The sequence below is a fragment of the Simochromis diagramma genome, unplaced genomic scaffold (genome assembly GCF_900408965.1).
Source record: "Simochromis diagramma unplaced genomic scaffold, fSimDia1.1 OVJJ01000334.1, whole genome shotgun sequence".
Lineage (NCBI taxonomy): Eukaryota > Metazoa > Chordata > Actinopteri > Cichliformes > Cichlidae > Simochromis > Simochromis diagramma.
The window spans coordinates 4466445-4538533 of record NW_024386764.1 but is presented as its reverse complement, the minus strand read 5'-3'; the positions used below and the strand labels follow the sequence as shown (position 1 = coordinate 4538533).

The window sequence follows — 72089 nt, the reverse complement described above, 5'->3', positions numbered from 1 at the left end:
GAGAAAGTGATCAGAAAAGTGTTTCGGGCCAGAGGTACAACATCTGCTGATGAAAGAAAGATGAAAGCACGTGCAAGATATGCCAGTATTAACTAGAATTAAAACCCATCATCTGAAAGCAATACGATTTTTCAGTCATATGGAAGTTAGTTTCTAATGTCCTCTACCAAGTGAGCTATTGCTTTGGAGATGTTAACACCTGGCTACAAAACATTTTCCCTTTTTTGGTGTACACTAGACAATATTTTACGTACTTGATTATGTCCTTAGACTTTATTTCGGATGCACTGTTCCATGTTTTTTGTTTTAAGTCAAAGCCTGGAGTAATGGTCCTTGCAGGAAGTTCTATGGTGAAAAATTGGTTCGACCACCAAAGTCATTGACACTTCTCTCTGAACAGATTACCTGACTGTAAAGCACTCTTTAACTAAGTGGTGGTGATTCACCGCATTGCCACAGATTAATTAAAGTTACAAGGACTTTTGTGACTTTTCTTTTTATGTGGTTTAGGGATTTTTCTGAAACGTGACTGGATTCTACCACGTCATTCCCTACTTCCGCAAATTTCCTGTCCTCTCACGGCTGCATGTGCATTAGACACAAAGTAATTTGCGTGAATTGCTCTGTAATTAGGCCTATCTCTAATAAAGCTTCAGTAGGCGACAGCTGCGCTTCTTTCCAAAGCTACAAGCCGGCATATCCCTTGGAGACAATCGTTTTTCACGTCAGGTAATTAGAGCAATTGTAGAGCACATTGTACCTCATTACCTGCATGTCATTTAACGTAATGTTATTAGTTACAAACAGTCTGTAAAGGGAGCTATAGCATCTCACTGAGCCTACAACTTCAGTGTTCAGGCCAACAAATGAGAGCATGCCAGCTGCTCAGCAGACTTTGGTGCTCATGGTTTACCTCTGTCAGACGTTTTGACTTATATATATTGTATAATTTCATGCAGGCAGGCATTACAGAATAAAGATATGAACAAATGAATTGTCCACATCATTTGAATTGATGAAAGACAAGCCTGACGTAAGTCTTACAAGACTTGCCTGTAAGACTTACTCCAGGAAAGAGGTTATCTCCAGGTAAAATAGATGTGGATAGATGGAAAGGTGGGACTTCCACCCAAATCCAGCGTAGGTTGTAAACTCTGCTTAATTTACCAGTCACACATATGTACAACACTTAACTAAGACTACAAGATTAATGCCAGCCCATCAGGAGCTAAGCTAGTATGTCACTTTGTGTGAGTGCTATACAAGCAGTACTGTGCGTGGCAACCAGAAAGGTGGAAGGTTTCCTCCTACCAGTGCTTTGCACTCCTTTTGTGGTATTTAGTATTTTGGTTTGCATTCTTCCCTCACCTCTGACAGCCTTAACCAGATGGATTTTTAATTATTTATCACGTATTAATTTTAATGATTATGAATACGTGTGTGCACATACCCCTCCCCAACTATGACAGACGGAGGGCCAACCTCATCTCATACATGTGTCATAACCGATCTGTGATATTTACGAATCAATCTAGAGTTTAGATTGATTAGCACTTGTGAAAAATAGGTTGCATGTGCCGTGTTTCCTTGCGATTCTGATGTGCATCGAGACTTTTAACCTGAACTAGTGCCTAAAACTGCCACGCAGAATTTCCAGGCATCCTAATTGTGCAGGTTTAAAACTAGATCCCTCACGGTGGTCCCTAGTGAGCAGCTCTATGAGGTCTAAATGTTGTTCAGTGAAGACTCGCAGCAGTCCTACCCTCCATTGAGCACAAATTGCCTGAAAAGTGCAGAGTCAGTAGCAAAACAAAAATAAAATCAGTCTTTTGAGCAAGCCAGCAGACGTCTCTCACACTTGCATAGATATCAGAGTGCACCACAAGTGAATTCGGATTGCTGCCAGCTCAGGACGGCTCTGTAAACTTATCATTTTGAGAGTGCTCGCAATCATCCTTAAATCTAAAGGGGTTTGCCATTACAGAGCCAGGAGGTCTTGTGACCATAATCTAGTGAGAAAAGACCCATGCCAGACTTCCCCCCTTTTTTTTATCAGTAGGGTAATTTACTGTGAACTCTTGGTACTTGAGAGATATGACTGGTCAACACACTCTAAAAAATGAGTAGAAAATCAAGAAAGATGGAAAGAGGGTTCTTAGAAATGCAAATAAAATGAAGCTCCTGTGTTATGTGTGGAGAGCCTCTTCACTAGTAAATGAACCATCTTCAGAGAATATCATACAGTAGATTGTTTTTTTCCTGAAAATGTAGAGGCACTTCTGGGTTGCTCTTAAAGGCAACTCACTGAATAATTCATTTTTACAGTGTATCCTCACTACTTACAAGACTGAAAAAACAAAACAAAACAAAAAACAAAGAGGGTATGGAAGTAGTTATTGAGTGCTTTCCTTTTCATTTCCAAGTACCCTCTCACACTATCACAATAGTTTTGAAATGCTGTATCGTTAAGAGGTCAGGGGTTCGAGACTGCTCTGATAGCCTGGCAACCTGTCTAGGGTGTAGCCCTCACCCTATGACAAATGGGATAGGCTTCAGTCCCTCTGTGACCCTGAGTTGAATAAGGGCTTAAAGACAATGTATGGATGGGCACAAGAGTGTTTCCACTTCCCACTTCTTACTGTCATTTTATTTCTTATTAGGCTCATTCATCAGCAAAGATCAGAATATTTGCTTTTTCTTTGGTATCTTACATAAAAAAAGACCCATTTTTTTCACCACACATAGTTCAGCTTTTATACAGTGGCTTGAAAAAGTATTCGGCCCCCTTGAACTTTTCCACATTTTCTCACATTACAGCCACAAACATGAATCAATTTTATTGAAATTCCAGGTGAAAGACCAACACAAAGTGGTGCACACGTGAGAAGTGGAACGAAAATCATACATGATTCCAAACATTTTTTACAAATAAATAACTGAAAAGTGGGGTGTGCATAATTATTCAGCCCCCTGAGTCAATACTTTGTAGAACCACCTTTTGCTGCAATTACAGCTGCCAGTCTTTTAGGGTATGTCTCTACCAGCTTTGCACATCTAGAGACTGAAATCCTTGCCCATTCTTCTTTGCAAAACAGCTCCGGCTCTGTCAGATTAGATGGACAACGTTTGTGAACAGCAGTTTTCAGATCTTGCCACAGATTCTCGATTTGGATTTAGATCTGGACTTTGACTGGGCCATTCTAAGACATGGATATGTTTTGTTGTAAACCATTCCATTGTTGCCCTGGCTCTTTTGCAGACTCCAAGAGGTTTTCTTCCAAGATTGCCCTGTATTTGGCTCCATCCATCTTCCCATCAACTCTGACCAGCTTCCCTGTCCCTGCTGAAGAGAAGCACCCCCAGAGCATGATGCTGCCACCACCATATTTGACAGTGGGGATGGTGTGTTCAGAGTGATGTGCAGTGTTAGTTTTCCGCCATAGCGTTTTGCATTTTGGCCAAAAAGTTCCATTTTGGTCTCATCTGACCAGAGCACCTTCTTCCACATGTTTGCTGTGTCCCCCACATGTTTGCTGTGTCCCCCACATGTTTGCTGTGTCCCCCACATGGCTTGTGGCAAACTGCAAACGGGACTTCTTATGGTTTTCTGCTAACAATGGCTTTCTTCTTGCCACTCTTCCATAAAGGCCAACTTTGTGCAGTGCACGACTAATAGTTGTCCTATGGACAGATTCCCCCACCTGAGCTGTAGATCTCTGCAGCTCGTCCAGAGTCACCATGGGCCTCTTGGTTGCATTTCTGATCAGCGCTCTCCTTGTTCGGCCTGTGAGTTTAGGTGGACGGCCCTGTCTTGGTAGGTTTACAGTTGTGCCATACTCCTTCCATTTCTGAATGATCGCTTGAACAGTGCTCCGTGGGATGTTCAAGACTTGGGAAATCTTTTTGTAGCCTAAGCCTGCTTTAAATTTCTCAATAACTTTATCCCTGACCTGTCTGGTGTGTTCTTTGGACTTCATGGTGTTGTTGCACCCAATATTCTCTTAGACAACCTCTGAAGCCGTCACAGAGCAGCTGTATTTGTACTGACATTAGATTACACACAGGTGCACTCTATTTAGTCATTAGCACTCATCAGGCAACGTCTATGGGCAACTGACTGCACTCAGACCAAAGGGGGCTGAATAATTATGCACACCCCACTTTTCAGTTATTTATTTGTAAAAAATGTTTGGAATCATGTATGATTTTCGTTCCACTTTGTATTGGTCTTTCACGTGGAATTTCAATAAAATTGATTCATGTTTGTGGCTGTAATGTGAGAAAATGTGGAAAAGTTCAAGGGGGCCGAATACTTTTGCAAGCCACTGTATTGCATAGGATGGCTGTACTCTCATGACCTTTTTTTAGCTACAGCTTTGCTGGGAACTTGGATTCCTTGCAAAATGTCTTTTGACAAACAAAGATTTTGAAAATGCTGATCTGTCTCTGTCGTCTTTGCTTTTTCGTCCATAACTCTTCTTTTGCCTGAATGACCCGTGACAGTCGTGCTGACGGTCTATTATAACTGTCTAATCATGACCAGCTGTCCCATAAGTCAATCAGTAACTTGGGATTTATTAATTCCTTGTAATCCACTACTTGGTTTACCAACAGAAAGCCATTCTTAACACAATTCCTTTTTACAATAACTGTAGGGCTTTAAATCAAACAAAGCTGATCAGCGAGTTTACTAATTAATTGCACAGGAATTTCAGTTCCTTTTCAGCTGTATTTAACAGCAACTATAGTCAACAGCCAATGACCCATACCATGATTATTGGCGAGTACACCAACCACACTTTAGTAAACAATCTGCAACCCTATTCATCCATCCATCCATCCATCCAGTTTGGGGTCACAGCAGGCTGAAGCCTATTCCAGCTTTCAAAGGTCTCCCTGGACAGTGTTACGAACTCGCATGTCCATGTGTTTGTTTTGTGCAGGTGTTGTGTCTTTTTATGTTAATTTAGCTGTGCCAGGGCCCTGCTCCGATTGGTGCGTGGATACACCGCCCCGATGTGACTGGTTCCAGCTGGAGGACCCGCCCATTAAAAGGAGGCTGGAGTGCTACAGCGGGAGAGGTCCTCGCGTTTCTCCTCATGACCCAGCAGTATTCTTGTGGCAGCCGCTGGCTGCAGTGCGCTTGATAGTTGTGGAAGTGGAGTGGGTAGGGGTGAGCTGCCGTTTCTTTTGATCACCCATTTTCTCCTGTTTTGAGTTAGTTAAGGAGGTCAGACTCTGTCTTTATTTTCGACTTTGTTTTGGTAAGGTCAGGGGTGCGGGATTTTTGTAGATTTGTTTTGTTTATTGTTTTGGCCTTGGCTCACCCTGAAGTGTTGACACTCCCGTTTTGGTTCCTTTGTTTTCACATTGTAAATAAATCACCTTGTATCTAACGGATTTGTTTCTTGTGGCTGCTTGGGTCTTGGGGGGGGGAAGCGAGTGCCTCACTCATGTTATGGCCTGGCCCTAGACAGGTTGCCAGTCTATCACATGGATAACACAGAGAGACAGACAACCATTGATGCTCACATTCACACTTTAAGCCAATTGAGAAGCTAACTGAGTTTGACAAGCATGTCTTTGGATTGTGGGAGGAAGGCAGAGATCCTGGAGTGAACAGGCAGCTCCATACAGAAAGGAGCCAGATAACCAGGTGGTTTATACCCAGGATCTTCTTCTATGTTAAGCACTGCACCACTGTTGCGCCTACAGTAATTCACCATGTATTAAAAAAAAAAAAGATAAAAAGAGGGAAGAGGGTAAAGCATACCTCAACATCCTTTCATGATCATGGAAGGCAGGAAGAGCAGCAGCTCTCATGGAGGGGTCAAGTTCCGCCTTCTCATTAAACCGGTATAAGTGGTTTCACTGACAAGAATCTAAAGAAATGTCAACATGCAAATAACTTTCTATGAATCCACTTTAAAATCTAGCAGGACAGGGTGACCCGAGAAACGCAGTTTTCAGCACAATTTTAATAGATCCAGATAATGGGATTTCCATTCATTGCCATGAACGTAGACATAAAAATAGTGAGTTGTTGAGTTAGCTCACTTGGGCAGATTGTTTTTGGAAACCCCGCTGAGATTTAACTTCCTTGTATCAGAACATATAACATGAATTGTTAATCTGGCATGTAAATTGCAGACACATCTTTCCTGTGTTTTCTCAGTTGTTTCGTGTTTTAAGTCACAGCAGACACGTTGGATGTGATCACAACGCAGGACTAGCTGGCTAAGACACATGGTGATGTTTGCAGCTGGTCCTCTAACTTGTAAAGTACGGTTGAAATGTAGCTATTACAGTAGTCAAACACTTAGAGCAAAAATGACCTCATGCTCTAATTTAAAGCCTATATAAATAAATGACTTGTTAATAATATAGCAGTTGTTTATACTGTGATGGAGCCAACAACATGGCTGGTTACACGGTGAGTCTGTGGACATCATTTCAGCTCATGTTTGATGACATTTGAGGTCATTCTGCCCTCACATCCTAAAGGTCCTCACAGTTGAGAGACTGGAATACCGGCCATTGTGCATACCACTGACAAGGCTGTGACAAAGTGTTTTTCAACCACACACTCTCACTCATGCTTCCTTTTCTAATGACTGTGGGTCACTGAAAGTTGTGGTCCTTTTAGTGCAAAGCTCCACTCAGGCTTAAAGTAAAAATAGCACTCCAACCTTTCTTCCAGTTTTGTGGGGAAGGAAGCAGACAGGGTTCTCCTAATAGGAAGCACAGAGACTGTCGTCATGGGAGTACGAACAGGGAATTTGTGTCACAGTTCCCTTCCTGTTGGGCAGGCCAATAGCAGAACCTAAACCTCAAGATAAGAACTCCAAGCACCCTTAGCTCAACTTTACTGCTTCAGCCTAATGCAAAAACCATAGCACCTCACTAGCTGGAAATTAGCTTCCTTGTGGTGCCTGGGGCAACGAGCCATTTCTCGCCTACCCCTTGCATCAATAAAAGACAGTAACGGAAGCTTCATGAGGAATTCCTGGAAGGGTCACCTCAGTCTGTTTTACATTACGGAAGTCTGTCATATTATAGCAGCTGACAACAGCTAAGGAAAGATGAGACAAATAAGAACGTGGGATTTCAAAACAAAGTGGGTCTACCCAAAGCCACATCTCCAGTGGTTCCATGGTGAGAGGGTTTGATTATCTCATAAGTTTATGTTTGCTGTAGGAGTACGCCACATCTTGAGCCGCACTAATGAGTCATTAGTTACTCAGTAGATGACAGGAATGGTAACCATAAACAGAGGCGCGCTGTTTGGGTTTGGCTGGTGCGTCGTGTTCCCTCATCAATGCTTCTATAAGTGTACACAATCCTTATTTGAGTTATCAGTTTATACAACTTTGACAGTCTTTCATGTGTTGAACAATGAGGCTGACAATAGCTGAAGAATAGTCTGAAAAATGTCGTATCGTTAAAGCAAACTGCCGCACATGCACTGCAGAACATGTGAGCCAACGTCATAAATCATTAATCTCCCAGTGACAGCATTGTTTTCTTTGTAATATTGTAACTATTTTAGCATGCAGATGTTTACTAAACAGAGGGGATGTGTCTTATAAAAACTACAGGTATAGTATCTCTCAATGTATTTTTTATGCACTCAGTGCTTGGTGCTCTGTGTGAAACTCCCTCTACACACCGGCTCATTCCCAGTGGAGCACATTACATCAGTCAGGGCTAATCTTGATTTTGTATAACCGGGGTTAATTCCACTTAGAGTTTGTGAAGTAAAGCTGAAATCTGGAATTGAGATTCCAATGAGAGTGTCAACCGTGAACAGAAGTCCCCAAGACTCAAGAATACAAACATAAAGAGCCAAAGCACATCCTCTCCCCAGCGGAAAGTCTGACCAGACACTCACTTTCGATTGGTTGCATAAAAGGCATTGAATCATGGTGCTTAATAAGTTGTACACTTATATACAAAGACTTATAGATACTGTAAGCACTTTGGGTACTGACAGCAGTCAGTACCTTTAGCTATCCCTCATTTATGTTATTTTTTTCCTTCAAGAAGTCGGCCTTTCTTGTCATGTTTTTTTATTGTTCTGCAGCAGTAATACTGCTGGAAAACGAAAATCCAGCAAAGACCTGATCCATCTGTTGTTCACTGAAATCACATCAGTAATAATCTCAATGAAAGGGTGGCCATTCCTAATGAAGGGAAACAGGGAGAAAAGGGTGATATATGCAAATTCACATAAGAACTGGACCGATAATCAGTGGCAATGCCATGGTCCAGGGTGTGTGGCTGGAATTTTCCATCAGGCTCCTGAGTCTTCCTGTCCTACAGCTTAAGCTCCATCTTGGAAATCATTCTGTGCCTCACCTGCCTGCCCTCCTGCCACCATCATCATCAGAAACCTCCAGACCTCAGGTCAGCCACCATTCTACACAATGTCCAGCTCACTCCAGATTCACGTTACCCCTCTCTCATCGCTCACTCTCTCCACCTGCAAGTAAGAACAGGCCATTTATATAATACACTCCCCATCTTCAGAGCTCCACCTCCCTAACTCCAGTGTCCCCTCTCCACAGTGTGACTGCTTACCTGCCACGTTCCAGTCTGCATATCTGGCCCAATTCCCCCCTTTCTAGATCCACGTCCACCTAGCCACGTTAACTAGGCCTTGCCACATCAAGTTCTATGTATTGTTGCCTTTGTCCTTGTCACGGTTTCAAGTTTAAGTTTAACAAATAAACAGTGTAAAATGTTCTGCTGTCTCTGTTCCAGGTTCCTGCGCTTGAGTCCCGTTTTTGGTACCGACCTTTCGGTCTTGTGACAGACAACAGGTATTTTGGGTGTCTACAGCCATCTGTAAAACACAATGTGGAGAGTCTGTGGGGATCCATTTCAGCCAGTGGTCTCGTGGACCTTGTCAAAATTGGTGGAATTATAAATGCTTAAAATTACCACCAGATGGAAAGCATCTGATTGGCAAGGTTCATTTTCAGGATGACAATGATCCCAAACACACTACCAGTGCAATAAAAGCATTTCTGGATCCAAAAAAAGAACTCAATCGAACAATATCAGTCACGGACTGGACTGGTCTCATCTTGAGAGAAAAGGTAAGACAAAGCAGGCAACATCCAAAGAAGAGCTTTGAATGTCCTCCAGGAAGCCTGGAGAATTATTCCTGAAGACTACTTGTTTGAATAAATCGCTGTACCTAGTTCTCATTTATCAAGTAACATTTAAAGAAAGGTGGGGTGGCACAAGAACTGTTTTGCACATTATTGTATGGAACTGGTCAAACTAGGTTGTGCATTTACTGCTGCAAATATAATGATTCGTGACTGATATTATATCAGATCAATTTTGGTAATCTAAAATAACAGTGACTAGATCTCATGCTAAAGATATAAATCAGCCAAATTGATGCAATATATCAAAACCACAGTTAAGTGATTGTTTTAAAACAACAGATTCATTTTATAGCCCTAAACAGTTCATCACATCGCACCAAAACCAACTATCTAAAGTTAGATTATGGCTCTGAACACAATGAAACACCAAAAAGCAGGGAGTCTGAATAAAGTTTTAAGTGGCTGGTTGCTCAGTCCGGCCTGCCATGTGTGTTTTAATACAAAGCTCTGAGGTCAAGAACAGCACACCTGGGACACAGCACACACACTGCTAGAGGAAGTGGTCGTATGCCAAAGAAAGCAATAGAAATTTCCAGCCTATTCACCAACCTGCTGCGATCCTACCCTTTTCAAATCCTTTGGTTTTCAACAAAATGAAAATAATTTCCCTAATTTCACACTGAATTAAAAATTTGTACAGCATGTATGAGGTTTTATCACCCCTGCATATTACTTAATAGTGCAGTGCATGGTCATGTTCACTCTTTGCCTTTATATATGACAAAGACAATAGAAAACATCAGTTAATACAACATGGTACGCACAGAAAAAATCCATTAATACTTAACCTGTGTTTGTTGAAGTCAACAGATGGATGCAGGTGCAGTTTCGCCTTTTAGCCATAAACTCATTTAACTTTCCTGCTCTATATTATGCTCCCTACTCCCTTCATCTGATGGATTTAGATTTTTTTTTTTTTTTTTAAGAGGAGTAAATCAACTTTGGATTTCTGTGGTGTTTTTGAATAATTGTGGGAACATTCATGTGCATCTAATAACATGCAGCATCTGATGTCTTAAAACAGAGGTCTCTCAGCACACCGGATACCGTGAAGCATGCGGTTGCTTGTTATATAACTTTTCAAAAATATTGTTTAAGTAAAGTCATCTCAAAAGGCAGAAATACTACGTAGCATCTGCTGTTTAGATCAAATAATATGTATCGTAATGATGTGATTTGCAAACCCTCCATTTCATTGCTTTTCCGATGCTCTGTGTCAAGCCACAGAAGGAGAAAGGGCTCCAAGTGAACATTGGCTATTATGGTGCATTTGCAGGGAGGGGAGGAAAGCATTTTGTCTCCTTGGCTTATCTCATAAAGTCAAAAATCACTACAGGCAGGTTTGTTAAAGCTACCCCCGATTCCATTAAAATATCTCATCTCTCATACAGATCCTATTGTCAGTAGTCCAGTTTGTTATTCCAGTGCCCGTGCCACTTTCCACACACATATATCTATTACAATGCAAACCCAGGTTAAACTCCAACCCCAAGTGTCCAATAAAATTACTATTCATATTTTTATAGCCTATCCAGCACATCGCTTTTAATGACAAATGTTTTATTTTATGGTCTGTTTGAAGTCCAGAGCCAGCAAAATTGTTATGTTCATGCAACAGATTTGTACATGCAACCCCCCCACATCACATCACAACCCCCTCACTCCCCTACATGCAGGGTTTTGCCAGTTCAACAGCACCAGGCTTTATTTCTTCATAGAAAATTCTGTAATGGAGAAAGTGTTGATATGGATTTACTTCTTCTCAAATGTGGTTCGTGTACATGACAGTCTGTATAACTATTTATGTGGTTTGACTTGTAAACATGCGGCCAAGCCCCAAAATGAAACAATATGTATACTGCACAAGGGTGGCGGTTTGGTTTGAGACAGTTAAACAGTCATCTGGAGTGAAGGACCAGTCGTACCTACAGTCCTGCAGGTGCTGCAGAACTCAGAGCACAGTCCAAGGTTTATTTTGATAGGGTTAAAACTCTTGAATGGAGACCCCAGACCAACAAAACCACCAGGGAAAATGTGACGCAGAGGTTGTCACTGTTGCATACTGCGAGCTTATGAACTTGGGTTTACTTCAGCGCTCTTATATGTTTTTAACGTTTCTCTGTAAGATGCAAAGACTTGTTGGATCTCTTGATAAGACACCCTGATTTCTGTGTGTTTAAGTCAAATGCTAAAACAGTTAACTACAAAGACATTTTGCATCTATTGGTGAGCCAAAGAAGGGTTATTGCTCTCTGAATTAATATGACTCATATCGCCAGTGCTTTACTCAGAGAAGCTTATCTAAAGATGCAAAAACTTTAGTGAAGCAAACTGGGAAGGAGTGAGAAAAGGGGTTATTCCTTTGGGTGGGGGTTATCAGGGAGGCCCCTGGTCTCCACCTACTCAACATTGTTAATGTTCCTGATGTGTAAGGATTTGGTGGAGTTTTTCCTGTCCTCTATCTTTCAAGAAAGGAAGCTGATTTGTTCTTACTCAGGCATTACTCAGGCCGTGATAAAGAGCCTCCATGCACCCAAAATATCAAACGGCCTTGGTTCATTGGTAGCTGAATTCTAGATGAGGGTGAGCACTGTGCAACTGTGCTGCTCCTAGGTCAAAAAATAGAGTTGATGTCTGAAGCTAAATGGAAATCAAATGACTTAAAATATATGACCTTACCAGATAAGAGTCATCAAACACAGGTATCATTCTGAAACAAAACAATCATATCCTTGAAAGGAATGATTATGATACAATATCTAGCAAGAGAGTTTACCGTACAGGAAAATGCTCATGCTGACATTTCCCTCCATTATAATGCTGCATTTAGGATCTAACAGGAACACAGCCCGTGCCCTTTGTTTTCGGGAATTAAATCCTTAATACCACCAACAGTAAGAACACACCCTCTTATCTTAGATTCAGATGTTTACCTTGTCACTTTTCCGGAGGATTTGCAATTTCCTCTCGGTCATTTGTGAGGTGGCAGACAAACAACTGTCATCATTATTTTCTACACAACGTGCAGCAGCTCTTCAATTTGTCATGGTCCTGGGTCGAGCGACCCAGTGTTCGAGTTTTATGTATCTTTTGTATTCATTTGTGCCCTAGTTTAGTTCATCTAGTTTATTTTCAGGTTGCTGTTTAGTCCTTTGTTTCTTAGTGTTTGTCATCTCCTGTACGCAGTCTCCCTGGTTCGTGTGTCTACCTGTCATATCGGTGTGGTTATGTTCAGTTCAGGTCACGTCTAATCTCCATGTTTCCTGTTTTACTTTGGAAGTCTGTGTCTAATGTCAGTGTTTGTAGTTTCACTTTCCCTGTCCTGTCATTAGGTTCATGCGTATCAGCTGTTCCCCCCTGATGTGTTTCCACTTCCCTTGATCATCCCTCATGTGTATTTAGTCTCTGTGTTTCATTCAGTCTGTGTCGCGTCGTCTGTGTTCCCACCCTCCATGTCCTCACGGCCAGTCTTTACAGTCATCGTCATGGTTTTCTGAGTCTTCATAGCTTATCAGTATCTGCTTCCCAGTTAATTTTAAGTTCAGTTTAGTCACGGTATTTCTGCTTTGTGTGAGACCTGTCATCAGCCATAATAAAGGCTCGCTTTCAGTTTAAGTTTACTCCGGTCTACTCTCTTGTGTTCACACCTGGGTCCACCACACACACCACCACACGGTTTGTCTCCTCAGATCGTGACACAATTGAGTTCTATTATTTGGTTACACAATTTAGGATGACTAATTGTGTGCATGTCATGTCTCACAGCTTAGAGACAAGTAGCAATGTTCTTTATTAACAAGTTTTACCAATATATCTGTAATTTCGTTCCATTAGTGCATTAATTAAATCATGAAAACTGATTTTTGACATTTGAGTTGACTGGATAATTATTATTTCACATTGAGGTGTGATGCCGTTGTGAAAACTGCCATCAAATGGTAAAATAAAAATAGTAAAGGCACCGTGTGGATAGTGAGCTTTTATAATCAATCATCTGTTTCAAAAATCCGGCTGTTTATTGTATACATATTTAATCCTGTATACTTTTTACCCAATAAAAGCAGCAGATTTATAAGATTGTAGTGACCTGCTATAATGTAAGATTTGAAGGTGGTTGCACTAAAAAGAGACAGAAGGCTGAACTGGAGGTGACAGAGCTGAAGATGTTAAGATTTTCATTGGGAGAGACCAAAATAAGCAGCAGGACAGCTCAGGTTAAGCCGTTTACAGACAAAGGATGAGGTGGTTTAGACTTGAAATTGAGCTCATTCTTGATCTGATCCAATACCGATACCTTGACTATGGGTTGCTGCTGATACTTCAAACCAATCTAGTACCAGTGTTAAACTAATAATCTGTATCCCTCACTCAAAGGAAGAGCCTGAGAAGCATTCTCACATCAAGCTGGACTGAAGTAGCTTTCCCATTAGGAAAGTGAAAGTACACAAGTGTCGCCAAGTGTTTTGACTCATGTCAGCTCATTTTGACCACAGTTTACACTTCAGTAAAACACTTTTGCACAATTGCACAACACTGTGACAAAAATAACAACAACGTGCACATAGAAGTTGTTGGTGTAGCTGCATGAAATACCCCCATACCGCTGCATTATTACAACTAGCTGCTGTGGCATGATGACCATGAATTAACAAATTATCACTGATATCCAATCCAGTGTTTTGGGTCAGTCGGACCGATATGTGAGCCAAAACATCCCTAGTTTGGAGAGTTTGGGTTGGTGAGACAGAGGAGGATGGATAGGGTGAGATAGAGCCAGATGATCCTTAGTGCAAACCCTAGAGAGCAGCCAAAACAAAAAAGACAACTCACAACACACTACATTTAAAATTAAAGAGACAATTAACTAAAACAATGTTTCCCAGAGGTTGCTGTATTTGACTCATTTAACTTAATCCAAACAATCATAAGAATATTATATGGAATTAAATAATTTAAGGAGATAGCACAAAATAGCATTTTGTGCTGATCTAAAGTTGTTGTGAACTTCTATCCAGACAAACCTTGCTCAGTGCACTCACACATATATGCCACTCATGCAAGAATCACTACAGCCACGGTATATTTTGTGTGCGTGTGAGTGGAGGGTGAACACGAGTGTAATTGCAGGTTAGCACAGAGCCCTGAGTACGCCGCTGCCGCAGCTGCATAAAATCAGATACATGGAAACCCAAGCTGATACAAAACAGAAACGTCTTAACAGAACAACAAACAGCGGTGGTGGGTGTAAGTTGAGGGCGCCTATTCATGAGTGGAGAGCAACTCCAAATGGATCCACACGACCAAGTTTGAAGAAAAGTTGATCTTCAGCCAGTATGCTACAGAATTTGTGTTTTGTCCTGTACAGGGGGATTGTTACAGCATGCTAGTAGCAAAACAAAAGATCCATCTTGATTTGAGGCTTTGACGAGATGAGGATGAGAAATGGTGACAGGCTGACAAAACGTTGTTTTCTTTGCCTGAAGGTGTGCAGCATGTCGCCATTTAGACCAGCTTGATTTGATTTTCATTCGGAATTAGCCGTTAAGAGGAAGAAAGTTGTGCTTTCATTGGAATCATAGCTCATTGTAGACGCATTTGTCATTCAGGCTTCATCTATAAGACATGTGGCAATTACAAGCAATCAGGGCTCTGGTTAATCAGATGAAAGGCTCCACTGTTTATCATTAAACGCAGGGTATTCAATAATACTTTGTCACCATGGTTATTGTTTGATTAGAAAAGATCAGGGCTAGGATAAAATGAGTCATTAAGATAGACACAGTTAGAGTTCGGGACATTGTGGTTCTGTAAAAAAAAAAATTTTTCTCTACTCCTAACCATCATTCCACATTTTTCAGGTGTACAGTTCTAAACGTGTTTTATTTTAACCCAAATTTAGACAAGTTACAAATAAAGTGGGTCTGTGAAAGACTTTGAAATACCTATACTTAACAAACAAACCTATACTCTACCCATATATTAGTTAAGCAAACCATTACAAATGCAAAAAGTGGAAAACCACATGTGTAATACTTGCACCGGGGGAACCCCATTATTCCAGTGCTGTCACAGCAGATGCTTTGGGCTACGTCTACACTAAACCAGATAAATTTGAAAACGGCGTAGACGTCTGAAAACGCTCCACGTCCACACGATTGTTTTCATTCGTTTTCACAGAGTTGTTCATCCACATTGAAATGGCCGAAAATGCTTACGTTCCAGTATTGCACAAGACGATTCGACCTGCCTCATTTCTGTCTGCCATTTATTTACTTTCCGGCTCTTTGAAACGTCGTGGCAAAATGTCAAGGACAAAAAAACGAGTTTTTTAAATGGACTGACAATGAGGTGGAGTTGTTGCTGCGAGTAACACAAAAGTACAAAGCTGCAAAAGCGAGTGAGCGTTAAAGAATTTGAAGAAAAGCTATCTGGAGCATGTACAGGCTGATATTAATCTTTAATAGGACTGTCAAAATCGAGCGCAAACAAAACAACTGCTGTATAATGCCTTCCACTATCTTAGTTTAATTGGTCGCATGACTGCACCACATGACTAAAATGTGTCATCGTTTTCAAAAAGGCTCCAGGTTCGCTGTCCACACTGCGACACGAAAACGGCGTTTTCAAATGTATTCACTTTGGAGAGCGTTTTCAAAAAGCTAAGTTTTCCTTGACCAAAAACGCTGTCGGACAGAAAAAGATGCGTTTTCAAAAGATAACGTATTAGTGTGGGCATGACCTTGGTCCGCTTTGTCTGACCTCTGTTTTCAACCTGCTCCACTCTCAGCATCCTTTTTCGTCACACCGCGAAGGACTGAGACAGGTAACTGAAAAGACAGGAAAAAGTAATGAAGAACAACATTTACGAAATCTGCACGCCACAGTGTAGATCATGACATATATGAGTGTGAAACCATTAGATTAGAGCTTAAAGCGCATGAATATTGCTATACAATTGCTATTTCATTACGTGGTTGTGGATACAGCCATCTTACAGACCTTCATCAGCATTTCTTTTAAATCAGCCAAACTTTGTAGCTCTGGAATCAACCTTTGACATGCCAGATGGTGCACAGGAAGTGACGTTCATGTTTCTGAACATCAGCAGTGTTTTTTGTTTGAAAATGACAGAAGAAAATGGGAAGTTCTGCAGGACCAAAGCTCTGGAGTGCTATAGCCACCTATAGAATGGCATCAACAGAGAGTCCAAGGAAAATACATTACAGCACAGGCCACATTGTTTGACTGGCAGGTGAACTCTGGTAAGTGCTGAGCCGGACTGCTACAGCAATGAATAGTTCACACCAAAGGTACTGCCAGAACGTCAGAAATAATGATCTTGGGGTTTATCGCTTGAACTTTAAACCAGCTGAGCATAAAGAGATTGCCAAAAGGAAGTGCATTTCTAACAGGATTTTGAATCATCACTGCTACCATAACCATGCGCTCATGAAAACAGAGTTTAACTCCACAGTTTAGGTTTACACACATATGGTAGCATTTAAGCTCATACCAGTCGGGGTAGCCTCTTGTGGCTAGAACTTGTGGTAGTCACACCAGTTTCACTGAAGTCATAATGCCAAGTATGGTTAGTGTCACTGCGAATGATTTGAACCTAACGGAGCCATCTCTTTGGAGAACGAGCGCTGAAGCCATCTGGTAAGCTGTATGGTTATGTGCTGGATGATGGTGAAGTCGGATTAGTCTAATATAATTGTCTGAGTAACAGTTTCCAAAGATGTTGAGCGCAGTTTGATGAGCTTTTTCCTGCTGTCGATATTCCTGTCTAAAGGCTGTGGTTCACCGAGGAGGGTGGGCCCAGAGAGTTCGATTTCTTTGCGACAGGCACTGAGTCAAGTGAAGTGATGCAGACTGGTGTATTCATCCAAGAGTGTGGTGGCTAACTACGTGATGATTTGCAGAGGCACACTAACATTTCCTTTCCTAATAGTCCCTTCTCAAATAAGACATTTATAGACTTTCTTTTCCAATAAGTTTTAAACCATTTTCAAAATAAAAATACCCATCCGCAGTGTTTCTAAAGACCCATAAAGTGGTAGAAAAGACCATCCACTCCCACCTTTCATATGGAGTAGAAAAGTGATGGCCATACACTGTGATGTGAAAGATTTCACCAGTGTAAGAATCTGTGTAAATACAAGTTGAAAAGGCATCTAAAACAGAGAAACATGGTGGTTCTCACAGAAATAAAACTTTTTTTATTTGCTCCAATCAACGTCAAAAGATAAAAGTTTGTTGAACCTCTACATACACAAATCAAGTTAACCTGCACAGAGCCATTTCTAGTAAACACTGCTTTGCTTTTGTGGGTCACATGCACATATAAAGTTTGGGAATCACAACCATAAACTGCAGAAAAACAATGATATCACACATATGTGATATCACACAAACATGAGGGGCTTTTGTGAAGACCTGACGGTGTTTTACAAACTTTTCACCATGATGGTGAAATGTTTCACCCCAAAAAATCCAAAGTTGTGCAAGAAGTGTGGATGAGCCTTGATGACCGCAATTAAAACCGTCTGGGATGGCAAATTTTTTACAAGCTGGTTCCACACTTTTCAGTGGTGTTGCTGAAATGCGGCCTGATATCAGTGAGTACGTCTGAAAGTCTTTTATTTAAATGTCACCGGTCTGTTAATGAAACCATGCTGCCTCTAGTACATGCAGTGGCAACTGCTTATTGTTTCAGGAGGTGGTTTGACTAATTGGATGACTACCATTTCTATGTACTATAACCAATGGTGACACCTTAGAAACTCAAAATTGCCTAAAATTAACAAACTACCAGAATGTAGAATGTATCTTATAAACAGATGGTGTCACTCTCATTAAAGACAACCAGATTTACAGTAATCCTTTTTAAAACAGCAGGGGCCCAGAGTCAGGGTGCTTAACTAAAGGCCACATTAACACCAACGGTAAAGACTTCCTGGCAGTGTTGTTAGTTTCAATAAGACACACCTCGCAAATTCTTAAAGAAAAAAGGAATGGAAAGAGCAAAACAGAATTAAAGGTATTTAAACTCAACGGACAACAACACAAATGGCCGCAAGGGAAGTGGCTTGGTTTGAACTTGGAGTTTTGTTTGTACTTGGTTATTATTTTGTTATAGACATATATTTTTTTTCTCTCTTTGTGAACCTCCTTTCCTCTCTCTCTCTCTGACAGAGGCACACAGTCTAGCTATAGCTTGTTTTTCGCTTTGACTGTTTTTAATCTTTCTACCAAGCTCTTGCTTATAAGGACTCACTAGATTTCTCCCAGTAATTATTGTCACGAGGCACCATAGGATGAGTGTTGTTGTAAATAAATGTGAATGAAATCGAGAGTTGTCATGTTTCTTGAATCCGAGGCCCTTGCCTCAGACCTCCAAATGCTCTCAGCTGCTAAACACAAAGTTTGTTTTGATGCTGTGTAGTGTTAATAGTTGACTCATGTGCCGACGTCTCAGCTGCAAAAAATGCTGCAGGGCCCTCGAACTCCCCGCACTGTAGCCCATTTGTTTAATTTTGTTTTTGTGGAAAGTCTTGGTGTCTCAAATTTCCACTTTCACATTTAAAGAACAAATGAGAAAATTTGTTCCAATATTAGATGGGCCCCATCTGAACTCTTTTGTCGTCTTCTGCTTTTCATTCACACTTACGCTTGACTAAAAATGAAAAAGTCAGATAATGTGCATGAGCATTGTTTAAGGATACAGTGCTACTTTCAGGGTCTCTTTTTGTTTTTTATTGTAAAGATATACAAGAATATGGATATAGTTACAAAAGTTACAAATGTTTCTCCACCCAAGAGAAGCACCTTATTTAGAAGATGGAGGAGTCGGTAAAATTCCACTAACTGTTTTGGTTAAGATGGGTGAGATTAATAGAATGACTCTTTTTTGGCAAAAACATATTGGAAACAAAAGAGTGCCATCAGTCCACATGGACTTGCTGGGTACTGGGCCGTTTTTGACGCCTGAAGAAGCCCTGTCACCCTGATTTTGGTTCCCACCGAGGTGGCCGTCACCTCTGGTCCTCCAGGACTCCCACCCCTTGGCCGTAGGTGCCCCATATAGAGCCTTCCTACTCGTGGGATGGGTGTGCAGATATTGGCCTTAGGTCTTCGGTACTCTTGAAGGGCTGCGAATGGCCCGGTTGTCCTGGATCCATCGCTGTCTGCCTCTGGCTCCTGGGGGGCATTATTTTGGCTTCCCATCCTCATTTTCAAATACATTTTCTGACAAAAACACACACACACACACACCCTTTTTCTCTCTCACACTCATACTCACACACACTACACAAGAAGATTGCTGATTTATGTACCTGTGCATTTTAAAAATTTTGTGTTTCAGGTGTTGTATGTTTGTTTTTCTTATATGTGCGGCGGCTGGCGATAGATTAGGCATTACTATACATTCTGCATTACGTCATCACCTTTGCACTGTATGCCACATATAATGTAATAACTTTAAATAACAAGAATACAAATGAAGAAATAAACAGCCCTTTGAAAATCTTGGATCAGATCATAATTCTGACTGCAAAAAAATATGTATATATATTCTTACCCAGCGATACTGTGGGTGAAAAAGTAAACTTTTCCTAATACATTGTATGAATCTTCAGTTGCATGCAGGTCTCTGAATAAGGCTTTGTATAATTCTCCCCCCAAAGGAAGGGAACGAGCATGTAATCAGTTTGTTTGTTTGTTTGTCTCTGTTTGTTACAGTCTAGAGGCCACACTTTTCTACACATCATTTTCTACTTTTGTGCGATGGTAGATACCAACAACAGCTTGAGCTGATTCGATTTTGGTCGCACCAAATGCAAAAATCAGTAAAACCGTTATATTACCCAGAACTTTCTATGGATTGTCTTCAAACTTCACAACAATGCACGAGGCCTTGGTGGGCATGAACACCTGAGTCAGCTGAGTGTTTTTTATTCACCACCACTATTTGCGCCCAAGGTCAAAGTTGAGCTTGAAAAAAAGATTTAAGAAACTGTATTGAGTAATCTATGAAAGGTCATGGGCATTTTTCCAGGACGACGCCCTATGTCACAATGAAGTTTTGCATAATCACACTAAATGAATATATCTTAAAATGTCACGTTTTTACAGCTTATAGAAGCCAAAGTTTTAGTATGGGAGGTCCTAGGTCAAAGGTCATGGACACACGAATTAGGTAAAAGCTTTTTTTATGTTGACATCAGCATAAAACGCCAAAGCTTTAATGCTCTTGTTTGTAATTTTATAGTTAATATTTCTCTTTGTTTTCAGATGACAAAGTTTAAATAAACTTATTAAAGTCTCATTTCTTTGTCATTCATTTGTTTCATTTTCAAAGCGACCATATGTCCATCATCTCGTGCTTTCATAAATTCAAGTGTACCATCTTTTTCATTTGTTTGTTGCCAATAAATGAATAATTCTGTCATTTCATCTTCCACAGCAAGTTTTTTTCTCTTTTTTCTTTTTTCTCTTTACTAATGCCCTTCAAAATGGGTGTTGATGAAGAATAGTCCGGAAACCCATTATCACTCTTAATTTGACAAAGCCTTTTATTCATTCCTACACTGCAGAAGCCTTTTGGGTGTTTCTCCCAACTCGAGGCACCACTATTGGGTTTCAAGCCCTTTATTTAGTTCAAATCAACATCCACACCCAGAACAAATGGTCTACCTCAGATGACTTTGAAAACAGATTACACAGGATGAGCCTGGGACTCCAACCGTGTCTCCTATAATCTTTGATAACGCTCCAAGTAGCCTCTTCATATCGTACGTAACAGCAGATCAAAAGTTTTCTTTTCATTTAGCTTTTCTTTTTTTCTTCTTTTTTTGCTGTAGGTCTCCTGTCCAGTCATCTTAGCAAATGAAATGAAAATAGAAATATAAAATGTATTAATGTGGTACTATAGGGGGGTTTACAATCGAGATTTTAAGTGAATACAAGACATATGACCTCTAATTTTTAGAAGAGCTAGTAATATCAAATGCATGAGTTAGCTAGTTAATTAGAGGCTCAGGTTTTTTGTTAAGCATTTCTCTCTAGATGCCAGTGCACTTCTTTGGCTTACACACTTTGTGTAGACTTAACTTTATATTAAAAGGCTTGTATTGTGTACTTGTATCTGAACAATGGTGATTGTGCAAAAGTGTGCCGCTCCAAGGGGCTGTCAGTCAGACACAGAGAGAGAAGAGGAGGAACGCGGAGGAGGTGAAGAATCACCCTCAGGGAGGATACAGCGCGGCAGGAGACAACATGGTAAAGGCAGCAGGAACACTCCAAAAACGTGGCCGACTGCCAGGGGAAGTTTAGCGGCTCTCGGCTGACACAGCACTTTACTGTTACGGCCACACAAGCACACAAGCTCTCTCTGGTTGCGGCTTACACGGCTTTGCACTGAAATAGGCTCTTCCAGCCTTGTGCCTGTGCACTGCGCACACACATCAAGATCAGATGCAGTCAGACTTGACACTATCCTTAAAAAAACCAATATGTGCGCACTTGAACTGTCTAAATAGAGCTTGTCAGGTACTATGCAAACAGCCAGTGTTAGACAGACAACACAAAAACCCTTATATGAATGTGTTGCATTCATATAAACATCCTCTTCCTTCTTAAGAGTCCATATATTGGATTGCAATTACCTGCCACACAAGTTCAAGCATATATGGCTCAACTCACTATGATTCTTTTGGTTTGTTTCAAAGTGTCATACCTTATACTTATACCTTGTATGTCATTTCTTCTGAGAGACATAAAAGGTATAAGCAAAAACAACAGCTTAGATAGCCTAAATCGACATTCAACAGGCCAACCCCGTGAAATGGTTTATGAGTTGCCAGGGTATGGTTGGATGGAAATTGCATGTATAGTATGAATTGTTTGTAGACTGTGATTGATTGATGATCTGGCAACTTTGGTAACAAAACTTTGATTAAGAAAGCAAAGAAAACTTAGGAATGTGGATAAAGATTACTGAAGAGTTCAAGGAGAAGTAGCAAAAGAAGAAGGGACCAGAAGATAACCTTAAATTACATCATTTCCTTAGGGATTATTAAAGTATTTTGATTCTGATTTTGATTAAAATTGATCAAAAACTGTAGAGTTGGCACATATGCAGGTTATCACAATGATTTATTTTTGTTTTTTCATATATAATGCAGTGAGTGACATCTGGAACACGTGGAGTTAGAAGCTGTCTGCTGATTCTGTGATTAGCATGTTGACCCCAGCAACTCCTGTAGTTAGCATTGTCCTGTCACAGCAAGAGCGCTTTGGTCTTTTTCCTGCACTGGATTTCCTCCCACAGTCCAAAAACATGCATGCTAGCTTATCTGGTGATTCAGCAGGTGTGGAGCCAAGTGTGCAGTTTCTTTGTTAGTCTTTTGAAGGACTGTTGACGACGTGTCCATGGTGTACCCTGCCTTTTGCCCAATGGCAGCTGGGACCACTTCCAGCACCCTTGCCACCCAAAGATAGTTAAGTGATTATGAAAATGAATGGATGGAGTGATTACAGACACTTAACGCACTCAAATTTTGTAGAGTTGTTTTAAGACAACTCTAAAGTAAATACTAGCTTTCCAAGTAATTTATCACCAATCTGACAATGCTGACAAGAGTTTTAAATGAGCCGTCAAAAATACATTCGACGTTTCCTAATACATTTTCCCTGGCTGCCTGAAGATCATATTTTCATTACCTTTTTTCAAATCATAATTGCAACATTAATAGCTTAAGGGTGAAAGTCCCTGCTTCTTAGCAGGAGCTTTCAGAGGATTTGGATGACTACACAGAAATTGTCAGTTTTTAAGCTCTGACTACAAAGGTTCAAAAGAATCACTTTTACCAAAGACCAGCATCGACAACATCAAAACATACAGCACTGTGCAAAAGTCTTAAACCACCTTTGATTTCTTTATGTTAGAAAATAGTTGTAGTGATTTATTGAAATGTGCAAACGTACATGGAAATACACTATGTAAGGCAAAAACAGTTTGTGCAATTAGCTTGAGATTCACTATTTGGTTTGACTACCTTTATCCTTCTACAAGCTTTAATGCAAGCTCCTGTCAATTCTTTAATCGGTCCTCAGAAATAGTTCCACAGGCTTCTTCTCTCCAGGACATTCAAAGCTCTTCATTGGATGTTGGCTTCTTTTACTTCCCTTCTCTCTCTCTCGAGATTTTCCCACACTGCTTTAATAATACTGAGGTCCGGGCACTGGGGAGGCCAATCCATGACGGTGTTTAATTGTATGTTTTTCTATCCAGGTGTGATTTTACTGCACTGGCAGTGGGTTTATGATCACTACGATTCTGAAAAATGAAGTTGCTAATCAAATACTTTCCAGGTGATATTGCATGGTGGCTCAAAATCTGATGGCATGTTCTGTGTTCATAAGTCTATTAATTTTGACAAACAATGACACTGCACTGTGTTTTAGACATTCACTGTTGTATCTCTCCCGACCTTTGACATGGCTATTGATGATGATTTGCTTTTTCAATTCAGTCCTTGTGTAATTTGGCATACCTCAGCCTGTTTCCCTTAATTAAGAATGGCTTCTTGACATATTTCTACTGAGAGCATTTTTAATGAGGTTCCAGTGAACAATGCATGAATTGACAGAAAGAGCCCAAAGAATCTCTCAGGTTCTGTATCAAGTCTTTGCTGAATTTGTTAATTTGTTACAATTTCTTACAGACATGACTTTCACATACTGTTCATCTACTGTGCATAGTTTTTTTACACCTGCCACTTTTTTCTTTTTTCCTCCACTTGTTGAGTTTCCTCCATTTGTTTTAAGATCACTGTACATTACACACAGTGCTGACATGCACTGAGTTTTTCCCTAGTAGATCTTTGGGAATCACCTCGTTGGTGCCAAAAAAACAATTTAATACCTGCCAAAATCTGTTATCTGTTCATGTATTTAACTGAAGAAAAGCAAACAAATTATGTGTTTTGGAAGCGGGTGCTAATAACAAAATGCCTAAAAATTAAATTTAAAATTTGTTCTTTGCTAAGTTGTCTAATATGTGTACACTGGTTTAACCCTCGAGTTAGAAAATTAGGTGAATGTTAAGTAGCTTAAAAGACCATTTTTTAAAAAGCCCTTTCTCTGGTAAATAGTTGAGGACTGGACTGAAAATGAGTGAAAAAGCAGCGAATGTCCAAAGAAAAAAAGAGCAAGAGAGTCTGGTTCCTTGGAAACAGAATATAAAGAAATGAGGGGTGGCTCAAGACTTTTTCACAGTACTTCATTAGTTACTTCATATTTATTTTTGATGAAAATTGTCCACAGTGGCAAGTTAGTGTATAGAGGACGAATAGAAGTGTCCTACTAGCCTATAACTTTAGAGTTCACGTAACCAAAGTTGCTGCAGACTAACCTCATTCTAAAGTGAACTCAGTCAAAGGTGATATGGTTTTCTTGCCAGTGAGGTAACGTAAGCTAATATTAGCTTGGAGAGACAAAGGAGAAATACTGTCACATAACTGGCTGATTACATGCCAAAGAAACCTGACTTCCACAGTGCTTAGAACTACCATCCGGTGATGTACTGTTTTAGGAAAGTCTACTTCCAGTGCTCCCTGCCAGCTGCTGGTACAGGGACAATAATTTTAGGGAAAGTGTCTCACAAATGTGAGGGCAGCTTCAGGTCATATCAAGAAAAGAGGTCTTGCTTTTACAATCACACATTCAGCATCGACTAAAATGTTTCCCTTCCGCTCCACTAGTATAATACTTATTTGCAGAACCTAATAATGATGATTCAGGGCGACAGGGTGATCTTGTGGTTACAGTGACCCGCACATCATGTAAAGGACACGGGTTCAATTGCACTAACAGCTGTACATCCTGGCCGAAAGCCCTCTGGTAAGATGGTGAAACTGCTCACTCAGTCACTGAAAGTCACTCTTAATATGACTGCTTGACACATGCTGGCGTGTCCTGAATTAAGTGTGGGCTTTTTAGCATTCTTACAGAAAATCTAAAATGTTGGTCCCTAAAGAAACATTGGGAATCACAGAGCTAAAAGAAATGCTGATAGAATTTATCACAACGCATTTGTTCACTAGTTGTAAATAGCACATCTCATTAGTGAGAATGGTACATTTTATACAATTGCTTAGTTAAGAAGTAGGTGAAGGGTGATGTGAAAGAAACTGGGATGGAGGGTGATGATGTCTCGGTGATAGGCCACACAGCTGAAGGTCGCAGTGGAGCATAATGAAACCAGACATGGTCTTGCCTGACATTTAATGTAAATGCTTTCACCTTTGTTTCTGAATAAGATGATGAATCCAATTAAAATCAGTATAATCAAACAATCACTTCTGGCTAGAATTGCAATGTAGCTTACAATGTACCAAATAATGAAAAGAAAGTCCTGGAGCTACTTTGCAGATGTTAGGATTCATGCTCGAGCCATAAAGTTTTATTTTTACGACGATAAGTAGGATGTCCAAGTGGTCTGGCTGTTCTAATCTCCTGCAAGGCGCATGGTATGTAACTGTGGATGGGTATGTGTCTTGTCTAGTTATTAGTTCTGATAAAATGCTATGTGATAAATAACGTATCTCTAATATTATATCCTGTGTTTGCTGTCATTTACCCCTATGACATCTATAAGCTCCAGCTCCCTGCAACCCTGAACTGAAGAGAATGAATGGGTGAATTGTTATGTGATGTTTCCAGGTCAAAGCGTCTTCTGCTTTAGATGAGGCTCTTTCTAACATGTCACAGTGATTCACCCTTCTGTGTTCATTTTAGGTTCTTCTTCATAAGCAAGTTAACAGATATTTTATATACAGCCTGTCATTTTAACAAAATATTCTGTGCCCTCTGGCCAAGAGTTTGTGATCTTTACCTTTTCACCATTAATCCAAATACAGGAGCAACATATGTTGCGAGGGATCGTGTCAGAAATTCTTGTTTTCTTGTATTTTCTTTGTCTCTGTTGCTCAGGAACAATCAGTGTTACAGCAAATATTTAAGCCTCATTTTACCGGTGCTAATTAGCGATAGCTTTGTAGCTAACTACAAGGTAACAGATAGTTATCTGGACACTAGGCCAGCTTCATTAACCTTACAAACATCACGGGTATTTAGTTCTCTGTCTCTGTATATCAAAAGCTAAAGAAGTGCTGCATGTTTTTTGTTTCTTTATTTTTTTTTCTTAAAAATAAATACAGTCAGTACAGTCAGTATTTGTCCCCTTTCAGATTTGTTAATTTTCACATATTTGTCACACAAAAATGTTTCAGATGTTTCAGTTCATCAAACAAATGTATTTTGTTTCGTTTTCAAATAATGAATGAAGAACTAATGTGAAAAAATAATTACCCCCTTGTTTTTTGGAAAGCTGAGTTCCCTTTCACTGACCACACTGGGGGCAATTTGGATAGGTTTGTTTCCTTAATGAATTAAATCATAATTTAAAAACTGCAATTTGTAATGACCCAAGTTATCTCTGTCTAATATTAAAATTTGTTTGATGATCTGAAACACAAGGAGGCAAATACTTTTTTATTATTATTGTTTATTTTTTATAACTTAAAATCACTTAAAAAATATTTATTTATTTTTTAAACTGTCATCATTATAAAGATGTCTGGAAACTCAAGGTATCCTAACAAAATAACTGATTTGCTTGTACCTTTGCTGAGCAATGTCTGGAGAATTTGTTTTTTATTTACATTTTTACATTTTCTATGTTTTATTTCCATGTGCCAATTCATGCAAAACAAAACACAAAGAAAATTAAAAGCCAGGAAGAACTTGATCAGCTTAAACTGTTCTCAAATCACAGTAATTTCTTTAAAGCAACAATGTAACAAATCAGGCCGATGTGTAACATTCTGAAAGAATTAACTATAAGACACCGTTTTGAGCCTTTAAATTATTTTAAAGCTTTAAAATTGTGTCTTATTTTAAAACTTTAAAAGAATTTTACCATTAAAATGTTTATGAATTGCTTAATGAGAGTGATATAAGAGCAGCATCCCAGGAGATTTTGAAAGACTGTTTGATTGAAGTAATACCTTAAGAAAGGCATGTACGAGCAGATATACTGACTCAGCTATAGCAAAATAAACAGAGATCATATCTGCTTTTACTTCCAAGCGATTTCTGCAAGTCAGAATATGCAGGAACCTAGATTGGCAGATGTTGCGCAACAAGGTAATCATTACTGTACTGATCTTACACATCAAAAGCCAAGCAAAGAGTGGGGAATAGATTTTTTTTAAGATGCAAGATTGATATCTACCTGTTATCATCGCGCCAGCAAAATGCCACATTTTAATTTCAAGGCCTAGGGGTCCTGCAAAGGAGAAAAAAAATTATATATAAAAAGTAATGATAACAAGAGTGGAGTCTGGAAGCAGTTCAAAGGATGCTGGCACCTTTTTAGTGTGTTATTCAAAGCAAACAATAAGTTAGTATTCATATGCCCACGGAAGAGTTTACGTGAGGCTAAAAGTAACCTACAATAGCCACAGTCAAAAGCTGGTAATTAGTTATAGCATGTTAGCTACTGTTTACATATTTAAACTGTTTGGATAGCAAGTGCCTGTGTTATTAGGAGAGAAAACCATTGTATGTTTTTGGTACAGTGACGAAAGCTCTGAAGTGGGTAAATGCTGTATTGCCAGTATTTGCTGAAACACACACACACACACACATATGACTAAGTACCATTGCACCTTGAACATACAATCATGTACTGTATTTATAAGCAACACCAAAACATGGGAACTGCTCATGAAAGAAGAAGCATGATGTATAAGTTGGCCGATAACAAATGCTAACTTTTGGAACTCCACCCACTGATTGATTTGTGCGTTTTGATTATCTGTTTGGTGTTTTATTAACAAATCCTTCAGATTAGCTGGTAATGAAACAAAGATGAATCACGAAAGGAATGAAAAGGAAATGTGGACGGGAAATGTGAGGTGGGCCAACGCCCTTCAGTATTATGCGTGGACTTTATGGTCATTACTAGTCCCTAATTTGATTCTGCCTTACGGAACAATCAGGACCAGGCTTGACTCTAAGGATGGCGGCTAAGGCCTAGCCAAAGCAAAAGGTCGTCTGCATAGCAACAGGGAGACCGTGCAAAAACAAGCTCACCCAGACCCCTCACAGACCAGCTGACACATCGAGAGGAAAGAGATGTAAAAATTATTCTCCAGTTTCTTGAACAGATCAGACAATAAAGGGGTCTATATAAAAATACAGTATGTTAATCTTCTAGCGTTAACAGCTCTAACTTGTTAGAACATGATGGAAACCAAACTAAGCAAAATCATGAGACACGGTGTCTTTGAGAGAGATGGCAAAGAACTGATGCTCACTGTGGCGAAGCCCGAGAGATGTTGCAGATTTCTGCCACAGTAGAGATGGGAGAAACGACACATCAGTGCAACTTCATGGCATTTAAAAGAGCTATGAAATATGTTATGCTGACAATGTTTCTCATCAGTACCCTGGCCAGTTTAACAGCTTTTCCATGAAAATGGTTTTGCAGTATACCCTAGCTGCTGGAGGTGCAGGGATTGAGTGTGGGCAAAGCACCATAAACTGCTAAACTCGGGATCCCAGTATGGTGATAAACCTTGGTGTGCTTCACTCCTTCCTACCGTAAAAGCCTGGTTAGGGTGTCACACCCAGCCAGGCAAAGACGGTGCTCTGCCCCTTCTCAAGCAATTATAGTACCTCCATTCAGACAAACCTTTTTTTTTTATCGTATATTATACTACTGGTGTTTTTGACAGTGCTTGCAAAAGTATTTTTAACCAAAGATAGCTTGTATATGGCAGAGTTCAGATTCCTTTTACTTTTTCATAAATACCTAATACAGACATAAAGTTTGATCATCTTTAAGATATTTTCAGACCTGATATGATTGCACTTGAGGGCAATTACACTGATTTGATTTAACAGAAAATTGTGGTCAGAAGTTTGTCTACACTCAACATGGGCATGAGTGTATCACCATAATTTGGGGCTTTTAATGGTTTCTTTTGAACTGTTCTTTTTCCAGGGTGAAGTGATTGTACGGCCATCTAGTAATGACTTTAAAAAGCAAGAACTGTGTGCACAAGTTTGACACAAAGTCAAAAGTATATATACAGACTCACATTTATACACATACTCCCACTAATATTTGATTAAATCCCCCTTAGCAAGTTTCACCTCAACCTTGTAATAGCAATCGACAAGCTTCTGGCATAATTCTATTGTCGTTCATCTGTAGCGAGTGTAAGCTGTTCCACCGCTGTGTCCCTCAGCTGTTGTCCATGTTCTGGAGGCGGCCGTGGAATTTGTAAAGCAACTGATATGAATCAATGAGAATGTAAAGCTCACTTCTGACTAATGGAAGCAATGCTGGGGTGAGTTGTTGAGGATATCCTGAACTTTGTTGTCGGTAAGGGCTGCTGTTTCTGTCACTGTTAGCTGCTGTTAGCCTCTGTTAGCTGCTGATTTTGCTGTTGTTAGCTGGCTTTAGTGCAACTTTCTTTGAAGAGAATCTAACATTTAATAAACATTTGATAAACTCTCACACGATATGAGAATGTGATCAACCTGTTTATCATGGGGAAAGTAATGTGTTTTTTTAGGACACTCAAGCCCAATGTTCCCTCTAATTTTTCATGTGTCTGAGCGAACGCACAAACTCCCTGAGCGGTCCCTTGGACCACTGTGAGCAACAGCAGACGTGTGCACTGTCGTCACACCAGCATCGAATCCATCCAAGTTACACAGGTTTATTAAAATAAGCAAATTACAGCATTTACATTTATGTTAGACTACTTTTAATTAACTGCTTAAGCCCACTTATAATGAAAATTAAAAACAAAAATCCTGTTCATGACCTGTGTAGCATGTTAACACTATTGGAAGTAAAAAAATAACTTGAACTCCAATTTTGAAAACACAACTTTCTTTTTTTTTTGTTATAAAGCTCTGACTTGTATTATGAGTATGAGTCTGTGGTCTGGGAGAGAGTCCTGTAACTCTCTGTCTGCAAAATACAGAATATAATGACCAATGTTGGACATTTAATTATATAGTTACTTCTTCAAAAAAGTAACTGAGTTATGCAAACAACAAAGTTTTTTGCAGCTGTTTACCTAAAAATGCAGCCAAGGTGTTTTTTTTAATAAACATTTAAAACTATTTACAGAACAATCAGCTGTTCAGCATCAAATCTGATGCCACACAAATCATTTGTGCCACTCCAAAAAATAATTTCTGTCCACTATGAGATAAAGGAGAACAACAACCTGATACCTGCAGGCCTGACAACAGGAGATGTATCACTCCTGTAACACCTGTAACATTCAGCAGTCGCCTCATTGTTCTGACACACACAACAAAACTATTGACTACACTACACACTAACTACACAAGATTTGCGTTAAATGTCGCAAATCTCTCACATCTCAAAACACCGCTGTCACTCCTAAAACTTCCTCCACCCTAAACAACTAAATGCCATGTTGCCATATCATTTTTTGATTGGTCCGCATGGTAAATTTTTCAACCAATAGGAAAGGGTGGGGTTTTTTTGGTTTTGGTTTTGCTGACAGGCGGAGAGTGCTTTCAAGCGTTTTCCTTATAAAACGCCGTTTTTACCGTTTCTTCAGGAAGAAAACCAAAGATTGCATATATTGTTATCATAACTCTGGTTTTACGTGGCCTATCAACAAAATTGAAAAACTGGTATAAAGTCCACACTTTTTCCATCAATTGTTCCGTCTGTCCTGCTCACATCTCCAATGGTTGTACACATTGCCATTAACGTGGCTTCACTCCACAGCCGCTTTGCTAGCTAAAACACCGGTGTTGGCACATAAGGACACTGTCATAGCCTGTCAGCGTCGTTGATTATCTGTGCGCAGAGACCGTGCCAGCAGTGCGCAATTGCGCATGCGTGCAGCTTAGAGGGAACATTGCTCAAGCCTAACATTAGCTGGCATAACGTTAGCTTGTAACCAGCTGTTGCTGTTGTTTAGCTCATTCATTGTCAGCTGTCTGAAAACAAGAAGGCCACATGTCTAATCTGCTGAAAATAAGCAAGTGGGACAATATTTGGAATATATATAAGCATTTCTATCCACATTTTCATATAACAGAGCCCTGACCTCTGTTCAGGAGATACTTTGCCTGTAAAAATTCGTTTAACTACTGTTGAATTGAGAAAGAAACTTTATAAATTAACAATATGAATTCAGTGACCTTCAAATGCCTTTGCTTCTGGATCAGCTATTAATTTACCTCAAGGCAGAATTAAATACCAAAACCTCAGTTTAGTAAAGTCGGCCGTGTTGTTTTTCGGTCACTGAAATAAGTCATTTTTTTTCTGGTGCTATGCAACATTAAATATGTTGTAACTTTACTTGCAAGTGCTTTGATTCTACTTATTGATTTTGGGGGTTTAATTATAATTCTTGGGATTTTTAACATATATAGTGCTTATGGCTAATCTGGATATGGAAAAACTGATGATTCAGTTCCAGTCAGACATAATGTTCAAAACTGTGTTTGACTTTTAATACAGAGGAAAAGGGTATCCAAAGGTCACGGCGCAACTCACTCATGGCCAGTATAGTACGTGACCAGGGGTCGAGAGAAGATTGTTTAACACCGTTTGACGGCAGTCTGAGTATGCCTTTAATGTGGCAGGTCAGACACCCTTTCCCAGCTCTTGGGTTACTGTCTTCCTATCCGCTCTCATTTTAGGCTCAGCTATAGAGTACTGGATGAAAAAGATCTTTATTGAATTAGCTTCTGACTGTAAAGTTAACTGCCGTCAGACTAGGAACTTTTTCTCAGGTCTTTGGCCAACAGCTTTCTCTTGATGGATAAGGATCGCAGACCTCACTGCCTTCTCTTTTCAGCAGTATACAGTCATTCAAGGGTCGGTCATGTAATTAAATAAAATATACAAGCTCAAACAAGATTATATCTAGCAGGTCATACATATGCACTTTAAATGAACAGTGAGGCAAAGCAAGTTTATAAGCCAGATCCAGACTCCTAAACACACTGAATGTGTTGCGTTCACCAAGGCATTCACACTTACTCTTCCAAAGAACACAGAAGTCACTCTAGATGCAAATCAGACACATACTGTAAATATAAAGAGCCTGTATTTTGATCTACATTATATTTCTCATTATAGACTTGTGTGGCCTCTGCGCACGTCTATCTAACTTGACGTCAGAGATCACCAACTGAATAGACGACACATGAAAGGTAGGAGCGAAGGTTATTTTGAAAACCCCACTGCCAGACTGGCTTTGGTTTGTCTGATTTGGGCTGGACCTCACATGGTCACCACGTCACTTGTCAAATGTTTCATCTGGTTTGAAATTGGTCTGGTGTGCAAGTGGCTATAACAGCTCCAAGCTGCAGTTAGACTTGTAAATGCAGGTTTCAGTGAAAAGCAAAGCCATAATGGCACCTCATTTCCAGTCAGCCAGAACATTCTCTCACTTTTCCAGCTGAGTTTTTCACTGGAATCTGGCAATCTAGGTTAACATGGAAAGAAGTTCAGTGGTATGATCGATGAAAAGCAAAAACAAGCTCTTTGGCTTTTGACATATTTGTACAGAGAACATATATCTGAGAACTGAGGACTTACAAGAAATATGTAATTTTTTACAGCATATAACAAGGAAAATCCATACTGATAAATCTCTGCGAAACCCATGAAATCCAGCTGTATCAGGGGCTACCGCAAGGTAATCTATGCTAATGCCCGTTTTATCTGCAGGTCTTAAGTAAATGCTTTTCACTCAGTTTGTGGATACTGATCAGCACACCCAAGTTATACATCAGCAATCCACATACTTGATCCCTTCAGCTTTTTTAAGACTCCATCAACAACAAGTGTTGTTCTCTGCAGTAGCAGCCACAAAGCTTAGGTTATTGTTTAAGGATATGTATGCCAAAATGGCCACCGATAGGTAATTAAACCAGCTGCCAGATTCTGGACCATTAAAGCAAAAACCGGCTGAAATCAGTGAAAACACTGTCTGAGCTTCTTACGTCAAACTAGGATTGACGTAAGACTTTCAGTATTTAATTTTTTAATAAATACCGTAAAAGAGCAAATTACTAGTTTTCGAAGTTCATTTTGCAAATTGAAATAATTACAGCGTCGTTTTGGGCCAAGTTTACGCAGAAGCCTTTAACATCTCAGCAAATGCATTATTAATAATAGGACTGGCACAATAATCAAATATAAATGCTAATCTTTTCTGTAGATTTCCCTTTAGACACTAATGAGGTTATTCTACTGTTGCCCTAGCATTTTTAAAACAGAGGACAGAATGGTTTGTGAAAGCTTTTATGGAGTCTGATAGGCTTTTATACTCATTTTCTTATTTTATTCAACCTTTATTTACATAGGATTTATTTATCCCATTGACACCTGTTCATTGACCTATGGCTTTGAAAATGGCCATTAAGTAATTTCTGCACATACATCTGGACATTATGGAGGAGAATTAGGGCTGCTAAAAAAAAAGTACTTTGGAGGTATGACATTTCTGTTCAGGATTCTGGGAGCAAAAGTTTGAATTCTGACTTTAATAAAGTAAGACTTCAAACTTTATTCTTACATTAGTTTATGAGCATACCTGTCATTCTATTATCCTGTGAAATCACTGGGAAATTGTGCAGTTTGAGAGTCTTTGACAAATCATTTAAAGTGGTAAAAAACATCCTCTAGATGTCGTAAAACGTTTTTCCAAGCCTTTGAATTTCCTTTGTGGTTATCCCGAAACACATTCCTTGTTGTTTTTCAAGTAGAGTAAAGTAGTGATCTCACGTGAAGCTTCTGCAGATGTGGATTTTTAATTTAGCTGATGTTCGGTGACATCACCCCAGGGATGTGTTATGGCCTTTTAGAATAATTGATATATTTATTTTGTTGTTTGTTTTTTAGTTGTACATGAGTTCAACACTTTTTTTGGTCCTTTTTTTGTCATCAAGTGTTGAACAATCAGTCCAAAGTTTATATTACTGATGGATATTTTAAAGATTCCCTTTCTTTAATTCCACTAAAATCATCAAGGTAGGTAGCACACAGATGGACCCAACACATTACTGCACAAAAACAAATAATGGCTTGTAAATTGGATTTTTGTTAACAAAGCACTGGATTTTGTGGTTGATGTTTCACCTGGACATTTTATTTTGAAAGTTTAGACAATCAGTATTCTGGGATGTTTCCAGAAGTGTGTAGCACTTACTAATGGTGTAAGCAGCAGTTATTTTGCTTATGCAACATAATGATGCTAATGTGTGTACGCTGCTTGCACCTTTTCATTTGTATTAAGCTGCAGCCCTTCAATAAGGTGGCCTCTCTTTGTCCTGTGACAGCTTCGATAGGTTCCAGCCCCACCTGTGACCCTGATAAGCAGTTCTGAAAATGAATGGATGGTGTGGTGCAGCTGAGCACTGCAGCAACATGTTCTGTTGGGTTAAGAAAAAAAAAACGGCTGTTAATGCTTTAAAAACCACATTCCTCATGACTCACTATAAGTTTTAAAAGCAATCACTAATAAATGAGATATTGGGGAAATATTGGTCTCGAATAAAAAAAATTAATTAGGGAAACAGTGTTTTTGTGCTGTGGCATATGTCTGGCAATAGGCAAGTCCATTTACAGTCAAGCAAAAAAATTGTAACGTCGAGCCAAGATTATATATCTGTTTTAAAATGCCCTGTTTCCATGTGGTTTTGTCGCAGCTTGTGCAACCCAAACCCCAAACACGTATTTTTCCACATGGTTTGAAAAAGTGACACACCAGAGCTTTGAAATAACATGTCCGCCACCAAGTATGTGTGGTAATGCTGTGAACACTGGAATAAATGCTTCTCCAACAGCCTGTATATTATTCACTTTTATGGTTTTAATGGTAATAGTAACCTTGGCGATGGCATTAATAATAATAAGGGGATTATAAAACGTGAATAATTAATGAATTATGATTGTAGCCACTTATAACACGATGTCATGAGCATTTACATCTTTCCACGCTGAAATCATTGGCTCAGTATCTGGCCATGTTAGCAATTTGTGCATGTCCATTTACAGACTTTTCAACGGCTAAACACAAACCCAGTAAATTAAAACCCAGACAGCATCTTTTGTGGTCCAGAAAACAAAAATCTGGGTAAGAATAGCTTTTGACCTAAGAGCATTTTCATATGTTCTGTCTTCTTGCCTCCAGATTGGAATGTTTTTCTGACTGAGGCAATATGCCATGAGAGCAAAAAATTACACACAGTATTTTTGGCACACAACTTAAATATACGAATAGTAGGCCAAATGGCTGGCAGCATCATTCTGTTACAAGAACTGCACTATTTCTGCATTTAAACCTTCACAAGGAACTTAGGAATGCTTGGAATTGAGCGAAAATCTAAATTATAATGCCACGGTGGCTCCCCTGTGATATCACGAGATGCTAAATCTGAATCTGAAGTGACTGAAATTATTTCCCCCTATTAGTCACCTCAATGTCTGCTCAAAACACATCAGTATATTTTGGTTATGGAATTGCAATAAAGTAAAAGCACAAGTGCATGCTTTGGAATAGGCAATAAAACTCTATTGTTCATATGACTGTATTCCACTTGTGGTTTCTTTATGCCTTGTGTTTGGCTTCATGCATGAACAGCATTACACAATATGATGGAGGGCTTCCACCATTCTCAGGAAAACTCATCTCACATGCTGTGACACCTGCATTAGCTTACAAAAAGTTTGTCTTTGGTTGGGACATATAATGTGCATGTTGATGTGACTGCTAAGGGTGCATTTTTATTTAGGTTATAAGTTTTCCACAAAAATATCAGGACTAAAAAAATATTCCATGCAGCAAATTCACCTGATCCAGCCGCAAATATAAATTTTATCAAACAAAAGAGTTTCAAGTGTAAGTACAGAGTGGCTCTGTCTGCTGAACCCAAACTGGAAGTTGGTTCCAAAGCACAGAGGTCTAACAGCTGATGTCACCACCTTCCACTGCACTTTTCAAAAGTAAAGCCCTTTTACTCAGATTCTCTACTGGGATAGTGTCGTTACCTTCTATAAGGTCTTCAGGCTATGATGATTTGGGTGCCGTGTCATCTGCCGGTGAAGGTGGCGGTTGGTCTGACCGTTCATCAGCTGTCATCTAGGAGTACTTCATGCTGACAAGCTTTAATGGAGATGCTGACTTCCTTTCCCTGCAGAATTCATCACCTGCCCACAGTGCCAATACTACCAAATGCTTGGCTGATCATGCTACTACTATGACTGACCAGCCAGCCAATCCATGCGACCCGAACCCCACAGACTGTCAAGAAGAAGACAATAAACACCTGACCCAAAAATACAGACGAACTGAAGGCTAAGAAAGCAACCTGATCACCTGCATGCCACGCCGCACTGATGGAGTATTTTGCATATTAGTATATAAATTATAAATTGAGTATATAAATTAACACACTTTTGATCATTAGAGATGGACATTTTTACTCTAATGATTTGAGAAACTGGATTTCTGATTTGATGAGCTATAGGCTATAGTCACTTTACACTTTACTTGTACTAAAGTACAAAAATTTACTTTTTTCACAGTATTCAGATATTTATGATGATGCACTAGTGAGTGTGCTCCACAGTAAAACAAGTGTTAACATTTTTGAAATTAGTACATACCCCTATAATATCAAAAACATCAAGCCAGGAGACAGGAGACCCTACCTCCTCTAAAACTAGTTCATTCCAAAACATGTGTGTTTACACAGTCATCATACGCATTTTGTGTACATTAGTCAAGTAGCCCTGTGTTGCCAATAAAGGCAAGCGTGTTTGTTGGCACATGCAAAAGGCTTCAGAGCACTTGTGTAAAAAGCATTAAAATTCCACACGCAATAAAACCGTTATTTATAGGACCATAACAGCCTTGTAGTTTGTCTTACATAAACCCAGAGGAGGAATCAAGACACTCAACCCTCCCATAGACACTCAGTGCAACGGCTACTGCAACACATGGTCTCTCCATATGTTTGCATAGCTTCCTGGTGCAAGTAAGTTAGGCTGCTTCATTTTCATTCAGCCACATCAAAGCTTAAAAAATTACTGAAAATTGAGCGGATAAGAGTTTGTGGGAAAGGCAGGGAGAAAAAGGGGGAAGTACAAAAGGACATAGCAAAATAGGTGCTCTCAGTAACCCATGTGATGTCATTGGGAAAAGTGTGTAACATTGTTAAACTGTACAAAAAAAGGCAAACTTGTGACACAACACTTGCGACATGAAGAAAGAATGTGTCATACACTTGTTAAAATTCAAAATAAAGGGATTAGCAATCAGTGAAAAATGTTTTGCAAAACCCAAAGATGTCATCATGGACACAAGGTCAGCAGAGTTCAGCTGCTCCATATTGCTGTTGTAAAAGCGGATTAGTAAAATAGTTTTCCATGCAATTGAACATCTTTACTGCAGTTACCTTGGAGTGTGAGTGGCCTTTTTAGCAGCAGTAGCTGCTAAAAACATATTTTACATCACATATGCAATGTGATGTGATGCACCTGTGTTGATTATTTTCAGCTTAAATTCTTTTTTGCACTAAAGAGTAACATGTTTCAATATAAATGCCATCAACACTGTGAAAAAAACTAAAACAAAAAAAAAACTAGCAATAAAAGTTCAGATGTAACAGTATGACTCATGTCAGACAAGTACATCCTGTTGATGATTTAAAAAGCCTTCTTTATTTCAACATTTTTGTATAAGAAAGGAACAACCTTCAACTCTTTTAGTTAGTTTTTGGAGTACATGAGTACAAATGTTGTGATGACAAATTTCATCTACATTTTTTTCTGTTACTCTTACTAACTTATTTTATTCAACATGGACCAGCAGTAAAACAACTTTTGGGCAGGGTGCAAGGGGTGACCTGTGATGACACAGGTTTTCCTGATACAGCAGCATCTGGCAGTGGCCTCCAGGGGTGGTGGTAATAACCGTCTACACAGCCTTCCTGTTCTCAGGTGTGGCCCCTGCCTACCAAACACCCAGGCAGTAGGTGGGTGCCCAGAAACCTGAAGGTGGAGAAAGATTCCAACCGTTCTCCATTTATAATAAGAGGGGAGTGGACCGATGTGTGCCTCCTGAAGTCCATTATGGGCTCTTTTGTTTTTAAGGATGTTCAGCTTCAGGTTATTTTTTGAGTCACAGGTGTGCAGGGCATTCAGTGGTGGGCTGAGAACACAGGCCTGTGGGGATCCAGTGCTGGGAGAGAGGTAGGGCCAAGTTGGGCTGATTGAGGCAAAATTAAGAGCTATTTATCATCACCACAGCTTACCTTACTCCGGCAGATTTTATTACTGTCATTTCAGAAAGTAAATATAATGTCAGCACAGGAGCTTTTGGTTAAAATTGAAGATCACTTTAAAGAAAACCTTACCAGAGAATTAGTGAAAATATCACAGTCAGATCACCCTCGAGCGCAGTATTAGATTAAACTCATGAGTCATTTATCCATATATTTGCATTGGATCATTTGTGTTACGATTTTTTTCTGTGAAAAATAAAGTTATCCCAAAACTAAGAACACCCTGTAATTTTAATAACTTGTAGAACCACCTTCAGCAACAATAACTTAAGGAACAGAAGTTTTCTGTATGTCTTTATCAGCCTTTTACATTTTTGTGGAAGTGTTTTTGTGTCACTCTTCTTTACAACATTACATTAGTTCATTTAGGTTTTTTGGGATTCATTTATGCACAGGTCTCTTAAGGTCTCACCGCAGCATCTCAATCAGGTTGAGGTCTGGATGTTGACCATGGCAAAGTCCAAACCTCAACCTGATTCCTTTCTTTTTGAGCCATTCTGTTGTAGATTTGCTGCTGTGCTTGGGATCATTGTCCTGTTCCAAACCCCAATTTGGCCCAAGCCTTAGCTGTCAAACAGATGGCATCACTTTTGATTAGAACACTTTGGTATACAGAAGAGCTTGACTCTAATGACTCCAAGGTGCCCAACTCCCACAGTTGGGCACCCCTTCACCACCATGCTTGACAGTTGGTATAAGGTTTTTGTGTTGATATGCTGTGAGCTGCCAAGTGTGATGCTGTGCATTATGGTCAGACATCTGCACTTTGGTCTCATCTGTCCAAAAGACATTGTTCCTGAAGTCTTGTGGTTTGTTCAGATGCAACTTTGCAAACCTAAGCTGTGCTGGCATGTGCCTTTTAGAGAGAAGAAGTTTTCTCCCATCAGCTCTTCCAAACTTGTCTCTACTCTTTTTCTAATTGTACTATCGTCTACAGAGTCCGATATTTAGCCCTTGTTTTTTAATTTTTATTTATTTTAATTTTTTGCACTGCTCCGACTTCAGAGTCCTATAAAAACTTTCATTATATTTTTCTTTTATAGCTTTATATAGCCAAAACAAGTCCATTACTTTCATTTCAAGCAATTAAGAGAACTTCTGCATGTAGTGACAGTGATGAGTGTAGTAAGTTTGTTAGACTGAAGGAAAATGTGACATTGTAATGTTTGTGTCCTGTCTTTGAAGAGAAGCAAAGTCTGGATGCATGTTGCTCTGTTATTACATCATATATCACTGGCCAGTCATCTTGTTCATCTGTTCAGTTTATCAACATCTCTGTTTTATGAGTTTATAGGGCAAAACCATATACTTTATATGCTTTATCAGAGTAATGTTGTCTAATTATACACACAGTATTTTATTTAGCCTTCAAAGTCATAATCTTTAACACACACCATAAGTGATTATTATTATTAACGATCATTTTTTATGGTGTGCAACCAAAAAAAAGCAGAGTATTCAGCAAAGGTTGAAACATGGACACCTAATGATGACACTGCTGCTGGCTGCCATCCAAACATCGTTTTTGCTGCATGATTCAATGCAAATCCAACACACGTTCTGATTGACATTTTTTGGCAGGTATGCCAGCACTGCTACAATAAATATGACATATGTTCTGCAAAAAAATGCAGGTATACACTTTCCATATGCCAAATCTGCTCTAAAAAGCCTTTATAGGACTTTCAAATGCTGACGATCTGCTGATTAATGACTTAGTTTTACAGTATAGTATTGATCCAGTAACATGTGACTTTGAGGGGTATTCGCTTTTCGGCATAGCAAATACTGCCACTCTGTGTTCCAAAACAGATGGTGCTGCCTGAGATTTCTGCTCCACTATGTGGGGCCTCGACTGCTCCAGAAACACTCCACACTGCAAAAAGTATCTTTTTTTTCACAAGGGTTTTTGTATTGTCTCAAAATGTGCGCATATTCTTTAAATAGGTAAATTATTCTCAGTGAGGTGACTTTTTAATTTAAACTTCCCTTGACAACATGCCGTTTAAGTGTTTTAGTGATTGATTGCAACTTATTTTAAAACATTTTTAGATCATCATTGTTCTAACTGCATATCACCAATTAATAGTGACAGTTCTATGTATATCTTAAAGCAGGTCACACGGCATATGTAACCAACCGTGGGTGAGCTAACGAGTGTTAGGCAACTATACATCAATGTCAGGCTGTTTGCAGTATCAAAAACGCTTCTTTAAAGTTGAACTTTCTTGGTTTACACTGTTTGAAACGTGTATGGTCAAACTTTAAGATTTAACAAGAAACTACTCTCTCAACCCTGGAAGTGAAGCAACTCATGCATGTGTCACACTTCTACAGAAGGGTTACTCTCTTACAGAGTTCCTTTTTAAAAAAATCCTGAGCATCAGAAACTTTTCTTGGACACTTCCAAGGTGTTTCCACCATATTCCCAGCCCCTATAGCCATCTCCTTTATTCAGTTCTGGCAAACCAGTCATTACTGGTTGATATAAAACAGGTGCAGCAGTGCTGGACACTAAATTAAAAACTCTGGTTTTCTGCCAAAAGTAGACAAACCTGGTGCAAATTGCTTAAATACAACTAAATTCATTTATATGTTAAAAAAAAATAATCCCCAGCTGCAGATTAAAGCTAAATTTTTTACACACTTTAGTGCTACAGTAGTTTTTTCCAGTAAGACTTACTTGTAACACTTTAAAAATGAAAAAGCATTCATTTATAGATATGATGTATAGAAGTATATAGCTTGAGAGTGCTCTTTGTTGATTGGCATTCTCTAAACCAGTAAGAGGGGTTGAAAGGCTGCGAGCCATAAAGGCTTTTTCTTACACTAGATTTTATACCGACACCCATTCAACTGTTCTTCTCTGGACTTGTGGTAAAGTAACATAGTCTGTATGAAAACCCATCGTCGCTCATTGGTTGGAGTCAGCAGCTAATGCCAATTCTTAAGCCTAAAGTAAGTATAAACATATTGACTTCTGTACAGTTTCACTCATTTGTGCAGAGTCACACTCCTCCTGGTTTATAGAAGTATCGCTGGTTAAATATCCTGCATATTGACGGCACTCTGCAGACTCACAGGCTAAAATTTAAGAAAGCAGCAGCTTTTCTTAGTGACATGCCAACTTTGATTCAAGAATAACAGTATAAATTATTTCTGGACACTGGTGTGGTAATCATTGCTTAGGGTTCATGTCTGTGCCTCCTTTCTGAGTTGGGGGTGACTGTCTGAACAGTCCCACACATCCAGTGTGTGTTGGAGTAGCCACAGTAGTTCTGAGATTCTTCTCTGTAAGTGGACTACCTGATCTAAAGACAGAAAACAAACTGTAAGATACCGCCATGAAACACAAAACCATCTAATTAAAAGGTTTATGGGGAATTGCCATTTACATCCAGACACATGACATGATTTATAATGAGTGTCTCTGTTTTTTTATGAATCAGCATGAACCGTCTGAGGTTTTTTCGGTGTGAATCCCCCTTAGCTGATGTCATGCTCTGATGTAAATAACGTCGAGCAAATGACTTAAACTGGGTTGTTTAATAATTCCATCTCTGTATGTTTGCATTCCTCTGTATAATAAAATAACAATAATAACAACAATAATAATAATAATAATAATAATAATAATAATAATAATAATAATAAGTTTTACCCTTTAAAAAAATAAATGAAAAACGCGGGGCTTGAGTGGCGCAGTAACACATCAAATTATTTCTGGTAAAATTCCGCTTTGTGCCTTCCAAAAAAGTGATTAGATGAAGAAAATCACATTTGAATTTCTGGAAGGTATCTAAAAAATGACCTAATTCCTTTAATTCCAGCAGCAGACTCTGAATTTTCGCTTAAAGAAAACAGGATATGTCATCCACGCGCAGCATATTGTATGTCTTTTTAAGATGTTCCGCAGCACAGACGGTTGGCATCCTAGAATTCATTTCACTGCCAAAGTCGCTCTTCAGCTCTTGACGCGCAGCCTTTGAAACCACCTTTGGTTTCAGCTGTTGCATCTCAGCCAGAGGTCTAAAAGCTTAAAGTCTGTGCCTTTTGATAGCTTATAGCCTATATCATTTTCTCTAACACAGCGATGACCGGAGCTTGTGTCATTTGCATTTAATTAATCCCTGGCATGACGTGCTTAGAGGCAGGTACAAAAAACAGTGAATAGGCGAGGAAGGAGAACCATTACGCAGGTTTTCATGACATCACCATGGGCTGGCTATAAAGCGGCGAGGATTAATACACAGAGTTAGAGAAGCACTTGAGGAGCTTTGGAGTAAAAAACGGACTCTCCTTGTGTTTAGAAGCTGATTGGCTGAAGCTAACGTCCTTCGATCTGAACTGCAGCGCAGAGGAATCCCCGAACAACTGCTAGACTTGTCAAAATGAACTTGTCATACTTTGTAGCGTGTGGACTTATGGTCACCTTACTTTCAGTGAGGATGGGGGCAAAACCTTTAACTCAAGCGCAGCAGAAGGTAAGAAAAAGTCACTTGTATTGTTATTACTGACCAGGACAACCTTTTGATTGGTTTGGACTGAAGCTGCTGGAAGCTGAGTACTGAATAAGCAGCAGCAGCTGTTCTGTGGCACAGGTCCTCCAGGACAGTAGCTTTGCGCATCATATTTCACAATTTGGTTCTTGTTAAGCTGTTGGGGAAAATCTCTCTTTTTCCACACTCAGAGTGTAACACCCCTGTCCACTTGCACTTTATTTACAAACAGACGGCATGTTCAGTGACATGCAACCGAAACAGCCGGTGAAAGTTTGTTTCCGAGCATCCCTTTGATATTTTTAGACTTTAAATCGCCCATATGCGATTTTTTTAAATGAAACCACATATGGGGAAAACATTAAAATTCTTAGTTTACAATAACTCTGAAAAGCTATTATACTGACTATCAACATCATTTTTGGAATTTTATGTATTTATTAATTGTACTCAAAATAAGATTTACCGAACCAAAACAAAATTGTGCGTAAAATCGCAATTACGCATAGAATTGAATAAAGCTGACCCTTTAAAACAATACTCGTTTGAAATAATGTTGTAATTATTTTCTAAGCTCAGTAAAATTTGGAATGTTGGAGGTCTTCGTTACAGTCTACTTTACGAACAGATAAGTAAGCTACAGGCACCTGTTTTAAGTTTGTTTGTTTTTTGTCTTCACTTTGAGAGCGAGGTGTCAGAGTCGGTAACTTAATAAAACAGAAGTACTGCACTCTTCTTCAGGGGTTTCCTTCGAGGTTTGAACCCCATGACTGGAGCCTCTCGTGGATCTTTTCCAAAGTTGTTTTTGGTTCGATGATACAAGTTAATGGATTCTTGAGTGCCGTGCTGTGAGAAAAATGCCAACGCGTCCCCCCGGCCATTACGTTTGTGAAAGCGTTAGAATATATGCCAAGCTGAGGTTTACCTCAAACATTTAGCATATAATGACTACTCTGTTGAAACGGGCACAAACCATAGATTTCACTTTCATCAAAAGCATTTGTCTTTGCACAATTTATTTGCCTGAGGGAGAGATTGTTTATTTATTTTCTTATCTTTCAGTCTCTTAGAAGTTTGCTGGGTGAGGAGCTGACGGAGTTTCTGGAGTCGGAGGAGAGAGAGAGACGGCTCGACGCTGTGCGCACTCGGATACGGTTACTGCGCGATTTACGGGTGGACACCCGGGCCAGAGGCATGTGGGCTCGTCTCCTCAACGATCAACCCCCAAACAAGAAACACAAATCGGGAAGCAAGAAGGCTGGCTCCTCGTCACGGAGTGGCTGCTTCGGACACAAGATGGACAGGATAGGCACCATCAGCGGCATGGGATGCTAGGGTTGGAGCAGCGCTGCAATGAATGGTGAGTGGTCGCTCATATCAGTCCCACTTTAACATTATGCAACATTAACTGTAGCAGCAAACAGTGACATGTAAACAGAGCCCAAAAGCAACAGGGTGAAATGAAATGAAAGAATGAATGCTGAAAGATAAGAGGGAGACAAATTACAATCAGGGATTTTAAAAAAGAATGGCCTAGTTAATTAAATGGGCATAATAATCTATTTTTTAATATTGTATTTATTATAATTTCCTGTTGGTATTCCTCGCAGTTAAATGATGATTTTACAGGATTATCTGTCATATACATAAGACACATGTATTTATGCAGCATTGCATGGTTCAGCTACATGGAAAATATTGTGGTTCACTACTGCCTTTGACTTAGAAATATTCAATCTAGGGAAATAATCAAGCCTAAACCTTCTAGCATTACCTTCTAGAACAGGATAGTCTTAGTCATCAGTTTAAGTGGATAGCCCACTTAAACTGATGTATGGGAAAGAAACCAGTGAGCATTTAGGAAGTCCACTCTTGTATCTGTGCACATCATTATGAATGATCCCATCTGCTTCTATAACACAAGAACAATATATCACATTTAAGAAAAAGGGCAGGGAGATATCGAGGACGGAAGTGGGGTTGCAGAGACACATTCACACACATATTTGGTTGTCAAGATCTTTCTTGGAAACGCATTTGTTTCACTAAGTGTTTTTAACATAAACTGAAAAGGGGGCTGTGTGGGTTAATTAAGTACTGGGGAATCTAAGTGACACACGATTAGTCCTGAGGCTTCACACCTTTTTTCGATTGTATGGTAAACTCTGACATCCCTATGGGGGAGTGTTAGTGACTAACAATGGGTGAGTGTGTTTTTCATTGGTTAACACCATACGGGTGAGTTAATCTAAAGTAAAGTGGTTAGATGAGAAGTGAGTTAATGAGTAAAGAACCAACAAGTAAATTTGGAGATTCCCTGACTGATACATGTATTACGTTAACAAAAGATCGAATAAATGAACATGTGTTTATGAGGCTGACCTTGAAAGACTCTGTCTAACCTTTTGCTTTTGTTTTCCTCTCTTTTTCTAGATCTCTGGACGACGTGTTTGTTTGGATGACAAAAGTTGAGTTTGTTCTTACCAGAAGGGGAAAATAAAGAAAAACTCATCATGATTGTTCTATGGTACGAAAGTCACCATGACCAGCATAAACAAAGACTTGGATGACAATACTACAAAATCCTAATATAGATATATATATACAATAAATATGCAGGTATATATACATATATACAGTACATATATGTATAACATACAACATGGTCAACAGATACAAACACAGATGGGTAGTACAACATGGCGGACAATGGTGTAAAAAAAACTACATACCGCAAAGCTGTATATTGTTGCTGCTGCTGCTGTACATTCATGTACTTCATCGTTCCCTGCATAAATGTATTTATGTTTAAAATCTATTTATATGTTTATAAAAAAAAGAGATATTTATAAATATGGATTTTATTTATGTAACATTTTGGAAATGGATGCAAACTGTAGGTCAGTTCTGTTTGTTGCCTTTTCCCCCCCATTTGTCTCAAATAGTTGTAAATGTTTTCGAAAACGATAAAACGGACATTCCATGTGCACTTACATCTTTGATCTGTGTGTCTTTGTGTGTTCCGTGAAACTAGTCAATTCTAGTTTGTGAGCATTTTCTGCCTGGCTTCTGGAGGTTTTGTCAGAAGAGAAACAAAGACTGCCCTGCTGTTAGATGGAGCGCCATTCATTTTTATTCAGTTCGATTCAGTTTCATTTCTATGGCACCAATTCACATAAAACAGTGACCTCGAAGCGGTTTATGTTGTAAAGACCCTACAATATTAGAAAGAAAAGAAAAACCAAGCAATCATTCGACCCCCTTTGAGCAAGCTCTTGTTGATGGTGGGAAGAAAAAACTCCCTTTTAATAGGAAGAAACCTCCAGAACCAGGCTCAAGGAGGGGCAGCCATCTGCTGTAGCCGGTTGGGTTGGTGTTACAAAAGGCACACTTTGGTACAGAGAGCCAGAGTTTAACCTTTACTAAAGATTTTATCCTGCTTGGATTTTGAAAAAAAATGTTTCAAACATTAGCAAATATCTGAAACTCTGTGTTATCAGATAACATGTTTATATGAAACAATAAGGATTTGTTGGGTGCTGCATCTATACTCCTGCATTCAACCTGGCATGATTGTACCCACACCGTCGAAAGCTCTTGCACAAATTTGCTGCACAAATAGAAGAAAACACTGAAAACTTAAATTTTGACTTAGAGCGATCTCTAGAATTCAGGCAATAACGCTGTAATCCCCAAATAACCCATCATGTTGACCACTAATTAAAAAGATGATAGGAAGCCACTTCCTCCTAATGTTCCTCTAATTCTTCCACACATTACATCCAGTTACCAGTTGGTAAATTTAAATATTATTTAAAATAAGCAGTAAAGTCACCTTATAATAATCCATCCATCCATTCTCTTATGCTTCTCCAATTCATCATAGGGAGGAGGGAACAGGATACATCCTGTACAGACAGCCAAACTGTTGCAGGAATAACATACTTTAACATTATATAAAGATGACATATAAGCAAAATGGCTTTTTTATCTCGTAGTTTCCAAACTAAATGGCTTAAAACAAGACAACAAGCATATAGAGAAAAGCCCATATATGTGCGATATTAAAAAGGAAAACAAACACACCCAGATTATAATAAAGAAGCATAAAAAAGAAAACAAATTATGCTCAGTTGTGAAACCGTAAAAAGTTCCATTGCTCAAAGGTTTCATGGTGTAATTACACTAAAGGGGGTGAGAGCCAGAAAAATACAGAGAGAACACTTTACAAGCTAATGAATACAGTGAAGTCAATGTAAAAGTCTTTTCAAGGATTTCCTTTCCAATACCATGAAACATGATATTTATGGTGTGATTGTTGTGAATGTGTGCATCTGACTTTGAGGTTGCTACCGATTTGCAAACTGGAGAGATGTACAGCTGACAGAAGCAAACTGAGAGTACTCGTTTACTGTGAAAACACATTTACAATCATAAATTAGATGTGTTTGTCTCTTTTTTGTGAACCTATATTATTGACGGTCATACTCATAGTAATACAACTTTAAACACACACACATACAAAACAGGCCTTGAGGTGGCCGGTGCTATAGAACTAAAGCCGAATTAAAGTCAATAATTAATTCACTGAAAAGAAAAGAACGTAATATCCAGTACTTGTTCAGAACAGCCTGCCTACCTAGCTGTTACACTACACACTAAGTGTAAACGCTACTCTGGAAAACACAAAGGCAACATGCCCACCTCATGTACCTGGTGTTCAAGAAACATGAGTCACATAAGTCTAAAAAAAAATAAAGGATAAAATAATAAAATGAAAGTAGTGTTTGGGGATCGTTATAACACCTTTTGCACCCACCAACAACAAAATAGAACATACACTGAACAACAGCAAGAAATATATCAACACTGCTGTGTTAAATCCAGTGTGTTCTGTGGCAGAGCTTTCAGTTAATAAAAGCTTTCATCAAAGGCCAGCATATAGCCGTACACGGTCACATTGCCATGTGAATTTGTTTACTAGTTTCAATGTTGTTATATTTGATCTTTAACCATTCTAAAATACAGCCACTGAATTAGACACACGTGTTCAGCTGCACGATTAAGCAATTAATTTAATGGTCCAATGACATGACAACAACTCAGTGCATTCAAGCATGTAGATATGTTAAAGATGTTCTGCTGAAATTCAAAGTGAGCATCAGAATGAGGAAGAAAGGTGGTTTAAGTGACTTTGAATGAGACATGGCTGCCGGTGCCAGACAGGTCTGAGTATTTCAGACACTGTTGATCTGCTGGGGTTATCCCACAACACCATTTCTAGGGTTTAAAGAGAAGTTTCTAAAAACAAAAACAAAAAAACAAACATCCAGTGAGCAGCTCTCGAGATGAAAATGTCTTCTTGATGACAAGGGTCAAAGCAGAATTGGAGACTGTTTTGAGCTGACAGGAAGGCAAGAGTACCTCCAATAAACATTTGTTACAACTAGGGTATGCAGAAAAGTATGCACAACATGTTGAACTTTGAAGAAGATGTGCTGCAGCAGCAGAAGACCGCAAAAGCTGCCACTCTTGTCAGCTAAGAACAGGAAACTGAGGCTATAGTTCACACGGGCTCAACAAAAATGGACGACAGCAGACTGAAAAAATGTAAACTGGTCTGATCGGTCATCATTTGGATGTGAGGATCAAAATCTGGCATGCAAGCATGCATCCATCCTGCTTTGTATCAGTGATTCAGCTTGCTGCAATGGTGAGAGGGATATTTTCTTGGAACACTTTGGGCCCCTTGTGTCCACCTGTGTATTGTTGCTGACCATGTGCATTCCTTTATGACCATCTTCTGAAGGTTGCTTCCAAGAGGATAACGAGTCACAAAGCTCAGATCACCCAAATCTGTTTTTCTCAACATGAGTTCATCGTATTGAGATAGTCTGTGCATTCACCAAATCTCAGCCCAGTAGAACACATTTGGGATGTGATGGATTGGAAAATTCACATCATGGATGTGATGCTGACAAGCTGCAACAACTGTGTGACGCTATCATGTGTGACGCTTTTAGTACCATATCACCCCATTAGGGCTCTTTGCTCTCAGACTGCTGGTTTACTTGTTGTTCCTAGAGTATTTAAAAGTAGAATGGGAGGCAGAGCCTTCAGCTTTCAGGCCCTTCTTCAGCTTCCAATTTGGATTTGGAAGACAGACACTATCTCTGCTTTTAAGATTAGGCTTCAAACTTTCTTTTTGATAAAGCATATCAGGTGGATCAGGTGACCCTGAATCCTCCCTTAGTTATGCTGCAATAGGTGTAGGCTGCCGGGGGATTCCCATGATGCACTGAGTGTTTCTTCTTCAGTCACCTTTTTCACTCACTGTGTTTAAACACATCTTTCTATTCAATTATTATTAATCTCTGGCTCTTTTCCACATCATGTCTTTGTCCTGTCTTCATCCATTTACCTTCAACCGGTCGCAGCAGATTGCACCCCTCCTTGAGCCTGGTTCTACTGGAGGTTTCTTCCTGATAAAAGGGAGTTTTTCCTTCCCACTGTTGCCAAAGCACTTGCTCATAAGGGGTCATATGATTGTTGCTGAAAGACAGCAGTGAATAATTGAACAAGAGACAGAGTGACAGGAGGGTTTTTGCAAAGAGGCATACCTATTCATTCTGCAAATTCAGCATAGACACTGCTGTGTAGTTGTATGTACCTTTGTTATTTCAATATGGCAATTTCAGTAGCTCTTTTTCTTTTGTAGTTGTTGTTGTTGTTTTTTGTGGGGTTTTTTTACACAAAACAGTTTTTTCAGTTATACTGATATGCTTTAAAACCACCAACAGTGGGACGACTGTAATAATTAAACACAGTCAACTACAGTTGTGATCACAAGTCCAGAATGTCACAGCAAGACTAAGAAAAGGGGCAAAAGTTGAACAGAATGCAACATTTTGTACAGGTAGACAGGTAGAACAATGGCTACTCTGTGAGCTTTCTGACTACAAAAGATATTGAAGTTCAAGAGAATGGTTAGATTATCATTATTATCATTATTATTACAAAGAAGAAGGGACCAATAAAGTTACATTATCTTTCTCAAATCAAAGGTAGTTGTAATTCACTGAGACTAGTCCATAAGACCGAGTGATGTTAAATGCAATGCTGCCTCTGTGTGGTGTTGAGGGTTAATTACTCAAATGTGCTCTTCATGTTGCCCTGGGAATCAGCCGGTTGGCTCCAGGATTCAATTGTGCAACAGAAAAACAATGTATGAATATTTATATTTAAAATTATCTACAATGTAAAAGTAACTTAATGGCAATTAAAAAGAGGTTCCTTCACTGAGGGAAAAAAAAAGCCTAAATATTATTATTATCATTTTAAATGCACGCATCTACCAAAAAGGCAACAAATATCTATTGCTTACATCCTTCCTGTGTGTAGTCATCCTTGCAAAGGCAAACTCTGAGCATGGAAAAACCTTATGTAGAGGGTTTTTTATTTTTAAGTTTTATTTAAATGTATACAGTTACATGAAAAACATGTACTAAAACTGGACTGAACTACTATGTATACCTCACTTTGAAGTATTTAGATTATACTATACTATACTAGTTGGGAACTATCGCTGTTTAATAGTGTAGCGTGTACCTCGTGGTGGACTACACGTGGTTGATAGTTTGGCAACCGTGCCGAACCACGTGGCCATGTAAACAGCTGCATGGGATATGTGACAATAAGCTGTATATGGTTTCTGTAGCGTTAAGTCCGGGAAATTGCAGAAAATAGTTTTCTTTAAGATTTTAACTGTAAACATCGATAACTATACGTATATTAAAAACAAAACCATGATAATAATAATAATGATATAATAGCAATGTAAATAATACATGTTCATATTAAATACAGACTGTCATAACATTGACTTTAAAGGTTAAACACGGTAGATTTGACAGTGCTGCCTCGTATTTTTGTCATGTATTTAGTGATATAGTGAGACGAGAATAGTTATACAGTATTTCCTTAGAGTAGTAAAATTCAATGTTTCCTGTATGTGGGGTGAGGCGCGGGCACGACGCAAATACATTAGCTTGTGATTGGTAGAGATAGTCATGTGGGCGGGTCGGCGAGAGCGCGCGAAGAAGGGGAGTACAGAGCGCGTCTTCGTCGTCTCTGTCTTTCCTGTCCAATGTCCCATCGAGTAGGCAGGTCCACGTGCATACATTAGCTATTCTTTTTTAAATTCATCTTCAGACGTCCAGCTTCTCGTGTTTTATTGAAACACACAACAGCACAATGGTGAAGTTAGCAAAGGTAAGATTACGTCATTCTATTTAAAAATAGTGCGTGCGTTTGTGATAGAAAGAAGGCTTGTGTTTACGCACGAGGCCTTTAAGCAGAAGTTGGTGCGTTTGTTAAAGAAAAAAAAAAGGGGGTGAATTCGCGGAAAAAGAAAATGTCCGCTCAGGTAAAGCAGCGATTGTCGCCTTTTTTTTTTTTTTTTTTAATGAATCAACATGGTGGTGGTGGTGTTGCCGCATTTACTACGCCTTTTTCGTTTGCGATCAGCCATGTTTGTGCCTCGCTTTTGGCTCTCTGGCCTGCTAAGCTAAACCGCTGCTTAGTGTGGATTTCGTGCGCGCTCTCGATTTAAGTATGGCGTATAGAAAGACTAAAACAAAACCAATTTATGGCCAGCCTGCCAACCTGTACCAACATTTGTTAGAAAACTGTTGTAAAAACCGAAAATTTGAGCACGCGGCTAGCTTAACCACTAGCATTAGCGCATTCATACCCGGACTTGATTCTAATTTACTTCATTTTGTGGAAATATTGGTAGTTCTCGGTGTGAAGTTTAAATTGCCCCACTTAAAAACTTTCTGTCACGTAACGGACTTTCTAGATAACTGTTCGGCATATTTTTTTTTTAATATATAAATATAATTCTTTAATGCTTGTCAGCAAATGGTAAAATTACCCAGCATGCTAGCTGACCGACCTCTAGAGCTCCACGTGGGTTCTGCGCCTGCTCTGAGTGACACACGAGGCAAGCAACCAAAACCGAGAAACCCCATCGGCGCGTACAGTTATCATTTGAGTGGCTTATTTTAAACTCACGTAACCGTTTGCCGTTGATGATTTAATTATTGAACAAGCAGCACGGCTCTCCTGTTTTATATTTTAACCGTGGAATTCCACGTGGCCTAAAGCCCCCTCATGTTTGCGGACATGCTGCAGCGGGTGCCATGATTGTTAGACCCTCTTCTTTACCGGAATCTATGCTTGGCTACTTGTAGGGCTCCATTATTGTTGGGTTTTTAAAAACATTGGTAATAACAATTTTTGCATTCCGGGATTTCTTTTGAAGGCAGCAAATAAGCAAGCAGCTCAGAAGAAAAAAGCCCCTCCACCCCCTAAAGAAGTTGAGGAGGAATCCAGCGAAGAGGACAGCAGTGATGAGGAAGAAGAGGTACAAAGACGTTGTCTCAAGTATTTTATGGCTAGAAAGTAAAATGTAAAATGTGGTATTAAGTGTTTTTTATTATTATTATAATTTTTTTTCAAAAAACTGCAGGCTCCTCCACCTAAAGCGGTGAAGAAAGCCACACCAGCCAAAGGCACCAAAGTTGTTGGAAATGGCACTCCTGCCAAAAAAGCAGAAAGTGAAGATGATGATTCTGGTAAGTAATAAAGGTCCAAAATGAAACTACTTGAATGATACTCATATCTCACGTATCTCACATAACCAGTATGTAGGTGTAATTTAGTCTGGACTTTAATATATAGAGATTGACCTACTTTGTTTGTTTTGATGTTTAAGGATCATCCAGATGTTAGAAAGTGAGTCCCTCTAACATTATTAAATGCATCAGGCATCGCTCAGTTAAGAAAAACGTTGTTTTTGACATTTAGTTACAACAGTGAAACAGATGGTCTTTAGAAAGAAAACCTTCAGTTATGAAAACTGCTGTTTCCACTCAACTGGTGAATGTGTCGTGTTGTCTAAATTCATAATATACATTCTTGATCTAAACAAGATAAAATCTTAAAATGAGCATAATATTGTCTAAGACGATTTTGCTATTTATTATATATAGACGAATCATCAGAGGAGGAGGCCCCCCCACCAAAGAAGACACCTGCAAAAGCAACTCCGGCTAAAAAAGCACCAGCCAAGGCAGCTGGTGCAAAAGCAGAGGAGTCAGATGATGATGATGAGGAGGAGGATGGTAAGGCTTTTGGTATTGTGTGACTGATAGTAATTACCGTTGTACTGTGTTTTTAATAAAACTGTCAATGGCTTCATTTTAATCTGATCCAAGTATTTGTGCTAAAAGTCTGGTGATGTAATGCGTCACAAAACATCCTCCATTTCTTGGCATGCATGTGGTTGTTTAGTACTCATGTGTGTAATGTACGGAGGAAAAACAAAGACAGCGCTATGTCTTCGGTACCGGTGTGTATTTTGCTGTCTGCCGGTCCTATCCTCAATCGCTGTTACAACCTAATGCCCTTTTTTGAACTCTAAAGAGGTTTTGTTGAAAATTTCTGCAATGAAATGAACAAACTCGTTTTTTTTTTTTTTTCTTGTCTAGATGAATCTGAAGAAGAGGCCCCACCACCCAAGAAGGCAGCTAAGCCTGCAGCAAAGCCCCCAGTAAAGGCTCAGCCTGCAAAGGAGTCCTCTGATGACGATGATGATGATGACGACGAGTCAGAAGAGGAAGCCCCTCCCCCCAAGAAGGCTACTCCAGCAAAGCCTGCAGCCAAGGCTGCAAAGGCTCAGCCTGCTAAAGAAGAGTCATCTGAAGAAGATGATGATGAAGACGATGATGATGGTAAGACTGATCCTCACATTTTTTTTGTTTTTAACAGGAGCCATTGAAATAGTTAACATTGTATGATGATCAACAAGGGACTTAATACTGATCATGTATGATGTCACCTTTTGAACTATCTGACACACAGTAATACTCGTTTTCAATGCACTTGAATTCGGCCACAGTTACTGTGAGATTTACGTCTTCGGCATTGATTCTGCTTTTTAGACTCTGAAGAGGAAATGGACACTACTCCTGCTCCAGCAGCCGCCAAGGCAAAGAAAGCAGGCATGGTTAAAGCCAAGGAAGAGTCTGAAGACGATGAGGAGGATGACGAAGATGATGACGATGAGGAGGACGACGATGAGGAGGAGGATGAAGAAAGTAAGTTTGGGAGTTAAAAAAAAAAATATATATAAATTAAGTGAAAGTGTTATTCTCCCAGTTTTTATAAAGTCACTTAAAAGTGACCACCACCCTATAATAAAGATGTGTGTGCGCTGTAAGATGGCTTATGTACTGTACTTTAGTCTTTGTTGATGATGTGGACAATGAAGACTCACTGCCCCACTCACTTACTCTTTTTGTCGTCATTCTCCTTTCTGACTAGAACCCACAGCTGCGAAGAGGAAGGCTGAGAGCAAAAAGGACACTCCACCTGCCAAGAAAGCAAAGTCAGAAGGACAGGGTAAGAATAAATATATTCTGCCTGTTTTAATAAGCTTTCTTTACGTTTATCAACAAGAGGCTTAATGCTAATCCTAAAATGTCAACATAAATATCAATAATGCATTTTTACACCAAAAGTAATTGAAGTGTTTTCCCTGTTTGCCAGCGTTTTCTCTGTTTGTTGGAAACTTGAACTCAAGCAAAGATTTTGATGAGATCAAAGCTTCACTGAGGAAATTCTTCTCCAAGAACGGCCTTGAGATCACAGACGTCCGGTTAGGAGGAAACAAGTAAGAATTACATTTAAAACAAATCATAGTTAATCCCTTCTGGTTGGCTTATTCTTGCCTATCAAAATGCACTCGTTGGGTATAAGTGATTGATTTTGAGTGTATCACAAATATCAGATGTGTTTGACTGGTTCTGTTTGTATCACCATGTAGTTGAGATTAACCTCTGAAGACAGTTTGGCCATAGCCGGTTGATAGAAACAAGTTAATGGTTTACTTAGCTTGTTAATATTTAACAGTTAACAAGTTAAATTTATGGTAAGATATTAAAGTATCCTGTCATTGTAACTGGCATGACAGCGCCCTTGTTTTATTGGTAAAGTTAAAAAAAGAAGCTGGTCTGTGACACTTAAATTCATTGAAGGTGGCATGTCTGATGTTGCTTGCATTTTTAACTCTACAGGAAATTTGGCTATGTGGACTTTGCATCTGAGGAGGACCTGCAGAAGGGCCTGGAGCTCAATGGCAAAAAGGTCATGGGCCAGGAAGTGAAACTGGAAAAGGCCCGCAGCAAAGAAGGCTCGCAAGACAGCAAAAAAGGTAATGGATGTCATGAATTGAAACATTTCTTTGTGGGTGGAAAATAATTTTGTTCCTGTACTCGCACTGACACTGACATATGGCCCACAGAGAAGGACGCACGGACACTGTTTGTGAAGAACCTTCCCTTCTCCGCAACGGCAGATGACCTGAAAGAGATCTTTAAAGACGCAGTAGAAATCCGGGTGCCTCCTGGCCAGAATACTTCAAACAAAGGGTAAGAGCAAGCTAGGTTGTAAATGTTTCGTACATTAGACAGTGGTTGGGAAAACTATATAAGAAGCACAGCAATTAATAATTATTGATTATCTAAATTATTGCTATTAACTCAGACTCTACAAGTTTGGACTGATAATCCTAGATGGCATAGTAAACAGTTGAAGTTATGGGCAGTAGTTGTAGAACATGAACTGCTGATTATGTTTCATCATTATCACTCAGTTCCTTTTTTAAGAGTATGTTCCATGTTTTTGTTTTGTTTTTTACAGTATTGCTTACGTGGAGTTCAAAACTGAGGCTGATGCAGAGAGGACGATGGAGGAGACCCAGGGCTCTGAAGTACAGGGGAGATCCATCATCGTTGACTATACTGGAGAGAAGAGCCACATGGGAGCCAGAGCATCAGGTAGGCTTGAGATATTTTGTAGAACTGTGAGACAAGCTACTTGTAACAAGCAGTTCTAATAATTTCAATTATTAGAATGCATAAGTATCTATACTCTTAATGAAAGTGTCTGTGTTTGTATGGCCAATGCCAGTTCTGCAAATGTACTGATCTATAGTGAACATAACATAAGACGGCTGAAGAATGTTTCATCTTTTCTTTTTGTAGCATCTGAAGCAGCCAGCAAGACCCTGGTCGTGAACAATCTCTCCTTCAACGCAACAGAGGACGTGCTGCAGTCCACATTTGAGAAAGCTGTTTCTATTAGGATTCCACAGAGAGATGGCAGACCCAAAGGGTGAGTGTCTGTGTGGCCATGGGTAACCCCAACGAGGGCTTTCAATCTTGCAAATGTAGTCATGGTGTGTAAAACACCTGCGCCTTCTCTTGAGCTCCTGTAAATCTTCCTCGTGATAGTACTTGGAGTCGCACAAGAAGTAGAGCCAGTGCAGTTAGAACAGGCCTGCCCACCTACATGGGTGTTGCCTATGTCTGCTGTGCAACAATTACAGTAAACTTTGTAAAATGACAAAATTTAAACATTTTAACCCTAATAGCCCTCAGCGAGACATTCAGATGAAGTATTTCGAAACAGATGTTGACTCTTTTTCTATCGTTGTTCTTCTCTCCTTAGTTTTGCTTTTCTGGAGTTTGAGAGCACAGATGATGCTAAAGATGCTCTAGAAAATTTCAACAACACAGAAATTGAAGGCCGATCAATCCGACTGGAGTACAGCCAGAGCAGAGATTGGAACAGGGGAAACTCAGGTAGGTCATGAAACCAATCAGTTGTTTTTTTTTAGTTGAGACTCTTCCAGCTGTGATGAAATCTTTATCTCCTGAAACTCTGTGAAGATTCAAAGATAGTCAAGTCCTGAGCTGATCTTTCCGTGAATTTTAATTTGTTGAATTGTTTAATTTGCCCAGATTGATATTATTTTGCTTATTTACATGATGCCATCTTCTCTACCAGGTCCAACTAAAACCCTGTTTGTCAAGGGTCTCTCTGAGGACACAACAGAAGAGACCCTGAAGGATGCCTTTGAGGGTGCTGTAGCAGCCAGGATAGTGACAGACAGAGATACAGGGTCATCAAAGGGGTAAGTTTGAACAGGTGCAAACACTCCTTCTCCATCACTTCTCTTGAGCACCGCTCTGTCTAACAATGACAGTGTACGGTTTCGTATGAGAAGGAGAGCAAAGTCGCAGTTAAACAGGCAGCTGCCTTAGTGGCAGTTGCCCATGTCTGATGTGAAACAGACTCGATGTGGTTTGAATTAGACTAGAGAGACTTTGCTCAGATGCGTTATTTAAAAACCAATACTTCACCCGACAAAGTAAAATAGTTTAATTCATGGCACTGCATTAGAATTACATTTATTAATTAGAATCATTTTCCATTATCTCGTCCCCTAACCTGTCTGGCTCTATAGCTTCGGCTTTGTGGACTTCAGCAATGAGGATGACTGCAAAGCAGCTAAGGAGGCAATGGAGGATGGCGAGATTGACGGCAGCAAGGTGACTCTGGACTACGCCAAGCCCAAGGGTGAAGGTGGCTTCCGTGGAGGCAGAGGTGGCGGCGGCTTCGGCGGTCGAGGTGGCGGCAGAGGAGGCCGTGGTGGCTTTGGCGGTTTTGGTGGTCGTGGTGGCGGTGGAAGAGGACGAGGAGGACCTCGTGGAGGTGGACGCGGACGCGGTGGTTTCGGAGGTAAGGGATTAAACTCCTAAACCCGTGGCTACTGTGGTCATCTTTTACCTGACTTGCAGCTTTAAGCTGGTAGATTTTTACATTTGTTGTTCCAAGAGTTAACTGAAACAGAGCGATGTCTAAGTGTGCCTCTTTATCTTTGTTTTGTAAAATAGCCAAACATGCTGCCTTGTAGATTAAGTTGCCCATCTTTCTTGTTTCAGGTGGAAGAGGTGGCGGTGGTTTTGGAGGCAAACCCCAGGGGAAGAAAATTAAGTTTGATGACTAAAGTCTTAGTCTATTTTACTTTTTGAAAGGACTCTGGTTGCATCAGTTTTCAGAGCTTTTGGACATTCCACAAAGCGTCATTGGTATATATTTAACTGTTAATGGGCATTTTAGCCCTTTATTTAGACCCCTCAGACCTTCCATCCCCCTTCTGTGCCAGAATGGTACTTCTGACCTTTTCAGCTTAATCAAGACGTGAATACTGAATGTCCTAAATGCAAACCTGCACCTCACGCCCCTGAAGCACACTTGCTTTTCTGGAGGAATAAAATGGAATAGATCAGGTTCGCTGTGAAAAATATGTTTGGTTTTGTCAGATACATTGTGTAAATTTAAACCGTTTGTATGATTTCGTTTTACCTTTTGTAAAAAGAAATACACTTGTATCCATATGTTTTGTTCTTATTTTGTCACTTAGTTTACTTTAGAAGCTAATTTTTACTGTAATGTGCAAAGCATATTTTGATAAGAGTTGAGTCCTTCCTCATGAGTTGGATGTTGAGAATGACAAATGTTCACATTTTTGCTTGTTTTGTGGGATGCTGTCGATGTCTGAGTTGCAGATGAAAGACCTCTAATCTATGTAACATAAAATATTTGTAGTGCATTGACTAATTTTTTTTTTTTCTTCCCCATCTGACGATTTTCAGACGATTAAAACCTTGTATGTGGTGATTTTTAAATGACTCTTGCAATAATTTGTCTTCAAAGTCATGTCCTTTAGACAGGGTCCACTTTCACTAGTGCTGATCAGTTTCTCTTTCAGTGGGATATGTGCAGACTTTAAGTTGTCTCTAATTAAACCACTACTTAAAAAAAAAACAAAAAACAAACAAACACGTCAGTTCCAGCTAAAGTTATCAAACTATTGACCAATCTTCCTCTAATTTCAAAGGTTTGTGAAAAACTAACATAGTTTGAGAAGGAAATGATCTCTTTGATGTTTCAGTCAGGGTTTACTGACAGAAACAGACCATAGCACAGAAACCGTACTGGTGAAGGTTATAAATATCTTCTGGCCTCTGAAAGTGTACTGTGTACTTGTTCTGTTACACCTCAGTGCAGTGTTTGATAATATTAATCACAATAGTCTACTACAGAGATCCTGTTAGTATTAAAAGATGCACTCCTGTGGTTGTGGTCACATATCTGATAAGACAGTTGTGTATTTAAATTAGGGGGTGATCTTATTTAACTTAAGTTGGTCACAGTGTTCTGTGCTAGGATCAGTTCTATTTACATTATACATGCTTTTCTTTTATAAGGTAATATTAGAAAACAATGCATATAGTTTGATGTGCGGGTGATACTTTTATAGTTTTATGTATCCATGAAGTGAACTAAAGGCTTATCTGAAAGGCCTGAATCACCCATAAGTTCACAAGAAATTGAGGTTATTGTAATCAGCTGTAGCAATTGTAGAAACAGTTTCTAATTAGAGTTACTGAATGTATGCATCATTATAAACAGGCTGTTCTGAAAGTGCTGAAATCCCAAGATGAGAAAGAGAGATCCTATTTCTTCAATGTTGGTTTCTTTTTATTGGCCCCTTGTTAAAGACCTCATAATATGGAAATATAATCAAGCAATTCACGCTTGTATTCAGGAAACAAACCTTTCTGCTTTAAAGATTAGTACATCAATGCAGATGGCTGTCTGCCCCCAAGCCTGCTTCTACTTCAGGTTTCCTCCTATTACAAAGAATTTTTCCTTCCCACCATAGAGGCTTGCTCCATTATTGGGATTCTCTCCAAAACCTTAGTGCGAATTGACGCTATTCACAATTTGTTACATTATTTTGGATGTTTGTGATCTGTAGGCCAGCAGTTTTTTTTATTTGTTGTTTAACTATGAAATTTCATAAACCTAAAACCTCTGGAATGTATGTATGGTGTTCATATTGAATATACAGAATAAGAAAGATCTGAATAGAAAAACGGGGTTTGTTGTGAGAGGATCTGGAGGACTGCGGAGCTAAGAGCCCTGACATGGCGTCAGGACAATAATCTGCCTCTTAACATCAGCAAGAACAAGGATCCAGGACCTCTACTGACAGCGCTGTAGGAGGAAGGCCCCACAGATCCTCTCTTATCCCACCCACCACAGCCATACACCTCTCACACTCCTTCCATCAGGTAGGAGGTGCAGGAGCATCCAGACTCGCAGATTCAGGGACAGTTTCTACCCACAATCTATCAGTTCTACTGAACTACTGAAATATTAGACAGTTGGTGCAATCACTGCACACACTGTACATGTAAATACATTACCTCTGCACTACAGCCACCACAGTATTTTTAGTAATTTGTATTTATATATTTCTTTATTTATGTTACGTATGTGTAATTATTATTATTATTTTTTTTTTAAGGGGCTTTGACCTAAGAATTTCATTGCTGGGAGTGACGTGCCATTGTTACCTGTATATAACTAATTAAACTTGGACTTGATTTGATTGGGCTTTATCCCAAGAAGCTATAGCCTACGCATGGTGACACAGTGTCACTAGATTATCCTCTCAGCTCTTAAAAGTCATTCGGGCTCCAAAGCAAAGTTTGCTAATCGTCATGAAAGTTAAGCGTTAAAGATTTCATCTCATAAAAGCAGATTCGTTTAAACAGGATTTCTTTCTTTAATAATACAACACAACAAAGCATACAAACTGAACACACTGGGGCCAAGTTACTTAATAAATGTTTGTCTCCTAATGACCTGCGAGTATGAACTCTGCTGCTTTAAGCACGGAGCAAGGGAATTAAAACGTGGATACCTGTCCCTCAGGATACAAAAACTCTTATTGTTATCTTTACACACTTGATACCTGTGAAAAATGTATCAAAAGACTTGAACTGTGACATTCTTTCAAATTAAATCAAATACACCTGTGGCTGTGGCAACCCCCCCTTCTGAATCAGGAAGCAGCCAAAGGTAGCTCTAAAAGTCAATAAAATGCTTGTTGGGAACACTTGCGGTTTATTTTACCACATACAAAGTGGACAACAGCACTATGAGGAATACCAGGCTCTGATCCTAAAATAAAACACCATAAAAAGATTCCAAAGATTAGACAAGAAGGGGATTATTTTGTCTGAGGATCACGAGTGCTTTGAATACATGTTGAGATAGTGCTGTACTAAATAAGTCAACCACATGGTGCCGCTAGAGGGCAAGCCGACTGAAACTGAGGCGCAAATAAGCCTGAGAGATTTGCACTCAGTACGAATCAACTCGTCTTAACACGCTTTACCACAGATGTAATGGATGTCTGATAGAAAGCAGTTCTTTATGCAGATTGCCAAAATCATAAAATACAGCAGCCAGCTTCGAATCTGACCCAGGGGTTAGGCACAAAAAGTGATTGGTTGTATTCAAACAGTGATACAGTTAGCCTATGTCAAACAAATCTCATGAATGATGTTAAACCACTTTGAGCAAACAACACAAATAGCATTCCTGTCACAAGCCAGAAGCTGCAGTCAGAGTTTAGTAAAGTGACTCCTGTGTATGCTTTATTTATCTAAAAGGCAAAAGGTGTGAGTGACATTAAAATGTATTTTTGTTAAGGGCAGGAGAGGTTCTAACACATATAATATAATCATTCTATTTTCTCTCTCCCCATCATCTTGTGTATCTTCAATGATCAACTATCACATAAAGGCAAAAATGCTAAAAAAGTCATCTTAAGAAGCAAAAAAAAGTTATGTAATCCAGGCAGGTAGGTGACAAAAACTATCAGCAAACAGCACTTCTATAAAGGACGGGCTGTTACTGTAACTCTGATCTCTGATTGTTCACATGTAAGAGGACTCGGTGCGACCTGACTCGGAGTTCCTGTGACAGGAGTGTCTTTTGTCAGTGACACCAGCAGACAGGAGACAGCGCCATGCTGCCATCAGATGGCTCTCCCAGCTGAACAGGGATCTTTGTTCCTGTAGGTGCCTGGGCAGGAGGCACTGATGATGGCACCACTGAATACCTCCATTGAAAGGTTTGTTGTACCACCCCCAACCCCTCCCTGCCTTCAACACTGACAGAGGTCACGCTAGCGTTTCTCTGTGGCCTTGTGACGGTCGTCTACAGTGACTGCCGTGCTTTCTTTTCTGTTTCAGGACTCTGTTGTAAGCTTATGTGGACAGACAAGAAGACACATAAATAAACACTGAGTGTTATCTCATCTGATAATCAGCTAATCTAAATAATCTCACTCTAGTTCTCTTCACTTATGTACAGCAGTTACGTACAGCACAGATAATGATTGTAAAGATTGTGGGGGTTTTTGTATGCCACTTTATCCATCCAAAACACATATTTTTGAAAGAAAAGGTGCAAGCTTTATTAACTTTATTGTTTTTGTACAGTGTTTTTTGTCTTAATGTCTATAGCAGTTATCTCAAATATCAGGCCCGGGGACCAGAATCGGCCAGGCAAAGGCTTCAATCTGGCCCACCGGAAGGCTTTGGGAAATGTGAAGGAGTGAATAGAATTTGAACTTTAAATTGCATTTTCATAAGTTGGACAGCTTTTTCTATTGACAAACACCTCCCCAACTGCCATTCATACTACACCAAAAAGTTAAGAAATACAGGAGGATTACAAGCCAAATCCTAGCCTACCCTAATCCTAACCCAGTATCAATATTGTTCCACAGTACTACCCTACAAACATCTATGACTTTTTCACTACAATAGTATCGTTTTTACATTTCCTGGATGTTTGTAATACTGAAAAAAAAATGTGCTTGGTTTTTCATTCGTGGGTATTACGATACTGCTGCTTGTACACACTGGGATCACCTCCGGTGTCATGTCTTACAGGAAAAATGTAAAACGTCTCTGTAACAGGGTTTATAGGGCACTACCGTGGAACAATAATAGTGACACTGACTGATCAGCACCATGATATCCGTATCTGCTCTCGTGCCTGAGTGCAAACAGTTTCTGTGTGTGCCAAGGATACATCAGTTTACATATCTGACTCACTGGTATGCTGGATAGCAGTTTCGATTAATAAACACTGGGATATTGTTACATAGCAGTGTGATTTTCTGCCTTGGGCCAGTGACAAACGGATATGCAGTTCAACTGCATATCTCAGCCTGTAGACGGCTCTTAATCTAAGTCTATGCAAAGACATTCCCATCTTTCGTTATGTCAGTGCTGCTGCTGTAAAGGTCTTTGAAGAAAATAGAGGGTTGGTGTGAAGGTTTGCATCCCTGTCCACCTCACCCATTGGCCACGCTGACATCAAAAGCTTCCTCCAATTAGTGTTAGCAAATATTCGGCTCCTGGTCTACAGGCTGGTTGGGAAACTGGCTGTGGACTGACCATACAGCACTAGTTTCCCACACAGTGATAACAGTCACCGTGGTGAGAAATTCACTTTAGATTAAAGTAAATGTCGGCCAGTGGTTGATAAGCCTGTGTTTTCTTTTCTTGTCACTTTGGTTGGGAAAATCTCGGAATGTGTGTTGGAAGTTCAGCAGAGCGTACTGGGCTTCATGAATGTTTACTTCCTTTAGAGTTCCTCTCAGTGTAGAGGTTACAAAGGTAGTGAAGTAAGAATTGGTTGCTTTGCTGTGGCTGTTTTGCTTGCTTGGGTGCTTGGGTTTGGGACGGCTTAACAGCTGAAAAATAGGAACACAATTAAGGCAGAGGAGATACCTTTGACTCTCACCATTTCCGTTGTACATTGCAGTACAGTCACTATTTACTGACCTCCGTGTAAACTAGTTGTCACTCCCTGTTCGCTATATGCAGTGTGGAAAATTAAAACTCAGCTATTGCTCAGTCCTATTGTCAGCTCATATTCAATAAAACACACCGATACAGCAAATTCACAATGGGGAGACTTCGGTTCCGATCCTTTGTGGGTTTGACTTCCGATCACTCTGTTTAACAAAGGGGAAAGAGATAAAACTTAAGCTATGGTTTTTGTGCCAGTGAGTGTGTCCTGGTGAAATACAATACAGAGAAGGCAAATTCCATTTCTGCATGGCTTCTGTTGTCCTGAAAGAGATTGTGGAAAACAAGGGGGTATTTGTTTCCTTTTGCGATGCCCTCGTTATCTTTTTGTGAGATAGCTTCACTGCGGTGTAACAGTCTCAGCAAGCGGACTTGTTGAAAAGAGACGCAGTAATAAGAAGGGGACACGTGACAGAAAAAGTGGGAAATGCCACAAGTAGCCAGCGCATTTCTGAAGACAAATACAAAAGAGGAAAAAGGGGCACAAAGTTCAGTGAAAGCCTGAAGTGTTTGTAGTTTTTTGAGATCCTTTCCACCTTCTGTCAAAGATAGATCCTTTGGGGGTTGCATCCTGCGTAGGAATCTGCCAAATAAGATAGGCAGGGTGTTACCTGCAGTGGCACACCCGTGTCATCAAGGGAGCAGCTAAAAGTCGTTTTTTTAACAGGCTATAATCCAACCTGCTGGATTATACAGCACACATATTACGCTAGTGGAAATGGATTGGGATTCATGTAGGTTTTTTTAGTCTAACTTACTACTTCAAGAGCGTTGAGCTTTGGCACAGAATACTATATATTTTATGCATTTTTTAAGCACTTTATCTTTCACACATTTATTAATTTTAATTGAGCATGTCTTTGGATCGGCCCTTAATCCCAACTCCCCTCCCAAGCGAGAATTCTCTACTGTAGGCACATTGAACGTCTATCTGTTAAAGTATACCACAATTCCTTGGTTTTACTTCCACGTAGTTTCTTTGGGAAGATCAATCCACTGTTGTTGGATTAATCTTATTTTCAGACATTTGATGTAGATAAAGTCAAACACAGTGTCAATTGTCATGATATTTATTTACAGATGGCATTCTCTGTACATGATGATTTTTACGTATATTTACATTATGCAGACACAACCACCACCAACCACAATCGGTCATTTACATTCCTTTATCGTCCGTTGCCTTAAGTTAAAAGTAAAAGGCAGGCCCCCCCTTTTCTCGGGAGACGATTAAATTAACATGTCATAATGGTCGTACCAGCAAGAATTTAAGTTCACAGTGTCATTGTAAACCCCTCAACCAAATTCACGTCAAGTATATCAGCACATTCAAATCAACAGAAAGCATGTACAAGTTGTTTTCCCCCCCAGATAGTTAGCATATATGTAAAAGAGCTCCAGATCAAGTCAGCGAGTGTAGGGAATTCAACAGTACAGACAGTATCAATCTTACTTTATGAGCAGGTACTGCATAGGAAGGAATTGACATGATATAGTGACCAAACGTGATCAAAGAAAAAAGAGCTTTTGTCCAAATCATTGAGGTAGAGAGAGTTGTTTGTTTCTCTGCATGACATCCTTGTCCACATGAATGCAATGTGCAACACTTTGAAGACTGCTAGCATAACTGCAGGCTGTACCCTGGCTCCTAGGGCGTCCCACTAATACTAGCTGCCTCTATATTTTCGATATTCACCCAAGAAAACATGATTTCCCACGATTAATCCAAAATAAGACATAATATATAAAATAAAAGGCATTTAGGATTTTGTTCACCACCACAATTAATTGTTTTCACATTAGTGGGTTCAGTGTGATTTGGTGATGTTGTGATTCATGACACAGAACCCAAGACTTGGGTTCTGTGTCGGGACAATTCTAGATCATGTCGGAAGGATAAAGAGGAATAAGTCTCTGTCATTATTTAAAAAAAAAAAAAAAAGACACAAGAGAATAAAATACCACCAACTTAATGACAACTTAATCAACTTAGTATGCCCATTGATTTAGCAGCACAGTTTGGTTTTCTCTGAATCTGTGTGCCGACGGGGGTTGGTCCTTAAAAATGCCAACGTAAGCACACAATTCTAATTCAACTTAAAAAAATAATAAAAAATAAAATAAGCTCTGTATAATTTACTTTTGATAATCCTCTTCAAGAAATTGCACAACTGCTCACAAACAGAAAATTCAAATATTGTCCTGGTTCCACTCCACATACAGCTTCTGATAAACTTTACCAGGAAGTTTGGCTCCTGCCTTACAGTGCGATGCACTTCCTCATAGCAGTCACCGAGGCAAGGCTGAGCTCGCTCGGTGCCGCTGTTCACCCGGTGTTCTCACCAAGCTATAGGAGCTCCACCTTTTGTGAACAGACTAGGTCGCTGTTGACCAGATTCCACATGTGCTGGAGGTCCGACGGGAGCAGCTTGTGCACCACAATCATGTTCTTAAAAAAACAAGGTTCTCGGTTCAACTTGCTGTTCTTATTTTTCACCAAGCCAAACGTCTTAAAGGCGTTGTGTTTGACAGGCGTGACCTGAAGTACCTCCAGGCACATGCCCAAGAAGACATCGTCGATGGGGTAAAGCTCCAGCGTGTCTGCGGCCCAGTGAAGCCTACTCACGAGACTTCCATCCATTAGAAAACCGCCTCCACCTGCGTATGGAGGGTAGTGCGTCTTGTTATACAAAGCCTGGGGGATGTGATATTTGTTGTCCTTTTTACGAATAGGCTTCGCTTTGAAAATCACATCCCCAGCAAACAGGTTCTTTCTGTGTCTGCTGTTTTCCAGGTATTCAAAAATATTTTTCACGCTGACAAAGACGTCATCATCCCCCTTGAAGACATATTGCACGTTGTAGCAGTAAGTATGGAACCACTTGAGGAAATGGGTCTCCTTGAGAGTCAGGTTGAAGAAGCTATCTAAGAAGTCCCACTGAAGAATATCGTTGTAAATCTGGTCTTCATACTCCACAAGTTTCTGATGATTTGCCCTTTCTGCCTCATTGGAGGACTTACCAAGAAGAAAGAGGGTCTTTATCCTTTTGCCGTCCACCACCTGCTCTCTGCCCCATGTTTTTCGGATGACCTCCCTGCGGTCATACTGAGTGGCCACTGATTTAATCACCATCAGCAGATACACCTCCCCTGTGCACTTCTCAGGGTGGTTGAGGGTCATGGGGAAATATCGGCAATGCCGATAAAGCAAAAACTGCTTGAAACTGTCCTCGAGGTTCTTGAACCACTCGTGTTTAGAAAAGTTGACATTGGCGCTACAGTTGGAACTCTTTACATCCCAAGTTGTGGGCCTGCCGTCCTCAGGGATTCTGGGCTTCTCTGTGGTGGTTGGAGCTTTTGGCTTTGACTGGTAGCTGCCAGACTTCCAGAAACTTTTTATCTGCAGGTATGAGTCAGCTCCAGATCCTGCTTCCTGAGCAGCATCCAAACGAACGTGCCTCTCCAGCTCGAAGCTGATGCTCCCTCTCTGGACGGCCAACGCAACCACAGCTAGGAGAAACATGACACTCACCCTCTTGTACACTCTCCAACGATCTCTGCTATTCTTCCTGGGGGAAGATAAAAATCATGGGATTCCAGTTAGACACGGCAACATTATACCTTGTAATAGAGGGAAAGTTGAATATATAAACATTGGTAGTGAAAGGCATATGTGTGCAGTGTATACAAAGATTATCTCCAGGTCTTTATATCAAACAGTGAGAGCTTATTTATTTATTTTTGCAGAGATTTGTGTATTGCAAAGTGACAGATGTTCATTTAGGATTATTTATTTAAAGAAAATTTAAGAAAAAAACACATAAGGGCGAAAATCATCAAAACTATAACACAACACCCTCGGAGGGTACCTACATAACAAACATGTTGCTGTATAGACAGAGAAAAGACACACAGATTGTCAGCATACCCACACGTCTCCAGAGATTCATTTGTAGTTTTGTGTATGGCCTAAAATGTAGTTGGGAAAGTCCTATGACACCTGGACAATTTTCACTTGAAACGTCATTTATAGATTACACAACCTATGGCTTCACTATTACCATGTTTCTAGAGAAAACCCCCCCCACCATAGATATATAACTTTCTATAGAAGAATAGTCATGAAATACGACTTATTTAACCAGCATCTGTGGATTTTAAAAACATGGATTGTACTTCAGATTTTCTTCTATGCCAGGCTATATGGCTCTTAATTGCATTCATGATCAATAAGACACTCCTCTATTCCTGCATGGGCCCCTCTACTTCTGAAGATCACTATCTCCCCCCACCCCCATCCTCAAACAAAGTCCCTCCTGAAAGCCACACAGTGGACATACAGCTACAAGTTTCAGACAGGTGTATTTGTTCTCAACAACATCAGTAATAATAATAACAACAATAATAATGTGCAGTCCTTATAACTCTATAAGAGATCGATTCATTTTGCTTCTCACTAAATATTGTGGTTTTTCTTTGTTTGGTTATTTCAAAAGCTAATTCTCAACGTTCAATTGTTGCTTTCTCCTTGTCTTTTCCTTTTTCTTTCTTTCTTTCTTTCTTTTTTCTTTTTTACTTATCTGACAAGCCTACTTTCTAATAGACTTTAAAGATACAGAAAATCAGTTGAAATAAGTGAAAAAGAGGTTACGGTCAGATCAGACGAAAAAAAAGGATAAACTATCCGTAATTAAATCTTTTAATAAAATGCGCCACTTACATTTTTCCTTGTGCGTCAGATTCTTTGTGATGATGTGCCGGCGATGATCGATTAGTTTTGAGTGTTTTTGTTGTTGTTGTTTTTTTAAAGGTAGAATGACTTTGCTTTATGTAATTTCCGCTTCTTGGAAAAAAGCTAAATATTCCTTTCCATCGAAACAGTCTTAAAGCATCAAGCGTCCCGTTTAAGAGAGAGTTTAAAGGTTTTCAGGGACTGTGGTGCGAATGTGCGCTGTATGGTCTGCGCCGCGGCGAGTGCGCTCAGGCGCAGAGATCCGCCTTTAAAAGCTCAGCCGCCGTTACGTAGCCTAGACTACACACACAACAGTTAATGAATGAACAGAGAGGGATGCATAGTGTCCACGACGACAGGCCAATTAATCATCAGCCGACTACCCTTAAACCTGCGACACAGCAAATATTGAACTTCTTGTCATTTTATTACGTAGACATATGTCGTCTGTATGAGGCGGATGAAGAGTGGAAAGGTGCCTTGTCCTGATCACATATCTGTGAGAGTATGGAGAGAAGGCAGAGGAGTTTTTCACCAGTATTCAACAAAATTGTGGATTCCTGAGGAATGGAGAAGAAGCCTGTGGGCGACTTTCAAGAGCAAGGGTCATGTACAGAGCTGTAGTCGACTACAGGGGGATGAAACTTATGATCCATGCCATCACGTTATGGGAAAGGGTTGCTAAAGCTAGGATAGGAAGAGAGGTAATCATCAGTGAGGAGCAATATGGCTATAAGCTGAGAAAGAAGTCCACAGATGCAATGTTGGCTTTGAGAATGTGGATATAGAAGCATAAATAAGTCAAGAGGAGCTGCATGGTGTCTTTGTGGCGCTATAGAAAGCATGGGATAGGGTGCCGGGACAGGAAATGTGGTATCTGGAGAAAGTCTGGAGAGGTAGATGTATGCACTGGAGAGAAGAGGAATGACATGGCGACAGAGAGATAGCAGCAAGACTAAAAGAGAGGGTAGCAATGCTATGATGAATGCTTTTGAGGAATCGTGTGAGGGTTTATATTGTCCCTTTCCTGATCACTCACAACTCACAACAGTAGAAACGAGTACATCAGAGGGACAGCTCAGGTTGAGAGGCTTGGAGACAAAATTAGGCTGGCGGTTGGACATGGATATGTTGAATATGGAGCTATCAGGCAGGAAGAAAAGAGGAAGACCACAGAGACAGTTATGGAGGAGGAAGGAAGACCCATATCTTTTGTAACAAGAAAGATTTATCCAACTAAACTGTATATATAGTTTGGATTATTTATCTAAAGAAACATAAAGTGGTAGCTCGCGCTTTGCTCTCCTCTGCATTTTCATATTCCACTTGTTTGTACCTCATGCCCTATAAAGACCGCGACGTGCTATAGCAACATATACCCTTTATACAGAGCAGTAACCATTAACTTTGTCAGATAAATGCAGTAGATTGAAGTCAAGTACAATACATAAGTCCCATGAAATGTCACACAGCTGAAAGAAGAAAGAATTCCTTTGTTTTTTTAAGGCAGGTATTTGAATATAATTGTTGGAACCAGTGTTTTTGTTAACATCTGGCGTAAGTCCTGTAGAAATGTTTGCAAATAAGAATCAATCAGCGATATTACATTACAGGAAGTCTTCCTCATTTCTCCTCATTTTTACAGTCTTTTGAACAGCCAGAGAACTCAGCTGTTAAGGTCCAACCTCCACTTGCGTTAATCTAATGAAACTCCCAAGATATCAGTTATCAGACTATTATTAAGTAAATCTGACACTAAGCCCCGTTTAGCTTTAGGTTCAGTGTGTTTTTTTTTACTGATATTCTTGTTCTTTTCTATGGCTGTAGCCACTATAGAAGAAAAAAGCAAGTGATACACTCTGTCCTCAGTATTTTTGCATTGTGATGTGGCCGAAAGCAGCTGGTTATCCCAAATTATTTATTCTAAACTGTGAATTACTGTTAATAATTGATTAGATATCCCACACGTTTGAGCTTTTACCTTTTAAGTAAGTGTTTCTTTACTTGCCGTATGATTAAATCTGATTTACTCTCCAAAAAACACAACCCTCTCACTTCTTAGTGTACATCTCTTTTCCGTGGGATAGTGTGGATGGGATTTTTTTGTATAAGCAGAAAAGTCTTTTTTTAAGCATTCCCACTTTAAAATCGATTATTTCAGGTGTATATAAATCTTTGGCCTGTCACATTATTCTCTAGGAAGGGCAAAATAAATAACAGAGCAACAATGATTTGCTAAAGTATTGTAATATTGCTTTATGGTTGTCCACTGATGTCAGAGGAGGTGCTGGGGTCAATGAGGCAATGCAGAGCAAACCACACAGTTTTTTTTTCATCAGGTCTGTGGCCATTGACAGCCATTGTATGACAAAGAATTCCTTTTTCTTTTGACATCGCATACAAGGGATGCCTTTGATCCATTCTCAAGGAAGGTTTGTTTTTTGGATAAAAGCATAACTTTAATGTGAGTCACAAATCTTACTTACTCTGAAACAAAGGGAAAAATCCCAAATCAATCATTACATGTTTAATCAATAGATTAAATTATACAGTGGCTGAAACTCTTGCTTGCAGAGCTGCCTTAACCAAAGCTGCTCTTAACCCTCGCTGTGGCAAACCGTGTGTTTCCGCCTCCTCGTTTTCTGGAGAAAGAACAACAAAATGTCTGTCTGCGCTTCAAAACAGGAATTTTTTAATACGAACACAGCTGCGATCCAAAACCTCTCCTTCCTCTGCTTTTCTCCCCATTTCCTGAATCCAACCAGTCATCCTTCTCGGGGCCATGTGCATCCTGTTGCCTGCTGGCTGTGTTTTTTCCGTTCTGATTTTTTTTTCAGCCCCCCCCCCATCTTATGTGGATTTAGTCTGTAACAGTTCTGCAGACGAGTGAGTTGGATATGGACATCACAGTACCTGATCTTTTCCCCTGGCCACTTCGCTGACAACATAAGGACTGTCAGCTGAAGAATGAAAATAGAAGAATCAAATCTGCAATGCATATATATATATATATATATATATATATATATATATATATATATATATATATATATATATATATATATATATTTTAAATTTCAATCGTGGATCACATCATAGAGTTATGAATCCACAGAAAGTTATCAAAGAACTCTAACACGATCCCTTTTCATATCTGTCCCTCACGTCGACAACCACCAACGACGGTATCAAAAATCTTTGCCGACTCCTTTATGACTTCAGTCTAATTCTGCTTATGGAGGAATTAGAGAGTTGAGCTGAAAGGCCTGAGAAGTTGAGTGGATGAGAAAAGGATATTCTTAATACAAAATAAAGGGAAAAAAACTGCCAGTACTTTTTAGGGTTTGGGGAAGAAGTTTAACACCTGAGGGACTTTGGTCGTTACTTTGTCAACTAACTAACACCAATGAACATGCTTAGGAAAATATGTCTTCTTCCTCTTAAATACAACTCCAAGCTCCTCGGTCACCATGAAAGAATTTACTGCTGGACAAGAAAAAGGTATCCTAAGGAGATTGTTTCTTTTCTTTCCTTCTTTTTTGCACTCAAGTCATCACTTGAGGACCTTTCTCTCTAAGAAAGGATA

At 39.6% G+C, this 72089-nt stretch overlaps 3 protein-coding genes, 1 long non-coding RNA gene and 2 other non-coding genes across 6 annotated transcripts; 4 read left to right on the top strand and 2 right to left on the bottom strand.

Moving 5' to 3' along the window:
• Nucleotides 1-29926: 29926 nt before the first annotated feature.
• LOC120733941 lies at nt 29927-53549 on the bottom strand. Its single transcript, XR_005695921.1, has 3 exons — nt 53436-53549; nt 36253-36258; nt 29927-29938 (listed from the first exon to the last, which is right to left on the bottom strand). It is a non-coding gene; the product is annotated as an uncharacterized LOC120733941 (long non-coding RNA).
• On the top strand, nt 42863-46107 carry nppc (natriuretic peptide C). Its single transcript, XM_040032465.1, has 3 exons — nt 42863-43099; nt 44177-44474; nt 45548-46107. The coding sequence occupies exons 1-2, from the start codon at nt 43007-43009 to the stop codon at nt 44447-44449; spliced, it is 366 nt and encodes a 121-aa protein (XP_039888399.1). The 5' UTR covers nt 42863-43006; the 3' UTR covers nt 44450-44474; nt 45548-46107.
• Nucleotides 51237-58713, top strand: ncl (nucleolin). Its single transcript, XM_040032443.1, has 16 exons — nt 51237-51385; nt 52440-52541; nt 52647-52752; nt 53170-53301; nt 53668-53910; nt 54121-54276; nt 54503-54580; nt 54728-54851; nt 55255-55391; nt 55482-55608; nt 55880-56016; nt 56224-56353; nt 56690-56823; nt 57029-57155; nt 57489-57763; nt 57967-58713. Exons 1-16 carry the CDS (start codon nt 51368-51370, stop codon nt 58029-58031), a joined length of 2091 nt encoding a protein of 696 aa, XP_039888377.1. The 5' UTR covers nt 51237-51367; the 3' UTR covers nt 58032-58713.
• On the top strand, nt 53438-53577 carry LOC120735107. The gene has a single exon (XR_005696181.1). It is a non-coding gene; the product is annotated as a small nucleolar RNA SNORA57 (small nucleolar RNA).
• Nucleotides 57191-57317, top strand: LOC120735122. Its single transcript, XR_005696187.1, has one exon. It is a non-coding gene; the product is annotated as a small nucleolar RNA SNORA75 (small nucleolar RNA).
• A 6112-nt stretch (nt 58714-64825) lies between the features above and the next one.
• b3gnt7 (UDP-GlcNAc:betaGal beta-1,3-N-acetylglucosaminyltransferase 7) lies at nt 64826-68754 on the bottom strand. The gene is made up of 2 exons (XM_040032453.1): nt 68492-68754; nt 64826-67340 (listed from the first exon to the last, which is right to left on the bottom strand). Coding segments are annotated over exons 1-2 (1224 nt in total). The 5' UTR covers nt 68494-68754; the 3' UTR covers nt 64826-66118.
• Nucleotides 68755-72089: the final 3335 nt, after the last annotated feature.

Excerpts from the sequence above, each read along its gene's own strand:
- nppc (XM_040032465.1), top strand. The coding sequence starts at position 43,007 with ATGAACTTGTCATACTTTGTAGCGTGTGGACTTATGGTCACCTTACTT. Across the intron at positions 43,100-44,176 it reads TAACTCAAGCGCAGCAGAAG|TCTCTTAGAAGTTTGCTGGG; the intron begins GTAAGAAAAAGT and ends CTTATCTTTCAG.
- ncl (XM_040032443.1), top strand. Across the intron at positions 53,911-54,120 it reads TGATGAAGACGATGATGATG|ACTCTGAAGAGGAAATGGAC; the intron begins GTAAGACTGATC and ends TCTGCTTTTTAG. Across the intron at positions 54,852-55,254 it reads GTCCGGTTAGGAGGAAACAA|GAAATTTGGCTATGTGGACT; the intron begins GTAAGAATTACA and ends TTAACTCTACAG.